General features: G+C 36.3%; 1 long non-coding RNA gene across 1 annotated transcript; it reads left to right on the top strand.

The window, feature by feature from the left end:
• The first annotated feature begins 39,866 nt into the window (after positions 1-39,866).
• On the top strand, positions 39,867-69,967 carry LOC117243733. Its single transcript, XR_004495582.1, has 3 exons — positions 39,867-40,051; positions 68,206-68,314; positions 69,835-69,967. It is a non-coding gene; the product is annotated as an uncharacterized LOC117243733 (long non-coding RNA).
• The last annotated feature ends 1,034 nt before the right edge of the window (positions 69,968-71,001 follow it).

Here is a 71,001-nt window from a genome sequence, read left to right as displayed (position 1 = left end):
CTTCTCCTTCTCCTTCTCCTTCTCCTTCTCCTTCTCCTTCTCCTTCTCCTTCTCCTTCTCCTTCTCCTTCTCCTTCTCCTTCTTTGTCTTCTTCATCTTTGTCTTCTTTATCTTCTTCACCACAGTCAGAGTCCTGCTGGAGCACCAGGACTGACTGCCTAAAGGGAGTGTGTGGGGCAAAGTCTCTCCTCCATCCCTTCCCCTCCATTCCTATCCCCAATCTTTGCCTGAGAGCCCCTTAATTTCAAAATTATAATAATTTGGAGGGAGGGGGGTTTAAATTTTTCATTCCAAGGGAGGCTTCTGCCTTCCCTAGCAGACACCTGTCTTCCAAACCAAGACACCACCACTCCTGGTTCTAGCAGTGTTCAGTTGGCAGAAATTCCACAAGGAAGTAGGATCAAGACACATGCTTGCCGTGTGTTTCAGGTTAAATACCCTTTGGCTTTTCTGGGTCCTTTCCCAAGGTGGGATTTCTGGTCTGGTGTCCACTTAGAAGCTGGATGAGAGGCTTCAGAGGTGGGATATGGAGCACTGTTTTAAGAGTGCCAGTGGCTGGCAAGGCTGGGGTATACTTCTGGGCTGGGGTGGAGTGTATGGAGCAGTTCACCTCCTCACCAGAGCAAGGCCTGACCAGCCTCTGTCTTCACACTTGAAATATTTCAAGCCAGCAATCATCCCAGTCTCTTACATTGGAACAATTGGATTCAATGATGCTGGCAAAAATTATTACTGCTTATTCAGAGCTGAAGTCTGACACTGCAAAATCATAAGTTGCATTTCCCAAAGGTTTTTCTCATCCCAGCTGGGTACTATAGACATATTTCAATGTGGTCAGAAATGCTTGGATGGAAAGTTATTTTTAGGATCATGTGACATTTTGTGGTCTGAGTGAGATAATGTCTTTTGCAGTTATTAGTTATCTGATTTATTTCAGGCCTTATGTTGAGTGGAAAATTGACAATAAACAGTCATAAAGCAAAAGAGAACCCATCTAGAGTAACAGGCAGCTACTTCTGTGAAAGTGAAGTATCATCAGTGTTTGTGTGAGTGAGATTGTTGGATAATCCTTCCTGCTGGAAGTACCAAGGAAAACTAGAATAAGAAGTATCTCCAGTAGAAAAGTCAAAAGGAATGAAACCCAGGGAAGAGTCATGGAGTGAACTTCTGGGACCCAGAAACCTTAAAACAGATATCAGATGTCAAGAACATATGCTCTAACAGCATATTCTCTCTCTCCATTTTGTGTTTTAGCTGCTTTTTTTTTTTTTTTTCATCTTCATGGTAGGTTTATTTTTTTAGTTTTTGTTTTTGTCTTGTTTGTTTGTTTTTAATTGAGCATGTGCTTTAACCTTGGAAAATCTTGGAAGCTGAACTTTGTCAGTCATTGTTACATTATGGCTCCTGGAGCCCCCTAGTCACCTCTGCTATAATGTCAAGATCACAGAATAGCAAGCTGAAAGGAGCAAGTGGAACCAGAAGAGGTTTTGGGTGACAAAAAGCAGACTTTCTCTGTCAGGGAAGCACCATCAGCCACAGTTGTCCTGAATGAAGAGCTATCCAAATAGCATATTTTTTAGCTGTGATGCTCACTGTCAATGATTTGACCCCAAATGAGCTTGTAATGAAGTGGGATGAATATGGGTTGCCAGACCCTGAGTGATAAATTTGCAATACCCATTGACCTGTTGTTTTCATGCCCCTCCAAATAGAGAGTCCTTAGGAACAATCTCCAAATAACAATTCTCCTCTCCCCCAGTTTTTCCCACCCTGATGGTCTCAGCACTTTTGTAGCCTTTGCTCTTCTGATTGCTTCACTCAGCTTTGGTCTTAAGATTAGGGTGGATAGCTATGGGCTATATACAGGATCTTGACAGCTATCAAGGCGAATTTCTTTCTTTCCAGAGACTTTATGTACAGATGCTCCCAAAATGTAATTTCTCAGCCCATCAGCCTAGAACCTGAATGAACCAAGAAGTGCCAGAGCCTGTCATATGGAGAACCCTTTCTCAGACGCAAAGAAAGGAGGGAGAGCTTGTGGACATAGAGGAAGGCTGGGCCTTCCACTGTAACAGAGTGCTACAGACTGCTCCAAATCCACTAAGACCCTGCCAGTCACAGTACTTCAGTACAGTACAGCAAGACCATACTACTACTGATGCAGGTGCACTGAGAAGGTAGGGAGTGAGGAAAAAGATAATGGAAGTGGAATTTTCATTTGGGATATCTTCAGATCTGAACTTCCAGCTTTACTTCTTGCTCTGTGAATAAGAAGAATTCTGAGTACCAGGAGAAATGGTAACTCCTCCAAGGGACAGAACTGATTGATTTTGCTATCTATTCAGTTCTGACCAAATTTGTATTGATATGTGATCTATCTAAGGGACAGAAATGATAGAACAAATCCCTGAGTGTTTCCTGAACCAATATTCACTGTGTGCTAACTGAGAGAAATGTACCACAAAGGTCTCATTTGCATTTAAAAATTTGTTGCTGGAAGAAGAACAGAGATAGTGAGCTTTTTGGAGTTCTCTGCATGCAATAAACATGTAATGCAGGACTCTGATTCCTCTTTGTGTTTTTCTGAGAGTAATATACTTGCTAGGTCTTTTTTTGTGTTGCTTTTTTAACACTCTATTTCTGACAGAACACTGACAGAAATAACAGCATCAGCTGGAACGATGGAAGGTGTAATTAAATGTGTTTTTGGAACTAACTGTAAAGGCTGGCAGCAGCATCCTTGTGAAAAATACAGTACTAAATGAAGGAATATGTGATGTACTATTTATATTTGTCTCTGTGGTTTGTGCAGTAACTTGAGACAAGGAAGCAATCCCTGTTTTCACAACACCCTTCTTATAACATTGTAAAACTTTTCAGTCCTTGATACATAGCTCTAGATATTGCTGATAAAAACCAGAGGGAAATTTCAATGAGAAGAAATCGTAAATCTGGGACTTAGCTACCAAGAAAACAGATCGGAAGCTGAAGGACAGCCAGGCTGTTTCTAGTTTAGCTAGGTTTAACTGAAAATAAAAACACAAAGCGCTCTATCCTTTGCCAGATATCTTTGTCATGAAAATACCATTCTGAATAAAGGAGAGTGTTTTGAATAAAAGAGAGAATGTTTTAACTCTCATGAGAATTGTGCGTGTACCAAGCCTGAGGACAGCCATTGTGCCAATAGCAATTGTGCCCTGTTCCATTCCTTTGGACTGAGTCTGTTGCAAATTTTTTGCTGTGTTTCTGGGTGTGGGGGTTAGAAAGTCTGTGCCCTCTCTTTGTCTCTCCCTCAGCTCAGAGGTGGAGAGTAGTTCCTATCAACGCTTCAAAGGGGATTCTAGGGATATTTACAGGTCTCAAAAAGACATGAGCAGTAGATGTTTGCTAGAAAGGTATTTATTGCATAAAAGCATCAGTCTAAAAGGCAAAGAGTTTAGAAAGTTAAAGTCCTTACTAAAAGCTTTTGGCATAAAGTCCCGAGTTCTGAGCAGCAGCTCTCTGGTATAAGGTCCTGATGTTTGGGGCAGCAGCTTCTTGGTGTGCATCCTGGGCTGCAAAAGCAGTTGTGGTGGTGATGATGGTGCTGCTGTTTTTCTTCAGATGTTTTTTTTTTTCTGATCCCTAATACAGGGGATTAAATTCATAAATCATCCAATCAGCTAAAAACACGCTTCTAAAACAATGCGTTCTACACCAGTCTGAACTTAATTCTAACATGCGAAAACAAATGTTCTTTTTACCTAAATCTTATGTATCGGGCATTATCTGTTTACGTGAATAATCCTATCTGTTCTTATCCAAGAATGCAAACTATATTTTCATTATGTCTAGAGCTAAGTTGAATCTGTGAAGGGTATTATCACTGAATTTTAAACTGGGTAAAAAGGCTTTTCACTAGCTAACACAGACTCTTAGGGCACTTCAGCTGTATATTTACCTACTTAAAATTAAAACCTATATTTTAGTTTATATATGTGGTTTAATATATTTTAATTCTTTTCTCTTCTGAGGGGCTCAGAGAGGCTTTTATTTTGGATTCCAACAGGTTCCATCCTTTTCCTTTAATTTAAAGTAACCTGATGTACCTCAAGAACTCTGTCAGGAGTTTCTAATTGATATTACAAAAGAAATATTACGAGGGGCTTTAAAATCCAAATCTACTGTGAACTGAAAAGACTGTTATTTGTGCCTACAAATATTAATCATATAATCAGAAAAAGATGGGAATGTTATATGATGTAACTGAGCAGAAGTTCCTCCACTGACAGAGGTAGACTTAAGGAATAAAATACTGCGGGATGTGGAGGGTGTGTGAGGCACTAGGAGAGAGGCAGAGAGAAAGACGGGGTGACAGAGGAGAGACACAGTTTTCAGGAGATGCCATGGGTATGGTTCCATCCTGCCCACCACAAATCACTCCTCTGGGGTTCTTCATGCTTCTCCCCCCACCCCATTTCTTTTAGCATGGGAGGGAAATAAAGCAGAGAAATGGGTTACCATGAGGGTTTTTAAAAATGTAAATTGATGGGAAATTGAACTTGTTTTAGAAGCCAAAATGAAGTGTGCTATAGAGCTACTTTATGGCCCTGTTTGTTAAATTCTGAGTGCAAACTGCTGACATTGTGGACTCTATGAGAAAGGGCATGTTCCAGTGAGGAGGAAGTCACTGAGGGCAGTGGAGCCCCTATTCTGTGGAAGCACACGTGCAAATCTACTGGGAGAAATAGTAATACTTTCTTTGTGGGCCCAGGGAAGCTTCAGGGCCCAGATGCCCTGTAAACCAGAAAAACAGCAACCAAACAGATGAGACTAAGCAATCAAAACAAGTCCAGGATGAGAACCGTGCATTTGGAATGCTTTAATCTGTCATTTTTTAACCTGAGCAGGAACATTGTTGCTAATAAAAGTAACAACAGGTCATGTGGGCTGGATTGCGAGACCTAGCAGTGGATGCTGGTCAGCTGTTTTTCAGTTTTACCTTTTTAAATGGAAGCATAATTTATTTTTAGCTGCTTCAAAACATAGGCATACTACTTGAGACACAGTAACACATAATGGGATTTAAAATGTAGATGCCAATGAAGCCAAGAATTAGGGAACACCAATCCACCAAATAAATTGAAGATAATGACTCTTATCATTACTGTGAGAATGTAAGCAGTGTCTTTAGCAAGTCAAAATTTTTGTCACTTCTAGGTTGTCTCAGACCAGTTTCTTAGAAAATTTTACTAACCAGTGACATTAGTAGAGACTATATTGATTGATGAACACCATGAATTTGTTTCTTTCCAGTTCTGCTATGAAAATCTGAATATATCTCCAGTTAAATTAACAAAGTAACAAGATTTTTTTTCACTATTTCTTCTGCACTCTCTGTTGACAGTGAATTCCCAGAAAAATAACACAATAAAATAGGCCTGAAACCAATACTGTAACGTCTAGGAAATCTGTTCTGTTCATTTCCCACTGGCAAAAACTCTCTATTGGATCAAGACTGTAACTTAAGAGAGGAATATAATGTAACTGTGAATGCCTGCTGAGTTGTACTAACTCTTGTTTTGGTTGCTAGCGGGAGAGTTGGCTTTTATAAACAAAGATATTTTTCATTACTTCATTGTCTTCATTTTTGCATACAGCTTCATTTTCCTTTACCCTCAGTTATAAAATCTAGGAGTTTCTATGCTCACTTGCCAGATGACGTTCACTTCCATTATGAACAACAAATATGTTAGGAAAACAAAGTTGTATCTTACGCAGCAACATTATTTTTCTGCGTTATTGCTCGTACTTATGTTTTACCTTAATTACTTTAACTCATGTATTACCTAGGGACAGACTTGGGCACAGGTGAGTGATGCTGAACACTGAGTGATGTGTAAAGTATTCTCTGACACCCCTAAAAATGCCCACTTCTTTCTGAAATTATAATGTAATCATTTCTGCCCTTCCCCATCCTTCTAGGGATGCGTTCTGATATTGTGCTGTCTCTCATCCCCATCTTGAGCATCCAGAGGCTCCCTCAAGCTTCCCCAACTCATTTCTTTACTCTGACTTCCACTGAAATATACCAATCTACGAAAACTCCCACCAACATTTCCCAGACTCCTGCCCACCTCCAGGACCTCCTGGACACCTCCCAGACACTTGCACAGAAATACTGTGCTGTTGAGCAGGAGAGTAGTTCTGTTCAGGTATCAAAGATTAAAGAGCAATACACTGGAATGTATAAACTTGGACTGAATAACAGTTTGAAAATTGCAGAAAATGCTAAATTTTTTAAAAGTGCTTCCTGGCTCTTAAGAATTGGAGAGTGTAAGACAATGGAATTCTACTGGGAGTTACAATAGCTATTGCCATATCATAAAAACTAGAAAATGGAATTTGTTTTACTGTTCAATAGAATATATATATATATATTTATCTGCCTCAGAAGAGACTACTTACTTAAAGGCTTGTAGCCAGAATTGCTCTGAGGAGCTGAAGTTAATTTTCAAATGGTCTTACTATGAGATAAGGTCAATTATTTTCACTATGCTGAGGCATCACATTGCTAAGCAAGAGAAAAATATAAAATAATTGATTGGTATATTGTGCATTTGTTTTACACAATGGTCTGTCCACACTCTCATGTTCTTGGTGCCTTTTTTAAACCTGTATTAAAATTACTGGAAATTAATGGGATTTTTAGATGTTTTTCTGAGTGCAGCCTCAAGAAAATTTGACTCATTCAGAAATGAGTTAAAGTGTAACATAAAGATGGAGACTTATATTCTAAACAGCAAAGCTCAGTTATCACTTTTCATATGAATTCATCTACAAATTATATCAGAAAAGAGAGCTCAGAAGTATACCTACTTTTAACTGGCTTTCTTCCACACTTTACATCAGAGAAGCAGCATATTTTGTGCTTTCTCTTTACCTGTTGCAAGAAAATTTCTGAGTTTTAGACTTAAAACCTAACCCAAACCAAACAAAGAGGTGGAATGGGACTTCAATACCATTGTATTACCCGGGAATGACAGTGAAGGCACTGATGTGTCCACCTAAAAAAGCTGCAGCTGCGTGTGTTTCAGAAAGTATGTCAGTTTTTTACTCAATATTCTGCCCTTATTTTAAAACCCTGCAGCACACCAAGTGCAGCCACATCGTGTGCCTCGATGCAGGAAAGTATTTGGACACGAATTCAAGTTTCATTTCTGGGGAATACAAAGAAAATATAGGTATGAAACTGCTCAAAGGAATACTATTATGGATTCTTCTTTTTTGCCTTTAAATATCTTTATATCGATAACTATTTCCTCAGTGGCTGTGATGGGACAGTCTTGGTTTTTGTAGAAAATATAACTTATATACCTCCCTCCTAAAACTGATGTTATACACCAAGCTGCTGATGCAAACCATGGGCAGCAGCAGACATTTCTGTGGAAAAGTCCAGGAGTCCAATTGTTGTACTATTTTCAGGTATTGTTTTTCACCATTGGCAAGATTTTATTTGATCTTAATTCATGCTTTGTTCACAAAAAGAGTATATTCAGGAATTCTGTTAATCATTCCATAAAAATATCAACACAGGAGATGACAGGACACAAATACCTACAGGTCTTTCAGCTTTGCTTCACTGACTAGTTACTAGCAGCTTTGAATGTGGACTAGAATAAAAACACCTGGAATCAGTGCTTTGAGCAACTATGTGATATATCTAGATTTCATACTGGTGCACATGGTATATCTAAAAGACTGAATATAGTGGAAGTATTATTACTGACTCTGCAGTACTCCTTATTCAAACAGACATCAATTTCAAGGGATTTTTAACAAGAAATGGCACTTGCCAATTCAGTACCCATGCTAGACCGTTGCTAGACCATTGTTATTACTCTATAGATTTTTATTTTTTTTTTTGTTTTAGTTTCTTGGGGTTTTTTTTGTTCTTTTTTAAAAGAAGCATGTCTCTTTTATTCTACACAGGAACCCTATTTTGTAAGAAAAAAATTACTCTAAAGCAATTCTTTTTGAAATGTTAGAAGAGCCCCTGATTTTTCATGTCATGCATAATTGTGTTTGTTTTTATACAGATCCCCAGGAACTATTACAATTTTTATTCTCAGCCTTTCAGTAAGCCAGAAAAATGAGTGTGGGAACCATCACACTAAATCAGATCAGCGCTCCACTGTATCCATGTCACTGTCCAATCTCTAATTAAAACCAACTGGTTGAAACTGGGACACATAAAACTACAGAAGATTGTGTTTATGTCCACATCTTCTTGACTGTCTGTGTCTCATCACATCTTAAAACTCATAGTTAATGCTAGACTCTGCTTTACAGCTGACAGTAGTGTTTTAAACAATCACTCTCTATGCGGCATTGTTTTCTTATTTTAGCTTTTCCATTAAAAATAATGTGAGAATGGATGTGGCAAAGAAATCAAAATGGTTTTAAGCTTATTGTGTTTTTCCTAGACTTAGGAAATGATTAGTTACCACATGCAGGTGCTCTCAGAGCACTAAAATATTCTAGACCTGCTGGCAGACCAGCAAACAGTAAAACACTGCTGAGTTTCTGATTAGATATGTTTGTCTAATCTGATTAGGTGACTCTTACAGAATTAGATATGTAATTGATATAATTCAGGTTTTAGTCAGTTGATATGGCACGCAGAAATTCCAAGAATGCGCACAAGATTGTTTTAGAGTTCATTAGTGTCGTCCAAATGGCAACGGAACAGCTCTGAAATCTCTGTGCTTGGTGTGCCTGGTTCTATACACCACTGCAGCACAAAATAGCTTGTCCAGAACTGCAAATGGAATTTCTGATCGCCCTGAAGTGCCATGCCAGCTCCTGCTACACCGGAAGGCAATTCATCTATCTCCAAGAAATTAAGCAGAAGATCAAATGAAGATTGTTTATTTCTTCAGATTCAAGGATCTATGCAATATCTTTACATACAGAGATACAGACACCACAGATGCTTATTTTGCTGTCCACTGGTCCTCCTTTTACTTATAAAGAACAATTTTTTATTTTTCTCTGTAGATATTCTGTGTAGTAACTTGCCCAAGTTGTAAGTAGAAAACAGTTATAATTTTCATTATATTTCTAATCTATAGCTGTAAAACATGTTTAATCTGTGGTAATAAGATACTGCAAAATTTTATTTTTAGTCATGCCATTATTGGTAATTATAATAGTGCTGTGTTAAGTGATCAGATATTAATGTCAGTCTTTCATATTTATATTTATATTTACTGACTATACTTCCTAGATATCTTTATAAGATTGTGTATTTGAAAAGTTTTCCATATTCTCTCAGAATAGAAAAAGGATCAAAAATTTCATAACATTATATAGTGTAGTAGGAAACCTGCTTCCTGACCTGGCTGTAAAGACAATTTATGCAGTCTTCTGACTGTCTCAGTAGGCCTGAAAAGAGAGAAAAAAAATAGGAGAGGGAGGGAAAGAGAATCCAAAGCCTATTCCAAACATCAAATTCTAATTGCAGCTAAAGAAAAGCACCTGAATTTCTGCCACAAAGGCAGAAGAGTGTTGCCAGGAGCATTGCACTGACCATTTGACATTTCAGCTGTCGGCCCTGAAGCATATAATCATAGGGTGTATTTAAGTTCTCCAGCAATTGCAGGTCTACTAAAAACGTAGTATTCTGACAGCCATCAAGCTGAAGGAATGACAGGTAAAAAATACATATGAATATAAATTGCATGGTGCTTTTTTGTTATAAAAAGTGATTGAGCTTGCATTTGAGTAAGTTGTTTTTTTTCATTCTCCTACTTTGAAATCCTTGAAGTCACTTGGTAGCAATAACACAGTGTAATTGTTTTATGAAGCTGTTATGAGTATTTAGCTTCATAATGACTACCTGTGCACTAAGCAGACAGAAATTTTTTCACTGTTGCAGGATGAGTCTTTGTGCCTTTGAATAGTGCATGCCTTTTCCCTCCACATGTCACACAGTTTCAGGGTGGCTGTGGGAGATTTGGAAATCCACAGCTGTCTTTCATTCTTACTCCACTGGAAGCTATCTCTGCTAACAGCAGTAACCTCTGCTTCTTCACATGGTTACAGTCCCAGAAGAAATGTCTTTTAGGCAATGGCGTCCTGATCAAAGTCACTGAGTGATCTCTGTGGCGAAGCCTAAAAAAATAGAATAAAATGCCAGCTTGGTGCTGCAGGGTAGAATCCCATGTCACAGGCAAATAGCAGTTGCTTACCTCTATCCTTATGGAATTCTGTTTGAAAGCTTATCTTCAAGTGCCAGGGTACTTAGGTAGGGCCTTGCCCAACACAACATTAACACGTAGGTGTAATATGAAATACAGCCATAATTTTACTAAGACAACAGTAGTCTTCACATCATTAAAGAATTTTACAGTTTAAAGTCTCAAGTAGACAATGCAGGCAGAATGCTGGAAAATTGACTGTAAAACATTTTTTTTAACCCACTAAATCAGGAACAACATTTCCATTGTAGTCTGCATCATAAATTTTCTTTCTCTTCAGTAAATACCTTTCTTGAAACACGTTTTCTTCAGCTTCAACTCACCAGGGGCAAGGGGATGAGTTTGAACTTCAGGTGTTAAGAAGACCCTTTATTTCAATACTTGCAGAGATACAGCATAAAACAAACTTGTGCTGCAAGTCACTCTTAAATTTGGAGAAGTATTGTGGACACAGATAAATGGGATTACTGACTGCAGCCTTAAAATAATGAATGTATTTACTCTTTCTGACTATAACCTTGTCAAGTAAAGCTTGACTTTTGCTTTAGAGCACTTTATTGGGTTTTGGAGGTGTAGTTTACACAGCTAAATCTTAATTTCTGACTAATTTTTTTGGAAGCTGTGTCTAAATAATGACAGAAATGAAACTTCTTTGTGTAAGACTTGTGTATCCATGTGGAAAAGCACATAAATTATCTACCTTGCCAGCAAACCTGGTTTTGCATTAGACACATATACCTGAGTTTACACAGAAATCGTGTCTAGTTTACAGCTAAAATAGCCCATACCAAATTACTACTGCAAGGTTTATGAGAATATCAGCCCAAAGGCATGCCAAAAAGATAACTGAGGACCACCTACTGCAGCATTTTTTGTGAATAATAAGAGGGTAATGGAACTCACCCACCCTTCAAGATTTGCCTAATGCCAGAAGCACTTGAAGGCTCAAGAAATTACAGAATTGAGCACAGTGTGAATGTAAGAAAACACATCTTGTGTTCTGATGTGAATAGGACCTTGAGAGCAATCACAGCTACCACAGAGCCAGACTGAGGGCAGGCTCTGGGCTCGACTGTGGTATGAGATGTGTTCATTCTGTGTCATGGCCACAAAGCTTCTACAAACAAGGCTGAAATGGAGATATAAAAGGAATTTAAAGTTGCTCTGCTGATTAGAAAAAAAAAAAAAAAAGACAGAAAGATGATATTAAATGCAGGGCAAGAGGCCACATACAATCCCATAGCTAAATTCCTGAGGGGAAAAAGAGAAAGAAAATCAGGCTGAAATAAAGAGGTGCTCCTATATTAATCTTAAAGCAAAAATGTGTAGTGACTACTGATCTGAGATGGTTTATTCCCTATCTCTAGCTGTTAAGTTTGCAGATCTCAGCTGGGCCCATTTGGTATTTATCCTTTCTCTAGGGAGAGAAGGGAAAAAACAGAGTACAGACTTCCCAGTCTTTGAAAGCCCAAAATAATAGCTGTTACACTTCACATTGGCTGACCTTTGCAAGTGAGGACATGCCTCCAACTGGCTCAGATATTTTCTCAGTAGAGATGACAGTGTGCTGCACATACTCCACGTTACTGAAGGAAGCTTGAGGCACTTCTTAGTAATCAGGAAGCAGCTTCCATTTTCATAAGATTCCCTCCAAACTGCACCTGGTGAGTTCACTGTGTTTAAATTGTGTGGCACCATTAAACCTAAAAAATAGTATCACTTCACAAAATAAATATATGCTTTATTGCAGTAGTGCATCAAGAGATGATGCCTTAAGACAGTTCTCCAGATAACTCTGTAAGCCCTATAAAATGATTTCTTCAAAGTATGAAAGCACAAGAAAGACTGTTCCTCCTGGCCTGTGCTATAGACTTTATGACCAAGACTTTAACTGCATCTGGTCTAGCTATTTTCTTTCAGCTTCAGAAATATGACAATGAATGTAGCTTAAAAGCTAAGATTGATTTTTATCATGAGAGTATGTCTGCCTAAAAACACTTTTCTCCATAACTGTGCATCAGTCACTATTTTAAGGGCTCGGATCAAGTTTAATAAGGCTATATCATAAATAGAAGAAGGGAAAAAAATGTGATAAAAATTAAATCTGCTTCAAAATAAAATTATTTCATACTCCAAAATTTTCAACTTTTTGGGCTATATAAATATATCAAGAAAAAATGAGGGAAAATATTGAGGAAAGAAATATGATTTATAATTCTTATTTGAATGATACTGAAGAATTACTATTTAGATAGCAACAAGAAAACAATGCTCTATGGCCATGAAAAGCCCCTAAATTAGTAGAGGGAGTGCAAAGTACAGAAATGGTGGAAAACACATTCCCAATATTGGCATAGTGGTGGGCAATATTTTAGATCCCAGTCCACAAAAAGTTAAGAGAGGTTTGGAAGATCCATTTACATTTGCCTGGGATGGTATGGATGGGCTTTAGATAAAAGTGCTGGGAGTTAAATGAGCTGGAATGTCTTGAGAATGGTGTGTGGAATATCTTCCTTTTACAGTTACTGCTCAGATAAATATGTTCTATTTTTCAGCTTCTAATGGCCACCTCATATCCATTTCCAAGTAGTGATAGCCAATGGTGTGAGGTTCAAAATTATTTTTGTTCAAGACCTCTTCTACTGCAGTATTGATTTTAGTGAGCAGAATAAAAGGGTACGGAGTTCTTTCATCTTCAACCAAACACAGCAGAAGTCGAAAGCATGCAGACTGGACCTTTTGAAGACACCGATACCAGCTGAACATCTTGTGGGAAAAATCTTTGTGCTTACATGACCATGCTGCTCTGTGTTACATATCTTGGAAACATAAGATTAATGTTGTGCAGGAAATACTGTAACAGGCCAGAAAACTAAACAAACAGCAGTCATTCCCCACTCTCAGCTATTTCATCAGCTTTGTGCTATTGTTACAGATGGCTTGACTAAAACCAGAAAGAAGTGAGTCTGAGGACCCCTCCTACAGGAAGACCTGCAGAGCAGCATAACGAGTAAGGAAATCTCTTCAAACCCTAATAGAGGGTTCTTCTCAGCGATTCCAAATGGGGAGAGGAGGAGACAAGATTTGCTTTTCTGTACAGGGACACAGCAAATTCCTGTGGATATCAGCTACAGACTGATGTCAAAGTGATCGCAGGCAATCAGTTGCAGAGCAAACCATTCAGACATGGAGATATCTAATAAACTTGCACAAAAGGTTATCCCCAGAGAGAAGCCTCAGGAATAATCACACACATTCCTATTACGAAAGATGTTCCTTGTAGTTTTTTAAGGTTAAATAACATCAAGGCCCTCCCAAAATAAAAACAAAAAAGATCATCAGGGAAATTGTTTCTGACTGTTGGAATATCAGAAAAATGTTGCCAGTTCAAACACTCTAAAGGAGATTTGTCTGAGAAACCATATGATACAATTTATTGGACAGTGACCTGCACATACAGCAAGCTGCTGTCTAGTTGCGAATGGTGGGATCACAAGGAGAGGAAGAAAAGAATTGCTATAAATAGAGTGACCATAGCATTGCAAGCAGAAAGTTCAGCAAATTAACTTAAATCTCATGAAAATATGGTCCACAAAAATAAAATTTATTTTCTGAATTAAAGACTAGGAAAGGTATGTATTCCTAAAACTTCTTAGAATGAAAACTTATTTCAGGTACATATGAGGTCTCTGTATGGAGAATACTTCACAGCTTACTGAGCATGAAGGGTTGTCCTAACAACAATCCTAATAATCCTGAAAATCCTAACCAGTCATGGTTTGGTGTTCATACTGGATTTGTGTGGCAAGGTTTTGTGGCTCTGGTGAGAAGCTTCTAGAAGCTTTCCCTGTGTCTGATAAAGCCAATGCTAGCTGGCTCCAAAACCAGGCCATGGGTCAAGGCTCAGCCATCAGTGGTGGTGGTAGCACCTCTGGGATATTTAAGGAGGAGGAAGGACCCCAGCCCCATACCAGCAGCAGCAGTCAGAAGTGATGAATGAGAATCAATGAAACAACTCTGCAGACAAGGTCAGTGCAGAAGGACAGAGAGGAAGTGCTCCAGGTGAAGGAGCAGAGGCTCCCCTGCAGTCTGTGGTTACTGCTGTAGGGAGAAGGCTATGTCTCTGCAGCCCAAGGGGGTTCATAACAGAGCAAAGATCCACTTGCAGCCCATGCAGACCCTCTGGGAAGGCCATGCTGGGACATCCTGGAAGTCCTGTGAACCCTTGGAGTGAGTAATTTTGTGAAGAAGGTTTTTTAGCATTACTTATTAGTCCATAGGGCACTCATGTCTGTTCCTGAAGAAATGCAGTCTGTTGAAGAGACCCATGCTGGGGTAGTTCATGAAGAATTGCAACCCATGGGAAGGATTCATTATAGAAGTTAATAGAGAAGTCCCGTGGGAGGAACCCCAAGCTGGAGCAGGGTAAAAATGTGAGAAGTGCTCCCTCTGAGGAGGAAGGAGCAGCAGAGACAATATGTGTGACTGCAGCCCCCACTCCCTATAGCACTGCACTGCAGTGGAGGGAGGAGTTAAGAAAATCAGAGCAAAGCAGAACCCTGGAAGAGGGAAGACGTTTTAAGATTAAGTTTTTATTTTCTCATCCTACTCTGAGTTTATTGATAGTAAATTAAATTAATTTTCCCCAAGTGGAATCTGTTTTCCCTCTTTTGGTAATTATTGAGTGGTCTCTCCCTCTTCCTTTATCATGACCCATGGACTTCAGTTGTATTTTCTCTCCTCTGTCTTGCTGAGTGAAATGATACAGTGGCTGTAGTGGGCACCTGGTGTCCAGGTGATATCAGGGTGTCTTAAGCAAGGTGAAATTGTATGGCTTTGTTTAAACTGAAAGAAAAAATGCTACAGTGTGACAAGCAATTCATGAAGAAAGAGGAAACAAAAATGCTTACTGGAAAAGGATGGACACAAGAAACAGGTCAATATTGTGTGAAACACAAAAAATCAAATCTATCCTGAAAGTAAACACTGGCTGCAGTGTGAAAACTTGTCCTTAGGATGTGATGAACCCAGTGTTAATTGCTAGTGTTGTTTCTGCCTTTATGATGTATAAATCAAATTTATGTACAACTGAATTCTTCAAGAACTGATAAGCCACAACTGCACGTGAAGTGTCAATAGCATCTCAAATTATTACTTTGCTTATAAAACTAGCACTTACAACCTCTAGAAGAAAAGCAGACTGATGTAAGCTTTTCACCAGGCATTGGAGTTTCAGTTGCCGGAATGGCAGACTGGTACACCTGCACCACCATACACCAGTCTTTAAGTTGTTTTATATTTTTTAGAGTTGAGACATTTCTCCCCACCTTTACCTGCTCCTCTGGCTGCCATTATCTCACTATGCCATTCAAACACAGTTAGATCTTTTTCCATCCTGCTTTTTGCATTTGGAAGGAGATTCCCAAGGTTGAAAGGTCTCTCTCCAGACAAATGCACTTATTTTTTTATCTGTGATATTATCTCCCAAAATCTTCTGCAATAGTTATGTTACTGATGTGCAGAGTGTTAAGATGATAAGAAAGTATCTTTGTTGCTTGTGCTGCTTCATCTGGCTCTTTCCATCTGTTGATTCCTGTAGACTTCAAGACACTTTCAGCCAGGATCGTAATTTTCTTCTGTGTTTGTAAACAACATAGAGCTGAGATTCCAGCAGGGCTCTTAAGAGCTGGTAAACAGCAACAGCACCAAGCAACAACAGAATAATACATGCAGTAGAAATACTTTTGTTGATGACTCTATCTTTAATGGAGAAGATAGTAAATATTTTTCCTAATAGTTTTTTTTGTTTTTGTATTATTTGTTTTTTTCTTTTTTTTTTTGGTAATTAAGTGAATGGTGTTACCAGCATGAATAAGCTAAAAGTGCTTCACTGAAGGGATCTATGGCCAACATGTGGTTTAGAAGTTGCTTGAATTATTTGAGGGTAATAACTAAATGAAAATCATGGGGTTTTTAGTGAATTAAATGGTAGCTGGAATCTGTGCAGGCAGACCTTAATGAATGGGAAAGGAAGTGAAGGTACAAGGGGGTAATGTATCCATTGAGAGAACACAGGAAGGAAGCATTGTCTAAAGTAAGCAGATGGTTCTCAGAAAATTATATTAAGTAGTGAAACAGATAAAGGAAACAAGAAGAAATAGAAAGAGGTGTTTTGAGGGAAGAATAATTACAAAGTAGAAATGGGTATGGGGCAGTTAAGAGCATAAGTATTTGAAAATATTTAAGATGCCTGTCTTTCTGAAGAAAATGTGGGAAATTAAATGAACTGAGTATAAACTACTTCAACAGTCAATTAAAAAGCAGAATAAAAAAATTATAGTGAAGGGTTGCTTGTTTTTTTCATACACAAAACAATCAAGGGGGTCTGCGAAGAAAAAATTGAAAGAACTGAAAATTTAAATCATTATTAATGTAATTTGATATTAAAAATAAAGGAAACAAATAGATCATGTTTTACATCATTGTAATCTAGAAAACCAAGTTCCACATCCAAACGTAAAAGATGGAAAGATGGTAAACTCTTGGTGAGAGCAGAAGCCCTCTACACTTTAACTTTGTTACACAGAGGACGGTTTTTGCTGGATTTGGAGGCACACTTACATTAAAATGCAGATATTCTAACATACTGCTTTGAATAATTTTTTTAATAGGTGTTTCAGAATTTAGTATGTAATAAGACAGTAATAACAGACAGATAATCTGCACCAAGCCCATGGTCTATCTAAGACATTTACTTCAAGAATATTAGAACTAAAGGAAACACTGAGTAATACTTTTTGTATATCATTACAGTATTAATTTATTTTTAAGACACCTTTACATTCAATTTCTTTCTTTGTGTTTGTTTGTTTGTTTTATGGCTTATTCTTTGTTTCTTTTACTTTTTTTAAAGTATGTGTCAGAAAATTGTGGAATAGACTTTTTTCAGAGAACTTAAACTAATTGGCTTTCTTCTGACCAGTAAGAGCTGACTCAGAGTTGGCAAACTGTGTGAAGAAGCAGCTGCTGGTTTGCATCTCACTGGTAAAAAAAAAAAAGATTACCCCCCATTATTACCCCAGGTCCAGATGCTTGCTGTGACCACCAATGACCACTGAAGTCCCCCCAAATAAGCCGCCATGTGTATCTGGAACCTGGACTTTAGGATAAACCCCCACAGTGGGAACCTGAGACAAGATATTGGAAATACTATTGTCTGAGTGCTCTCAGACCTACAGCGAGGTTAGCAAAGCTGGGGGAGAAGACATCACTGATAATGGACACAAAGAATGCAGAATTCATGAGCCACCAGCACACAACCCTTTTTCTTTCCCTAATAAAGGGAAAGACTAAACATGTGGACTAATTAGGATTAGGGGAGAGGAAATAATTTAAGTGGTAGAATAAGAGAACTCCATAGCTGATGATAATTATTTCCTTTGTTTGCTAAAACTTGTGAAAAATTTTGAACAGTCTCAAGTTCCCCACCACTGATAAGCCCTGAGTAAAGAAGGACCAATAGGACACTGTTGGATCCACGATCATGTTGATCTGTGTCTCTCTTTCTCTCTCTTCCTGTCTCTTCTCTATTTCTTTCTATTTCTCTCTCTTTCTCTACCTCTCATTTTATTGTAGAAACAAAATCTGTACTATTAAATTTGGCATATGGCCTCCTTCACACCTTAATTCAGGCAGAGGCAGCTCTCTCTAATCAGGTCTTAATAGACTCCATGATGAGAGAATGACAAAGTTATATAGTTTGTGAACTGTCACTGTGGTCTACCATTTAGTACCTATCCTTGCTTTCTTGATGAAAAATAAATTTGGGGATGATGCTTCAGAAAGTTTTCTCCCTTACCTTTAGTTTTGCAACTATAAAAGTCAAATTTTATTAAACATCACTTAAACCTTTCCTCTTTCCTCTTTTTTGAAGTCATTCCCCCTTGTCCTATCACTACATGCCCTTGTGAAACATTCCTCTCCAGCTCTCTTGTAGGTCCCCTTTAGGTAAAGGTACTATAAGGTCTTTCCAGAGCCTCCTGCAGGCTGAACAGCCCCCACTTGCTCAGCCTCCCTTCACAGGGGACTTGCTCCAGCCATGTGATCATTTTCGTGGTTCCCTCTGGACTTGTACTAATGGATCTCCTTCCTTCTTGCATCAGGTGTCCAGAGCTGGATGCAGCCCTGCAGGTGGAGTCTCACCAGGGCAGAGCAGAACAGAACAGAGAAGGGCAGAACAGAACACAGCAGAGCAGGGCAGAACAGAGCAGAGCAGAGCAGAGCAGAACAGAGCAGAGCAGAGCAGAGCAGAGCAGAGCAGAGCAGAACAGAGCAGAGCAGAGCAGAGCAGAGCAGAGCAGAGCAGAACTGGCTCCCTCACCCTGCTGGCCATGCTGTGTTTGAAGTGCAGCCCAGGATGTGTTTGCATTCTGGGCTGTGACTTCGCATTGCTGGGTCATGTTGGACTTGTTCACCAACACCCCCAAGTTCTTGTCAGGGCTGCTCACAGTCCATTCTCTACCCAGCCTGTATTTGCACTTGGGATTACCCTGACCCAGGTGCAGGGTCATTTGCTTTACGTTGTTGAACTTCCAGAGGTTTGCATGTGTAAACCTCATATATATAAATCTCAGATTAAATCTAATCTAATATGTACATTTGCACAGGGACCTGTTCTGCTCTCAGAGAGGAGACAGAACATTCTTCTCTGAAATAACATTGCCCAAGGCCTTAGTCTGGCTTGACCCCTCCCCCCTTTTTTTTTAATGACTCGTTATTTTTAACAATAGCAGTCAGCGTGTCTTAAAGCAGAGGTTAATAACCTGGTTGTGTTTTTATATTCCAGACTAATAAAACTGGAGACTCTGGGTGTGAGGAATTATTGAAGAAAACAGAAAATCCTGAAGTATTTAAGGACAGGTAGTAAAGACAATGATATTGCATTTAGTAAGTACTACTGTGGTGACAAATGGTAGCTTATGATTAGTTTTCTGAAGAGCAAATTGGAACTACTACAGCCACTAAGAAAGAAAAACAATTAAAAAATGTATGCTGGCTAGAAACAAAAAAGTGAATATGAATTGTAAGATGCTTTATAAAAATTGCTTTGGTAGATTTAATGATCAGTGGTGTCACAGAGAACACTTAGAATTCATTTTGGAATTCAGGGTTTCTGGATAGAGCTTATCATTTCTGCTAAGAAAAGGAGGGTTTACTTATAGTTATAAAAGGTATAGGTGCATTGTGAAAACGTGTACAACTGGTCCAGTGGCTTCACATTAATTATTTTTACAGGAACAGGCTTAAAAAAATGCACAAAAATACAGTAACATAATAAACAAACAGAAATTCTTCCCTAAGACATCAGAGAGTACTATCTATACATCTGAATAATCCAGAACAGAGTAATATTTTGTAATATTAAATATGTTGAAAAGTGAAATGGAAATTTTAGAGATAAATCAGCAGTTTATTTCATTGGCTTTAATGGCTTTGGGACAGACCAAGACAGTCTCCACATGTCAAGGCAACTATGAGGTAATGAAAAAATAGCATAAGCAATGAATAGAAATACAAAAGGTTTTTAATGACAGTAATCCTTTCATAGAATTTTTAAAGACTGTTGAAAATTTTCTGCTTCTATATGTGAGGAGAATTTGGTCAGATTTCAGCACCAGAGACATTCTTCTCATCATGAAGCCCATATTTGGGCACAAATTCAAAAGCAGATGATTTACTTGACAGAAAAATTTATCTCTCTGCAGCTGACGCAATTTGAGTTTCCCATTGGCTCCAAACAGGAGTTGGAAGAGGCTTTGTGTGAGAAGGTAGCTGTTGATCTCTCTAGCAGACTAATTAATCTTTGCTGCTTTTTAAATTAATTTCCAACACTGCCAGATCAAGCAGTTTCAGTTGCTTTCTATTCTTTCAGACCAAGAGATTTCTAAGCTAAATGTGCTAGAAGACGGTCACTTGTATTAGACAGCCTAGGCAAAATGTATGGATTTTGTAAAATGGAAACAAAGCCATTCAAAGTAAAATAAGCCAAAAATAAAATTGGCCTCAAATCCAGTGTTGCTGTTATTGAAAGTATCATTTAGCCAGGTACTAGTCAAAGTAGATTTCTATTTGCATAGATAAGGAATTTTGATATCTTGAAACTGGGAAGAGCATTTTACTCTTGCAGTGTGGCAAATGATTTCCTTCTGTGCTTCCTCCTCCCCCACTTCCTTCACTTCTTGTGTATAATGCTGTGCTTTCCCCACTTACATTGTTAATGCTGTTTTCTGGAATAAAAAACATCCCACTGTTTTGTTGGCCTGAAAAACAATGAAGAATATTTCCAGACATTAGGAAAATCATATGTTAAACACATTTTGGATCTGAAATGTCCTCTGAACTTTTATTTCTTATGCAACAATAACATAAAAATCTTGGTGCAAATAGAAACATTAAGTTCTGGGGAAACAAACCAAATGATCATAGATTTTTGGCTGAAGTATCAGCTTGAAGAGTAAGGCCTTTGGCTTAGTGTCCTACTGTTGGCAGAAGCCAATTTTTTCAGTGTCTATCAGGCTCTGTAATATTGGGTTTGGAGATTTCCCCACTTCATCACAAAAAATTAATTTCTCTCATGCTTCTGTTTCATACGGTGCTGTATAAATGATTAAACTGGAGGAGTAAGGTCATCATTCACTAAACAGCTACACTTTTGCAGAATGAATTCCCTTACGGTATGTTCATTTGTATTTCTATTGAAATAAGTGAAAAAGGACCAGAAGTTTTCCTGACAATGGGGATATACCATTTTTTTTAATAGATGTTACAAAATGGTATATATTACTAGATTAAGAAGCAGCCAGTTTTAAGGGTAGTTAGAATGTTCAGATATGTACACTGGCACAGTGTTAAACTGTCATGATTTCTACCTCCAAAAGACGAGAGCAATCAGTCCTTAAGAGCTGATGTAAAGTAAGATATTGTGGTGCAGCCATGCTATGTATTGTTAATTCAGTTTTGATAATGAACAGAATTATCAAATTAGTTCAATTAATATTGAATTCAAAACTGATTTATCAAATTCATCTACGGTAGACTGTAGATGATGGCGTAGATAACACTGTAGGATGTAGGGCAGGCAGTGGAGGGAGAGAGAGAAAATAAATGGAAACCAGTTGGACTCAGTTTCAAACAAATTAAAGAGAGAATTCTTCATGCAATAGCTGGTGAGAGCAACTTCCTGCCAAAAGATATTGTGAATAATAAAAAATCTACACAGATTCAAGAGGAAAATGGAAAAAAAAATTGATGGAATGGAAATTCATTGAAGATTAAAAATATATATAGAAACCATTTCTATCTCATAAAGAGCTGAAAACACTCTCAGGTTTTATGGAGGGACAATGTATATCCTTGTCATGCTCTTACCTATATTAAGGTATTTGCCTGTCAGCCCTACTGAAGACCAGACTGGGCTCAACAGATTTCTGCTGTTATACAGCAGACAATGTTCCTATATTGTCAGAATTGAATTTTAATATTTACTAATACAATAAATAATTTTTATGTACCATATGTTATATATATATACATAACATATGGTATATTTATTTTTCAGGTATAGAATATTTTATATATATATATATAATATTCTATACCTGAAAAATAAATATACACTGCAAATATGCATAGTCTCTAATTTTTAAAAATTTAAAATTCCTTTTAAAAATATTAATGTCATTGTATCACTACATGTCTCCACATGAACAATAATTAAACTATTAGGAAAGTTTAAACTGAAGGTGCTTAGAAGATTTTCATATAGGAATGTGTGCTTTGTAGTGGCTTCATCTGACCAGAAGGAGCAATCAGACTTCTCTGAATACCAGATATCTTCACTGAGGCATTTAAAATAGAAGCATTAAAGAATATTGGTGGCATTATGAATGTTGTTTTTTTTTTTAAGAAAAACAATTTCCTAAACAGATATACATATGGATAAGTTCCTTTACAGTGAAAATCAGTGCAGACAGAAGGATATATCCATACAGATTAAATTGTGGGACTGCATTCCAAATATATTTTGTCAGAAAGACAAAATCTATCTATCTATCTATCTATCTATCTATCTATCTATCTATCTATCTATCTATCTATCTATCTCCAAATATACTCCAAATATTCCCTGCCAGCTCCATGAACAACACATTGAAGGTTTTCCAAACAGAAAACATATGGTCAGTGATATATTTTTTTGGATGCCTTTCTGATAGCATCCCGTAAACCCTTTAGCAAGTTCTCTGTCTGGGTATGAAAAACAGTGCCATGCATTATGGAGTGAGACCACATTGATTTATGAGCATTTCAAAGGACCAATTCATTTGGTTCACTTGGTATATGCAAGAACAAATTCTAGAAAATCTCATGGGGTATCTTTTACACTTTTCTTCTGAAACATTGAAAAACTGAGTTTTAATATTTGAAACCTAAAAGAAAATTTGTGTTGACTTTAATTGTTTTCTGAAATCTGGTCCAAACATCTTGAAATCAACAAGAACTTTGTCTTGATATTGATTAGTCTTGGATCAGCCTTTTAGTAATCATAAAGTAAATACAGACACTATTACAGTCAGGCCATGTTACCTCAAGACTTTATATTTAGCTCTGTACTTTAGTATTAGATTGATCTCTTTTAGCATAAATTTTATTTTAACGCTTATTCTGCATTCTGCATGTTTAAATTGATTTCTTTTATTCTCCTTTCAATTTTTAATGTCTTAATTTCTCTATTTGTGATTGATTCTCTTCTTACAAATAGGCAGTTCTGTTTTGTCCTTGTAATACCCTGTTTATGTGTAGAAACATTTGTGGAATACTGAAGTTGTTTCACTGTTGTATTTATGCATGAGGAATCATGTGGCAGTAAATTAAATGATGAGTGAGTGGTGGTCAGGTATTTACTCTTTCCTTTTCTAAAGGAGTATCCAGGGGGTGTGATTAGCAGAGACTTTGTGTTCAGCATCTGCATTTAATCAACAGTTATTTCCCTGTTTCCTAGACTGTTTAACATAACCCTTCACCACTTTATCTCCCTTCTCTGCCAACCAGTCAATAAGAGCAGGTTTTCTAGCCTTCTCTTCTATTTTTGTGGCCAGCCTTGATCAAACTTAAGTATCTGATTTTCTGTAAAGAAGTGATAACAAAAGTAAAGTAAATGACTGAACAAAACTCAACTCTTTCTGGGAGTTTTGTGAAGCATGGCACAATAGTGACTCAGCAACACAGAGTAGATTGAAAACATTTTAAAATTACCTAAATTTAAGTTCAAGTGTTTAAGTTCAATTATAATTGGAAAAGAGCAACGTTTTTCTGGCTTTTGGTACATTAATGACATTAGTATGTATCAAGACTAATGAATATGTCTTAAAGTATTCTCAGCCCTTAATGCCCTCCTCCCTACTCGGAACGGAGTGCTTTATCTCATTGTCCTTGTAAGTGGTGGTGATACATATATCCATGGGAAATCACATGAAGAAACAGCAATATATCTTTTGAAATCCCCGTGTCTCTGCTTGCCATCATGCCCAGACAATATGGAAAAATTTTTATCCTATGTGCAATATGTATAAAACATCATCAGCATAAAGATCAGGTTGGACTGGCCCATTTGACCATGCCAAGGAACTTGAGAGATAATCAGTAAAAGAATCTCAGCAGTTTTTCCTTCCTGTAGGTGAGAGGTTTGTGGGACCCGGTGGAGATTGATAACACAATGAAACTAATGGCCTGTTCACTCCAGGTCATGGGAACTGGGGAAGATGCCAAGAAATTAGTCAAATATGGAAACATCTTTAACAAATTTACAAGTTAAGAGTTTAGAATCCTGTATCAAATGTCATGATTTTAATGTGTCATAGAACTGTTTTCTGTCTGTGAAAGTGAAGGACTTTAAAATGTTCTCTATGGAGGCTAAAATCTACCTCTAAATACTTAAGATCTGAATTTCTTGAGAGCTTAAGCCCTTGAGGAAGCCTACTCTTGAAGTAAAGTGGCAACAGAAGGTAAACCATAAACTAAAATGGAGAAAAAATAATTTAAATTAAAGTATTTTTTCACTCTGCAATATATTGCACAAATACAGAAAGTAAGGCAGCTGTCATCCCTTAGAACTCTGCAACAAAATTGCTTGATAATGATACTCAGCTCCAAAATCTTTCTTTCTCTCATAAGAGTTTAAAGAGAGAACTGTAATTCCTGGGTTGTGAAATAAATTTTAAGTCTTTATCTTTAATGAGATTGTGTTACACATTACCCCAATTTTCCTTTCACTGAACTTCAAGGCACAGCTGAATGCTACCATACATGTCATTAAGGAATGTCTAGGGGCTGTTTTTTAAGAGTGGAAGCACAGAGCTATGTGTGGTGTTTTGTTTTTTTTAATATATGCTTTTCTTATCTGTTTGGCCATCCATTATGCCATAAAAGGGGCTCAAATTAAAGTTATCCTGCTACCTTGTGGCTGTAGCTTGAAATATCATGTGTTCAGTGGTTTAATTTATAAAAATTTCCATGATAATGATATTCATGCCATTTATCAAACTGCATCTGGAATACTGTACTTTATTTTAGACACCTCCCCAGAAGAGGAGATAAGTCTCTTCTGCTAAAGGCTTAGCAGACATAGTAAATTATTCTTTTTCCTTACCCTTCTTCAGTCTCAGAGAGCATAGAAACAGAGCACAGAGGGGAAATTTGCACTGCAGCAGTTCTTTTGCCTGAACGTACTTCAAAATTGATGAGAGCAGTCCAAGGTCAAAGGAAAATGTCATACATAATCCTGGGGAATGTCAGACTTTGACAGCTGTAATATTTAAATAAGAAAGAACTCTGTTATTTCAGGGTCAGAACTTTATGTACCTGAGCATTGCAGAGATTCCAACTTAGATACCTTCTTAAACTCTTCATACCTATCCTACTTCTGAATATTTTTTTACTCTTCTTGAAACAAAGCAAAACAAAACAAAATGTTTATTTCAGAGGAATCATCTACTAGGCACTTGAAGTGACCATGTGTAATATTTCTTTATCAGTAGAAGCCAATACACAGTCTAAAGCATTTTCCAAGACTCTGTGAATATTTGATCCATAGGGCTCTTCAAGACACTTCTGGAAAGCTCTTTAAGCACTACTTCAGAGATGACAAAAATATGATTTTTAGAAAGCTGAATTTATCCATTAGTTTCTTCTCCCTTTTCCTGTGGGTTTTTTAGTATGATGTCCCGTCCTATGCCCAGATAAACATTTTTCTGGTAGTAAATTGAGACTGTATAGCTCATTTTAACTGCAATTTTTGCTACTCTGATTTATTTAAAATGGGTTTAAATTTCTTATCAAAAGAATAGCTATGACAATATTTTGAATCTCTAGGCATTTTTAATTACCTGAACCTGAACAGATGACGCAAATTTTATTTAGATTCCTAAGTGTTCAGAATGCCTTACTTGTGGTGTCTGACTATAGCTGTGTTAACACTAAAGCATTGCTGACATAATACTTAAATAGTGTAGAAAGAGTGAGACAAGCCTAATAAATAATAATAAATAATAAATAATAAAAATTTAATATTAAAATAATAATAATAATAATAATAATAATAATAATAATAATAATAATAATAATAATAATAATAATAATAATAATAATAATAATAATAATAATAATAATAGTATTAGTAAGATAAGTCCAACATCCAGGGTCCAATTCTGCTCTAGGTATTCTGAATAACACTTTATATAACTCTGTGTGTTACTTCATATTCAGATGACCACCAAATACCTACTCTCATTGAGACCAGGTAAATCTGTCCTGGTATTTGTATGTATTCATAGCACAAACTGAGTAACTTCATTAGTTTGTAAAATAGTGTAAAGTAGTGACTGAATAACATCCTACTTTCATCATCTTTCAAGCCACATTGTTCAGCAATAATTTATTTGTGGTAATATTGGTGATGATAATAAATTACTGCAATGAATCATGGCTGCTTATGATATTCCATATGTGCAGAACAGTCCTTCCATCATAATCTTCAAATTACATTGCATTGAATCAGATTTGCTAGATGAACTATTTTCATCTTGTATTTTATGTAGAAATCCATTAACAAAACTTCTCAACATTGTTCTTCTGCGAGAGTTTTTAATTATATTTAAAGATATCCAGTGTCCTGCTGGATAGAGTCCATTAGAGACAGAGCTGTTTAACATAAAAGAATAAAAAAGCCTCAGTTTTTTTGGTTATTGATTCAAAAATTCCATTAGATGCCCTAAATACTAATTTTACTAACTATTTTGTATTTTAAACATTTTAATAAAAAAATTTTGCTTTTGAAACTTAAGGGCAAAATCTCATCCTCTGTTGGCAAAAGAACATCTAACAGAGGTAAGTATAGATCAGTGTCATACACTGAGAAATTTAAAGAAACATTATTTAAAGAAATATTATATATTTCTGAAACATCAGAAGTTGTTTCAGAAAGCATTTTCATCTGTGGAAGCTTCTGATAGAATAGGAAAAAACTTCCATTCATGTTACAAATAAGACATTTAGGTATGGAATGACACTACCTTGTAAAACAGAAGACCCACAATTGTAGATTTGTATGAAGAGACACTGAGCAACATATTTGTACAAGAATATACATTTGTAAACATTCTTTTATATCATTACACACAGGAGATATTCAGCTGGCATACAAGTTATTGTTTCATCTTACTGTAGGAAACTCACAGTAAAGATTTTACCTTACTGTGGAATCTCATTCACAATGTATCTCACTGCTTACTTTTGGTGGCAAAATAATTCTGTAATGTAGAAAAGAAATCTTAGAAATGAGGAATATGGACATTACTTAGTATGACTATATTCATAATGGCCAGGTAACAGAACAATCTGGAATGAAACCTAGGCAAATCCATGAATCCCAAATTGCTTTTTCCAAACCTTTAAAACAAATATTTTTCTTAAAACACGTCTGCTGTGTGGCTTGGATTTAAAGGTGCTAAGTATTTATGTTAATCCCATTCAGATTGATATGTTAGTACAGAAATTTATGAGTCTCACTGATTTTTGACAGCATTTTAACTTTTCTTTGTCCAGTCTAGAGCAAGAGTTCCTTAGCAGGGAGACAGAATATTATTTTTGTGTGGATAACATTGGATAAAAATATGATGAAGGTTAAGTGTGTGAATTAGATATGAAAGTTATGTATTCCAAAAGAGCCGACTAAATGGCTTTTCTTTGGATGCATACCTCAAATCACAGATCAAAATTTTGCCACCATGACAGAAAGAACTAGAGAATGCTCTCATGCAGACTTTCCCATACATCATATTTTAAGCAGATGAACAAGAATTGCATTCAGTTGTTTCTTCGTACATGGAATCATCTTCACATGGCTAAGTGAAAGCTATTTTGCTTTTATGACTTATTATTTTAATTACTCATGTAGTCTGCCATGAAAACTGTGCTTATTTATTATAACATTTTTGTGACTGTAGTGATTAGAGAATTCTCTTTGTTTTGTTTTTTTTTATATTCATCAGTGTAAGCTAAAGTCAATTTAGATCATAAGTTTTTCACATGGAGGGGTTTTGATTGTAATTATAGCTTGATGCAAAGGGTGCATTCATTTCTGACTTCTTACTCTATAGGTCATACACCTTAGGTTTTGAAATTACTACCCAATTTCAACCATGTTTAGAGTTGAAGGAAGCCCTAACAAGAAGAAAGTTTCTATGGATTTTACAATATGGCAGCTGAGTGAGGGAGTGGAACCCAAGTATTTTGTCCCCTGAAAAACTGGAAGCAGAACTCAATTTCTACACATTTTATCTGGCAGCAGAGGGCTGCTAGCCAGTCCTGCATATAGTCACAACACTGCTGATTCTTTTCCTGGTGAGGATAGGAAAGATGTGTGTTGAATTATACCAGTGAAAAAATAAACACAAATTCTTCTGAAGCAAAGCTTCACTGACTGTTTACCACAAAACCACTTTAATTTTTAGGCTTCATTCTTAACCTATGGTCAGAGAGTAAATGATTAGCTACAGTTTATCTTTAACATCAATCACATTGGACTAATGTTATCATGTTAGATTGTGATACAGTTGATAATATTTCTGCTGATCTCATGTGTGACTAAACCAGGCTGGCAGCTTTGCAAATTGCATTTGAGGATGCTGTACCTGTATCGTAGTCAAATTTCCCCGATATGACAAGTTCTATTCTGTTTCCAATATTCCTTACCCCACTGTTCCTCAGCTCTTAAAATATGCAGCTGAAGAAAAAAATAGGTGAAAGGGACTTCTCTGGGTCTTGTGTTGCAGGCTCTTAGTGCACAACTCACATCAAACCTCAGTGTACGATTCAATGTCCAACTGAGTTTCACAATTCCTAAGAATGTAAATTCCACACTGTCTCCAAGCAATCTCTTCCAGTCCTTCAGGCACCTACCACAAAGAACCATTTAAAAAATATTTGATTACAATTTCCTCTGTTGCACCTTCTGAGCTTTATCTTTTCCCCTTATGCATCTCTCGGATGAGAAGGCTAGAATTCACCTTCCAGCAGGGGAATCTGCAATCAGGTCCCCTCTTCTTCAGGCATGCATGCACAGAGTCCCCCCAGATCCTCTTAACAGCGGGTTCTCCAGTCCTTGATCACCTTAGTGGCTCGTCCTCTTCTAGATTCTCACAGACTTATCACTATCACTTTTTAAAAATGATAGAGTCATAGAATTGTTTGGGTTGGAAGGGGCCTTAAATAGAATCTAGTTCCACCCTAGTGTGGGACATAGACTTGGTTGCTCAGAGCCCCATCCCACCTGGCCTTAAACCCTTCCAGGGATGGAGCATGCACAGCTTCTCTGTTCCACTACATCATCACCCTCACAGTAAAGGCTTTTTTTTTTTTTTCTAATATCTAATAAAAAACAACTCCCTTGCAATCTGAAACCATTAAAGGTTAGCTGTTTAAAACCAAATCCAGTATTCCATATGTAGCATTACAAGTTTCTAGTAATGCAGTGTCAAAATTTGCATCAGTTTTTTGGTCATACTGTTGTTAATACTGCCTGAAATATGTTTCATTTTCATACTGCAAAGGTACATTCCTCACTCACTTTTTACTATGGTGAGCATCCCTCATTCACAGTTTGTTATGAGGCAAAATTTTTAATAAGCACTGAATAACTTCCTCAAAGGAAGAATCCTCTTTATTTTTCCTCCTCTAACTAAAGCAAAAAAACCAAATTGAAGCACTAACCGAAGCTGTTAATCACCTCCAGGTGTTTTGACTTGTGTATTTACTGGGTAGTATAGGGTTGAAGATGTTATTGCTGCTGCTCTTCTTGTGTCTTGTCTCCATTTTTACAGTCTGTACACCATAATTACAGCATTTATTCATCTGAGGCTGACAGGCTCTGACTTCAGAGCCTTCTCTGACTTCTGACTTCTTTGTGCTCCCTCATAATTTAACTGTGCTTTGGGGGCCTGGTTTATGAGACTGAGGAACAGCAATTCCCATGTTAGGAACCACAGGTAAGAATGTCTGTTGAGACATTTTACCAGCGGGCTTGTTAGTAGTGAACAGAGATCTTCTGACTGGTCGTTTCTGTCTTTGAAATGTACTTTGTGCATCTTCTGCTTCTAAATGTTACATCTGTTAATCAGCCAGCTTGCTCTCAAGGCCAATTTCACCTGCTGTGAAACACTGTTGACCTTCAGGAGGGTTCACTATGTATTTTCCTTTCTTCTTTGGAAAGACATAGCACCTTGCTACGTGCATGGGTCAAGTACTTCCTAGAAATCCCATTCTTAGTTTAGTAGGCTGGGCCTTGGTCTCATTTCAGTTACATGGATCAAAAAAGTATGAAAAAACCATAGCTTTTACGAGTTTGAGCCTTTACATTCCTTAAATTTTCTCAGTCTATTTTTTAGTTGTTTTTTGTGAATCAGAATATTTAAAAGGTGTTCAGGCTTCTTGGGATAGCTTTTTCTTTGCATATTTGATTCTTATTAAAGGTAATAATATCTTATTAATAATATCTTATTAAGGTAACAATATCTGACTCATAATCTCTGTAACTGTCATCCTTTTCTACAACCATGTTTCCTGATGAGTTTCCACTGAGGACCTTATTTTCTGAAACTGCATGTTTAGTGTTTTCCAGGAATTGCTTATGGCCAAATATTAAAGCAAATGTCTCAGTGTCAGTGCCTTCCAAACAGCACAGGAGTACTCTCATGTTGGTGGTGGCGTTAGCACACATCATAAATAAGTCTATTTTGAGGTTCTAATCAGGGATCAGGATGCATACTATCTTAGAATTTGTATAGATGCAGGAAAATGATAGAGGAAACAAGTTTATTCAGCAGTGATTTGTGTAAGGAAGCAGGTACCTAACACAAGAACTGTAAAGGACCTCTAATGAGGCAGATCAGCCACCTGCTCTTCGTTTCAGCTTTATGTAGGTAACTCATAAATCAAGAGGGAAAATCTTTTGGAAGGCCCAGGAGAAGTGAGACTTTCCCCTTCTTCTGAGGTTCATAGAGTTACAGAGAAGAGAGTTATTACCTATTGCATCCAGATGCTGGGAATTAAGTGCTTGTCACTCCTCCATCAGTCTCTTTAAGTTCTAGCACTACCTACTGCCCACTAGCCTGTGGACTTCCATCACGTTCCTGTCTTCATTCAGGGTATTTTGAATTCAGAGTACCAAAAAAGTGGATTTCATCCTTTCAACTTCCTGCAATTAGGAATTTGCTACAGTTATTAATGTACTGTGTCTGAATGAAAAAATTTCCACATCGTTCCTTCTCTGAACATAACACTGGTATTTCTAAGATATAAATTTGATTACAACATAAAAGAAAATGTCTTTTCAAGTAAATTAATATTTATAAACTCTCTACATTAAGCTATTTTTCCGTTTTTACTTAGATATATGCATTTTCTTGGGCAGCCACAAGATGGGAGTATTGACCCTTAAAGCTCTCGTTTTCGTCTTTGGTTTTTCTTTACTCTTGTGCTGTGCCAGGCAGAGACTTAGAGAATATGTTTTGCTCCTTCCTGAACAAGTTCTTTCCTAAACTAGAGGGAATTTATGGGATGTTTAGAGAATGTTAGTCTGCCTTATTTCCTATATTAATTCAGGAGGCAAAGGTCACATGTACATTAGAAGAATTTCTTGTGACTAAGAATCACATTTCTCTGATACAAATTTCAGAGTCGTTCTTTTTCAGTTCTGCACCGATTTGCCACCTTTTCAGATAATGGGCTCCCTTTAGTATTCTCACAAGGCTGTAATGATAAGTGGAACAACAGATCAAAACACTTCTTGCTGCATTTACAGGTCACCATCTGCAAGTTGGAAACAGAACTTACGTGATGAGATGACTGACTGAGTAATTTGGGGAATGAGACCTTATTATTATTATGAGGCCTTAAGAAAACATTAAGGACAAGAAAATCCCAGCTAAATGTTATTATATGGGCAACTGGACGAAGACTTGTTCTGCCTTTATGCTTATTTCTGAAAGGTTTGAGCATGCAGAGATGTCCTCCCATTTGTCATGTGGCCTGTGGAGGCACTGTAAGAAAATGGACCAATTAAAAATTTTTTGAGCATTGAGGAATGCTGATATGAATGTTCTTGGCCTGTTCTCAAAGAATTCAGAACTTTATCTGCACATAGTATGATACATACCCCTCTTGCATTTGAAACACAGAGTCATCCATTGTTATTTCAAATTATTTTTTCAAATTTTCATTGTCACACCAGTGCTCCCCTTCTCCTTTGGTTAAAGAGCTAAGTATTTTATAAAGGAGTGTGTAGGTGATACACACTTGTTTCCTGTTAGAGGAGTTTTTTATGTATTCAAAAATCTGTGAACAGCCTTGAAAAAATGTCATTATGCTTGATGCATCTGGTACAAAGAAGAGAGACTATTATGTAACCATTACATGATGTGTGCAGGTATTAAAACAAATGTAATCAGACAACATAATTTCTGGCTTTATTAATTAGATGTGTGCTATAAACAAACACTATTGTACTATATTTTCCAAAGAACTTGACTCCTATTGAAATAATTAAAAGAAAAAGTAGGGTTTTTTTTTTCAGAAGTCGCTGAAATTTTAAATCAGACTGTAGGGTTTGGTGGTTTGTTTGTTTATTTTTATGGTTTTTCTTTAAGTAACATGCTGAATTTTCTTTCTGTTTTGTTCATTTCCATCAGAAAATCTTAGAATTTATGCTGGGCTTAAACTAGTTTACTAGTAGTAGGAAAGAAGACACTTTGTTTGTTTGTTTGGGTTTTTTTCTTTGTATAGATGATGTGAATGAAAAGCAATTTAGCCATTACACTTTGCCTTGGTAAAGACCATCTTTTCAGAGTTTGACATCTGTACCTAGCTACAAATAATTAGCCAGCTTTGGTCTGCATTTTAGCAAGATGAAAACTTCAACCTTCTTGTTCCTGTATTGTGGACACACTGAGAACTTTAGTGCTAATGGTCCTTCTGTGTACACAATAATGAAAACAAAGACTGAGCTGACTTGTGGCAAGCAGTAACAAAACTGCAGCAGATATATTCATGCTCTCCCCACACGCCTGGGCCTCCAGCTAAATCTGAAACCTTGTCTTCCCTCACTGTGATCCTACCAGAAACCTGATATTTTGGCTTCTACAAGGATAAAAGAAACTTGTCTTAGATATACAAGAATTGCTGAAGAAATGTACCTTAGACTTAGACCCACATTTAAGCAATTAAAAAAAGAAACCTCACTAAGAGAGGAGGAAAGGAAATCCAGCATTTTCACGGCAAATAGCATGATGCCTGTTTGGCAGAAGTGACCTTGGAACAGTGTTTTTTCTGCCCTCCTTCTCTCATTGCCTGTTTTTCCCCTGGATGTGTAGTACTATGATAAATGGCTGACAGTAGGTTTCACAAAAGACTACTTCAGTGCCTCCTGAGTCTGACACTACAGCTCTTCCGTAGAGTGCCCTTTCAGGCCTTCCCAAGGCCCTCCTCAGCCATCTGGTGCATATTTATGGAGGAGAGGGATTAATTCCCAGGTGAGAAGCAGATGCAGCTCAAGGAGTACAGAAAATTCAGAACTCAGTGTGGTTACATCTTGGGAATGATTCCAGAGAAGCAGACCTGGTTTTCCTTTTTTTACTGGTACTTTTTAATTGGGATTTTAAGTTCCTGGCTGTTAAACTGCCTGGTAGGAAGACATATATGAATATTTTGCTTAAATGAGAACACTTCGGAGATACATGTAGAAACAGTGAATCAGAAATTATAATATTGGAGATGTGACTTTATTTATATTACCCGGCTGTGTTACCTCTCTAATGACTTCTACTGAAATCAGTGTTTTATACATACAGTAAAAATGGAGGTAATCATGAAAATCTTGTTCCTGTGTATCCCCAGGCCTGGAAGGCTGAATTCCAAGTCGGTTTCCACATTCTGTGATGAGATTGGATCCAAAGGAGAATCAATTGGTGAGACTGGAGGTGGAAGTTGACAGGCAATGCCAGGTCTGGGGCAGTTGACAACCATGAGAAGCTTCAATGTCCACCTCATTTCTGGGCGGATTTAATAAAGTGTTTGTAGCTGCCTCACACAGGGGACTTTCGACTGGTCTTTGGTGGATTTTGTTATAAGCAAAACAATTCCATGCCTGCCTCAGAGCTTATGAGACAGTTCAGTAAGTTATTAAATGACTTCCATCTTTACCTCATATACTAATTCTTAAATTTCAAATGCATTGGCAATCCTAAAGAAACCAACGGTCCTTGCTAGATATACAGCCAAAAAGGGTATTCTGTATTCCTGACATGTCACCCAAAAATAAGATATCATGCTATTGTAAGGACAATGTTGATGAGATATATGATTCTTTACTGTAGTTTGATTTACCTGGTTTTGTCTAGTTATCTTACCATAATGAACTTTGAGTAGTGTTTGGTCACTTTTTTCTTTTTTTGCAGTATGGAGAAGAGTATGTTAGCAAAGCAGCATCACAGAAATATGAAGGAGAGGGAACTAATAGTGTGAAGAACTCTGGAGTATTTCAGTTTTTCATCACCAGTGGTGACTAAATAGTGGCAAAAAATAATTTCCTCCACAGGTCTAAAGGCAAGTGGATTAAAATCATGAAGTGTTTTTAATTCACTGAAGGCTGTAGAGAACCAAAAATATTTCCCATATCTTCTACAGCTTTAGGAAGTGTTGTGGAAGAGATCTATAATGCAAACCTTGTTGAGGTGGAGCAGCAACATAAGGCATTTCTGATCCCTCCCCAATTATTTTTCTGTCATCAGGTTCCTATCTGCATGCAGCTGTACTGCTCAAGGACCCTGTCTGATGGACTGAGATCATATAGGCCATGTGCAACATGGCTTTTTCACAGTCCCTAGAACAGCCAAGGGAGAACAAGGAAGGGACTATGGGGGCTCCAGTGGAACTGAAATTCAATTACATGCCTCCTGTAGACCTAACCTCACTGTAAAAATTGGCCTGACAATTTTATCTTTAATTGTGCCTATGTGAAATCTCTTTGATGTTAAAGATGGGCTGCCCTCATCCACCTTTCTTGTCATACTGTGAGCAAGCCTCACTAAATTGGGTAGCAAGATGCAGACCTTTCAGGAAACCCAGACATGAACAGCTTTCTCCAGCCCTTGAAAGTACATGGGATTGATCTGTTTGCTGTACAATCCCCAAGCCCCAGGCTATGGATAAAATTTCTTAGAAGAGAGGCAAAGTAAATCAATTCTGTTCTGTTTCTGGGGTAAAGTTGGTCAATAGATGATATTTTAAAGCACCTCCATCAACAATTTATGAGATTTATTCAGTTTATGCGAAAGAGCACTCCATAATCATCACTACACAGCGATGGCCCAACAGGGTGTTGCTAACTGGATATCATTTAATAAAAGTTTTTCAAGTGCTCAGCATGCTTTCATCAGAGGGTGATTTTTGTTTTTATCCTTGTTTTGTATGAACGTTAGGAGGTAATCAAGAAGTTATAAAAGTTGATGATTTATGAAGCTTTTGAAGTGGTGGGTGAAATTGTAGGCTAGATATAATGCTTATATTGATCACACTGTTGGTAAAAGCATGATAAGACTGTTGACTAAAAGTACTATTAAAATAAATTTCATGACAGACTGTTAAATAAAGATCTAGTATTATTTTAATAACTTGATTTTGGTTAATAGTGGTCATGGTTAATGCTGGGCAGTATTGTGCTGGTAGGCACATAAACGTCACAAATATTACCATATTGACACTGAGTTTTCATAATTGGAAAATTAGTTACATAGTTACCAGTCTCTCCGACACCAGCCCTATATTTTCTTATATTTCCAGCAGTATTCTTGCCTCTTACAGCAGTAACCTTTTGAAAATTTTTGTTCCATGGCCATCGCTTCATCACAATCTGCTTTTCCAGCACCTTCTCCTGATTTTTTAAAAGTTTTTGAGTTTTTTTAAAATACAATTCTACTTTTACTTCCTTTTTATTTTTTCATATTCTGAAATTACTTTGATTATGGTATTGATAGTTCCAGTTTTGAAAGCACAAGGGAGAACAAAGTAATAATTTTTTACCATTTTTGTCTTTGACTGTGCTTTTATTTCCATTTCTAACTACTTGCTTTCTGAAGAGTGTCAGAATTAACAATTCTCTTCATGGAAAATCACCACCCCCACAAACAAACAAACAAATAAACAGCCCCCTCCCCAGCAACCCCCCCAAAACAAAAACAAAAAAAAAAAAACCCAAAACCAAACACAGCGGAAAATTTTTACAATTTTTTTTTCTCATTTTGATTCTGCTTTTATATCTCCTTCATCTAGTTCATTTGTACTGTGTTTCACTGCATCCACTTGAAGGGCTGGTATGTTCATACCAATTTCTCTTCAATTTACTAGTTGTTATTTAAGTTAATATATGCAAAGAACCCCAAAGTTGGAGAACAATCCAATTGTTATCCATCAGTGCTGCTCAGCTTCCTTCTATCTGTTAAATGTGCAGAATTTTGTTTCTTTATTTTTCTCATATGGGTGCTGGCTGACATTTTTCAGATAAAATTACTGGTTTGTATCCTTTTGGAATGAGATCTCTGTTTTTTGGCTGCTTTATTTCTCACACATGTGATATACACATCACAACCTCGTCATGATATGAGAAAGTCCAATCTTGTTACAAAAAAAGTGAAAAACTTTTTTTATACCCTGGAATCATTTTTCAAAATAAAAAAATGTGTGTCATGAAAAACACTTTTCAAGGACCTCATCTGAGAACACTGCTGCCCTAGTCTCTATTTGTGGGTGATCATCTGAGGCATGATATGGATTTCTACAAGCTATGTTGTGCTTCTCTTGAACAACAATTCCTCTTCAATCTAATCCATACAAACCATTTATGTTTTGGCCTTTTCATATATAAGTAAATTAAGTAAAAACACTAAAATTATAAGTCTCAGAAAACTGATCTGAAAAGGATTAATTTACTCTTTTAATGTTAGACTTGGTATTTTGCTATTCTACAATCTTCTTTTACAATTATTTTACGTTGTTGCTTTTGTCTTTTTTTTCCAGAGGCATTTCAGAAGCTCACTCACTGATATGAATAAAGCATCATTCACTGGTGTTATTTCTTGTATTCATTATATAACTGAACAAATGTCTTATGAGCAAAATTGATGAAAAAACGCAGTGCTGCTACTGCAAGCTTTTTTCTAATTAATTTGGAAACTGTTGCTGTCAATAGAAGTTTCTTCATTAATCATATAACCACAGATATCAAGATTAATATGGCAAAATCTTAGCATGTCAAGAAATGCTGTCAAATCTGTGTGTACCTTTAAAATCTTTTGAAAATATGGTTGGTTATTTCTGGAGTACTTCTGAAGCTGGGAAATTCTAGGTCATATTGGAAGGATTTTTCAAAACAAGTGTTGGTATGTCTGTATTGAAAGGTTTGATTCCAAGAACCATAGAAATCCAGACTGTGTTAAATATACAGAAATAATACAATATATCATATACTATACATTATATCATATTCTGGAACTGTGGCTAAAGAGTAAGAATAACTTTTATGTCTGTAGCTGATACACTATAAATAGTCTTTTCTGAAGCACATAGAGTAGTATAGAACATAAAAAAAGTAATAAATATCAATAAAGAGCGACTAGATTTCCCAGAAAATTTAGTAAATATCACTCCAATAATAAAAAAACCCAAACAACTTAGTTGTTCAATAACTTGTGCTGTTTTAAAATTCTTATTTTGCATATGCTTGCTGGAATTTGACACAGCAATATAACCATTCCTTTTTTGATAGAGAAGACATAATGGTGAAGGGGAATTAAACTTATAAAGATAGTAGGTAGTCTAGGGTTTACTAGGCATATGTATGCAGAGTGAATTTGATAACAAGAATTGTGAATTTAACAAGGAAAAGTGATTAAATCCTTGAGTTTCTGTAAGACATGCAATGAAAGATTAGCAACAGTGAGACAATTACTGTAGACATTAAACATTAGGAAAAACTTGTGAAACAGAACACAAAGGGCTGGGGAGTGGCTGGCATTAAAAATGACATTACCTCATATTCACGTATGTGAACTTGAAATGTATGTCTATTTATAGAAATTAGATCAGTATGCAATCCTTTGAAAACTCATTGAAACAGTATGGGACTTCTCCATGTTTTAACTCTTGATGACATGAATGAAAACAACCTTGATAAGGCAAAATAAAAATAAAAAAAAAAGAAGGGAGAGAAGATTATATTATTGTTGACTTTCTTTTCCTTGCTATAACATTTAACTGAACCATCCTGTATAAATTCACTAAGTTTCTAGATCATCTGGCTTGAACTTTACAGGTTCAAGCTAGGGAATTGCACCATTTTCTCTTCATAAAGGTCTTTATTTTCACCTGAACAGATGTGAAAATAATCTTTTGAGGTGTGTTAGAAAATTGGCAATAGCTTTTCTATATTTTTGCACTGGACACTGATCTTTTTTAGCATGGATTCCCACATGATATAAACCAGAACAGCTCTGTTGAATTCACTGGAGCAAATCAATCAATACTGGCTAAGAATTTTGTCCCCAGTCAGTGTTTTGATGGGAAGGCAGAAAAGAGACTCTTCACTGTCATGTACCGAGAAAAATCATGTGTCTTACTGGGTTAGGGTAAAGACTGCCCTTTGGAAAAAAAATATAAAAAAAATCACTGCCTCTTGGCTAAGCAAAAGAATTGTGCAATTTTGAGTACAAACAATAGAGCCTTTGAACTAAGGATATGCAGGCATGAAACTGTTTATTTACAAGGAAAAATGACCCACTTCTCTAGGAACATGACCCAATTTAATCTGCTAGGAAAAAAAAAATTGAAATGCTATTTGACCTAAATTTTCTGAAGCAAAAGTTGTGTGGAAAACAGAGAAGTGTCTATATAGTTTGTGAGGCAGCTTCATTTACAGGTCATTTGCTCCATGTGTCAGACAGGATTGTGTTTCTTATAATAGGCTGTGATTAGGATTACCTGAAAACTTCCACAGAGCTTTGATCTGTCATATCACTCTTTTGCAGCTGTCTTAGGGATTCAAGTACACTGTAAACACTGATATCACTTAAGTACACTCAGAGTCTCAGGACAGGCTAAGATAACATTTGGTGAGAATGAAGTACCTTTCTCAGACAGATGTGCAGAGGCAGGAAGACCTCATTCTTGAACTGTCAGGTCTGAGATAATTTGTTATAATATGTTCATAAGAGATCAGCCTATAATGCCACTGCTTTTTAGAAATAGACAAAAAATTATCTTTTGATTAGTTCAGATGGTCAGTATGGTGAAAATCTCATATGCCTGCTTGTTCTGAAGAAATTCATGCTCCCTTGTCCATGCAGGATTCTTTTCTGGGAACAAACCTCCTCTGACTCTGACCTATTTCTTTTTATCTACATATCCACGAATGTACTGAATCTTCAGAGACAGTCAGAACTGGGTCACTGCAGAAGTATTTCTCACTATATTTCAATGGCAAGTTTTTCTGTGTACTCTTCTCAATGTGAATACCAATCCTGAAATTTTAGACAACAATGTAAGTGAACTGTGGTATTCAAATCAGGTTGTAGTTTTAATTGAAAGATCAGATATATCCATTACTCTTCTCATATAAATCAAAAGTTGGAATGCTTGTGAATCCTTGATGGTCACTTCTCCCCTGCCTCAACGAAACTGTAAATGCAAAATGACTAATAGCTGCTTCAAACATATTGCTTACAGAATTACGATGAGATCCAATAATTTGGAGCAAAGAACAGTATGAGTACTCTATCATCCAAGTTTTTGGTAAAACTGATTACATGAGATAGCAGTAGCAAAAACTGGTTTGCTACTGTGACCTTTGGCCACAACTGCAATCAGTAAAATTATTTGAGGTATGAGACTTCATCATGTAGATTTCAGTATTAATCTGTAGTTGTTTCTTCCTGTATATGTGCAGGCCGTGTGCAACAAATAGGAGAATTCATTTTTTAATAAATACTTTCACTCATTTGTTATTTTGTAGGTGTTTGTATTACCTCTGCTTGATACTTGTGCTGCCTCTGGATGGGCAGCAAAACATCCGATGTGAACTTGGGAAGAAACTAAAAGGTGCTCGGGAGTAAAAGAAGACTGAAGAATATCTTCAAAGTACATGGTGACCAGAGGTAGGTAGACATTAAAGAATTTTATTAGATGTCAGTAATCCTGCCTTTCTTGGTGATTTACCTTACTATGGGTAATTCTTTTGGTGTCATAAAACTTCAGCTTTAACTCCCTAGTTCAGTGGCTAATACAGCTGTGATTTTTACTGCTATCATGATAAACAAAATGATAACCTTTTTTGCTGAAGATGTGTAGTAAAACATAGCAGCCTGTTGGAGAGCAACAGATTTTCAATCTGCAAAAATCTTCTTTATCTACTTCCTTTAACAGAGAAACAATAATTTTCAGTGGCTGGATGAACTGTGTGGTTCTTCCAGCTGCTGAAAATGACTTTATATAAGTGTATAGATGCAACTATGTGACATGTACAAGGCCTGAGCTGGCCTTTCCTGTTACCCCTACTCAGCTCTATCTATATTGCATAAATAACTAACTCTAATAACAAATTCTAATAAAAGTCAAATGGGTCCAAGATTGGCAGAAGTAGATAGCAGTTATCTCAAGCACAGGAGTGGACTGCACGGCAAAACTCTCCCAGCCCAGGTGTGCATATATCACAAATAAAATGTTTTAGGAATGTCATCATATCAAATTCATTCCTTTCATTTGCAAAAATTTTCAGATACAAAATAATTTTCACTATCTGTCCAATCGGTGCAACTGAAATGATTGCTTTTTCTGAAGAGATAATTGTCCAGCACTATCAGTTTTGACAGTGATTCTCAACAGATAAATGATTTATCTCAGAATTTTTGTATCTTCAGTGAATTGATGGTTATTTTAAGATACAGGGCTTAACTCCTCTAAACTAAACAAGGGTTCTCTAATTAGTGTTTGGAAATATCTGATTGTTTTCTTCACAATGCTATTCTACAAGTTTTCTGCTTTCATATTTGCCCTTGTGCTAATTGTGGAGCTGAGCATTTCTTGAATGTCACAGTGACAGATTTACAGGCTTGATTACTCATGGTTGTTGCAGTCATCAAAAATACTCATTTGCATATGAACTTTTCACAACAGACTCATCTTATTTACAGAGCACATGGCTAGCCATGGTCTTTTCAAATCTTAAACAGGGATTTAACATTAGAAATTGAACTTAATTAAGTAAAGATAAGAGCACTGCCCCTTGTTATACAGTTTGAAATAAATAATTTAGATTAGTGGCAGAAATTAGTGGAGCATTGAATTGTTGAGACTACAAAAGGTTTTAATCTCTTAAAGGAAAAAATACTTTAGAATTATTAATTTAGCCAGTCTTACTACTAAAAACATATGTTCAGAATTTCCTCTGACAAGCACATAGCAAAAAAGAACTCTGCTTTTAGAAGAGTTTCCTATTGAGAAAGGATTGTGGCAATACAGGGTGGACAAAAGCCTCCACCTTCAAGGTCATCTGCAGTTTCATCTTCCCCCTTCTGTCCCTCTGGGACAAACTTCTGCACTCCTGCTCAAAGTAGTGCTTGCATTGTGGTACAGCTCCTAGAAACTATGAATGAAAAAACTTCTTTTGGGCACTTTTGATTATCAGCTATAATTGTGCAGCTACTGCTTTCCTTTTCTATTATTTTAAATCAGAGTTATTTCTTTACATTTGCCTACTACACACCTGCAGTATTTACACTTTAAAAACCTGAATTCTGGCACTTATTTTAGGTATGTTTATTTAAAAATTATTATTTGAATTTTTTTTTTTCTTTGAAGAGTACCTATGGTTTATACAGTGTTAGCCAATAGAACATACTTTTCATTACTGTTTATATAAAAATACTTCTTGTGTTTATTAGCAGATGAATTCTTCTTCAAATTCCTCTCTGAAGAATTTGTTTAAATATAACTCCTGCAGGTGAAGCATAGAAGGCTATTTTTAAGAGAAAAATTTGATTTATGCATGTACTAAGTGCTTCTGGAATAGAATTTGCAGATTCAATCTTACAGTACTGCACAATTTCTTATAGAGCTGTGATTCAGCCACTGGCTTAGGAGTAAGGAATGAGATAAAAAATATGAAAAGAGGAGACCCTCCCATATACAAAAAGATATAAAGTAAATTAACATTTACCCTGTTCTCTAAATCATCTTCTAGAATCTAATAACATCTTTAATAGACATAACAGCACTACTGCTAAACAGCTTTTATTTTCCACTGTTGCTTTAGTGTCATACTTTTTGCCAAATCTCATTCCAGGAGTGCACAAATATCACTGCTGAGGGTGGAAGTGTGGTTTGTTCCCATAGTTCTCTATTTGGGAAGATGAGTGAAGTAGAAGCTGCAGTAGCCCGATTGGTCTTCATCTTGCTCAATTTGATTTAAGCACCCTGCCCTTCCTGCTACTGAATGAAACCATGGCTTGCTTTCCTCCACTTGAAATAATAACCTGTCTTCTGGTGATTAATTTAGTTATGCAGATTTTGTGCTGTTTGTTTTTGAAGCCACAGCCTCCCTGAGCTTTTAATCATCCAATCCATCGCTCGTAACTCTTTTTTTTTCATGCAGAACTTTGCTACCTCCAGCATGGGTGGTATATTCTGAGCAGTGCACCCCTCACTCGGCAATAAAGAGATCACACACTGCATCCAAGTCCTCGCGGTCAATTCTGATGTAGCTGTTAAACCCAAATCCAGCTCGTTCCTGTTCATTTTCCGAAAGTACTCCTTCCACTAACCAACTATCTTTGTTACAGACCCTTATCCAAAGCTTTTCCTCTCCAAATTTTTTTTTTTCCAAATCCTTGTTCCAAGACAGGCACAGAAAATCATCAGTTCTTGTTTACTTGGGAGGAAATGGGATCTTTTCCCCAGTTTCCATCTGGGAGGAGAGATGCTGTAGGCCTAAGAAATTTCCTTCATCGTTTGATGACCCTACCAGCAGGTTATGTGTTCTGCAGCTTCCCCTCTCAGAGGAAAAAAACCCAAACATTTTATTTTAATAAAATATCTTCCTCCTTTCCAGTCAGCCTCACTAGAATCCTGCAGTTCTTTTTGCTTTTGGCAGCTCTCCCAGAACTCTGGGCTGAAGGCAGAAAGAAACCACACTGATTCTGTGGTTTCTAGAAGAGACCAAGGCTCCTTATTACATATTGCATGCAGCTGTGCTTTCTTGGCCATCTCTCTCACTTCCCTAGTTAAATCCCAGTCTTTTTTCCTCCATTAGCACATATGGTTTTCTAAGATGATCAGGTCAATGACTCATTGTACACACTTGTTAAACGGGATCATTTTGAAGGTGTTTGCAGTGAAGTGGTCTGGTTCAGTTTGGGTATATTGCAATACAGAACTGCTAGTCTTGACATTGGAAAGAGTAGATGCTTTTATCTTGTGTCTCCTTTTATATTGGTAGGCAGCTTTTCATGCTAAAATACACTAATTTATCAACTTACAAACTGTATTAATCACCACTAAATATTTTTAAATACCTTTGCTTCCTTCAGGGTTCTGTTAAGGAGGTTGTGGAAATACAGATTTCATCTCTGTGACTGAATATGTGTGTGAATCTATACATTTCCATACATATGTACACAGAGAAAATACTTTCGTTTTAAGGTGTTTTTTTCAAGATACGTAATGACAGTAACTCACAATCAATGGTTGCAGTATAAATTCAAAGAAGGACCTTAAATTACTATTAAAATTAAATTGCTATTGGAATATGTACCAGATGCACACCCACACCCACACACATATAAAAAATGAATTTTTTGAAGACAGGTAATCCAAATTTTATTTGTATTGTAAGGGAAAAGAGAGGTTTTAAATCTGTCCATTTACATTACAGAGACTGCATACCTCTAAGCAGATTTTTGGAGAAAATAAAACATTTTACAAATATAAGTGTTTAACTTCAGAAACATTTTGGAAAAAAATTACTTGGACAATAAAAGGCCACATTTGAGTTAGAAAAAAATGTTTATATTGAAGGTTAATGAACATAGTTTTAGATTTATGTTTTCCTGTGATAGTCTCTTTATTTCTTTTTCATAATCACCATATTCCTACAAAAGAAACAAGAGGTTGCTCTGCATTTGGAGGTGCTCAGAGAGCAGTAGAAATGTGTTACAGGAACCTGTCATGCTGTGAATTCTCAGAGCTGTTTCCTGGTATAGTTCTGCAGATTCTATAGAAGTGAAATACTTTTTTGTGATAATTATAAACATGTGTTTTAGGAAGGAGAAATCACCAGACTTTATGAATTGAAGAATTGTTACTATGACTTAGTGTCACAGGTTTTCCTACAAAGATTGAAATGGCTCTCCCTGTCCAGATGGCTGCTCCCATCTCATCCCTACCTTCCAGTCCCTTTTGTGTGCAGGTGTCAGTCCAATTACATTTCCTGACACCTGATAGCTGTGTTTAGCTGTGGTTTCCAGATCACAGATTTTTCAGTGGATACAGTGAAAATGGTAGGGAAGTGCAAGCAGCAACTTCATTTATATTAAAATTTGCATTCTAAATGTAAGGAAAACACAGTTGCTTTGAATAGTACGGTGTTATGAGAAGCAAAAATGCAAAGAATCATAAAAACAGAGTTTCTAAGAGTGAATGTGTGGCATAGCTTGTTCCTGTACCACAGAGAAGGGACCCTATGTCATGCAGCAGCAGAAGTTTGAGCAGATCTTCAGATAAGTTTGAGCAGGGCTTCAGGTAAGAAGGCTCCTGGAAAAAATTATAACTGCTGCACTACAGCTCTAGTGTTTGGGGTTGTGCAGTATGAACAATCTTGCTAGGTTCATTACATTTTTAATCCCTAGGGTTAAGACCTGAGAGAATGAACTAAGGGCTTTACAGAGCTAATAACCCATCCTGATTTTTTCTTGAAAAAAGGGCAGAGGGGATGCATGTGGGATTTTGCTTCATTTGGCTGACTAATTCTCTCTCTGTTTCATTGACTAATTTTGTAGTCCATCTTCTAACTCTTCCTAGCCTCTTATACCTCTCCCTAGCTTCTTGTATGGGCATGGGTCTCATAGTAGGTCCTAACTCCACACTTTTGTAAATGCTAAAATTCACTTCAACACAGGGCTTTTATATGGCTTTATATGAACACATGGCTTCATCTTGAGGATGTGATATGTCAGCATTCTAGCACTGGGTAAGAAGATTGTATGAAAAGGAAAACCACAAATATTTACAGCAAAGCTCTGCATTCTTATTCGGTACAGGATTTCTTGACCCTGTGACACACCAGGGAAGGCACCCTTCTTCAGATTCAGGCTGCCATTTCTTTGCAGCTGTTCTCTAATATGAATTTTTGAAAAGATTGCATGAACTATGGCTGAACTTCTCTTGGCTACTTCGCTGCTGAAAATTTTCCTTCATCACAAAATTCCCAATTAAGTTTTGGTTCATAAATGCCCCATAGTATTGACTATGGTTGCTGGATGCAGCTGTGTGTGTTAACTAAATATGAAGTTCAAGAATGTAACATTTTTAATGGATAAGACATTCTTATAGCAGAAAGGAAACAAGTACCTTACTTACATTTATAGTATGATAGCCTAAAAGAGTTGGAAAGAAATTTTTCTTCCCTTATGTAATTATCTAGTTACATTAAAAGGGTGAAAGGGGATTTGATTTCCACTGAAATCTCAGGTGGTAGCCTCTGTAGGAAATATGATGATGACTAGATTAGATGAAGTAGCAGTCTACGTTAGGATGGAGACACCGATTATTCATGGGTTTTAAGACCCAGAAGGGACCATTATGATAATTTAGTCTGACCTCTTGTATAACATAAGCCTTATAATTTCACACAGTAATTCTTGTGCTGAGCTTCTAACACATTCCTGTGCATTAGGAGACCCATCCTGAAGCCTTACTTTGGCACAGAACAGAAAGTGGAAGTCACTACGACAGAAGAATATTTTAGTTCTTTCCCTATTCTACTGAAAAGAGTGATAATTTCACCTGACTACATAAGAAAAGACAGTCAGTAAAGGTTTTAAGAGCACAGATCCGTATTTATATCCTGAAATTTGAATATCATTATATTCCAAAGTTTAAACATAGTGGTTTATTTTAAACTGATGAAAAAATTATGGAATATTATAGCTTAGACTAACTGGAAATGGCTCATTACTATTTCTGATTTTTTTTTTTTTTTTCTGCATCACCCTTAGGTCCATCTAGGCAGCTAGGGCTCAGCTGGTTTATATGGTGATGGAGGCTCCAAAATGCTTTTCCCTTTCCCTTTCCCTTTCCCTTTCCCTTTCCCTTTCCCTTTCCCTTTCCCTTTCCCTTTCCCTTTCCCTTTTTCCCCTTCCCCCATCAATTTCTAGTAATAATGCGGAGTCAAATTTTAATTTTAGTTACAATGAAGAGTAAAAAGGCTGTATTCTTGGGTCCAGATGGATCAGATCACATGCCAATTTACACATAATTGCTTCTGTTTATACTTCTGTACATAAGGTCCTTAGAAAGAATTGGGTGAGGAGAGGCTGTGGGGAAATCTGTTTTTCTTGTCATCTATCTTAGCAGCAGGTTTTTTTGTTTGTTGGTTTGGTCAGGTTTTATCCCTTTACATGTTTTTTTCCCTGCAAAGTAAACCTCAACTGGTTGTTTTCCCTTTCACTTGACACTCAGTTTCCTTCATATTTCTCAGGTGCTTGTGCTTTCTGAGAGTGTGTTTTTGGATGTTTGCATCAGGGAGTGTATGCTTTTTTTGCTTTTACTGCTTTTTATTTAAAGTGTATGGAAAATATTACTGTGTGTTCACAATGTAGCATTTTCTTAAAAATACATACATAGTTGCATTTAAATGCACCAATCTACTCGCATACAATCTCAAAAATGTTCTGCTTGTATGACATGAGATGCTAATACCAGAATAAAGCACAAAAGAGAAAGAGAATATATATATGGGTTATGTTTTTATTTAATTTTCTCTTTCTTGGGTGCCCACTAGAGGAACGACACCATCTAACTTGAGGAAAAGAGTAGGATTTAATCTGCTGCATCATTAGTTCTGAACATCTTCCTTTTCCACTGCTGATCCATGCCTATTTGTCATACACACCAGGACAGTCTGAACTTTATTCAAACATGAGAAAAATTAAAGAGACATGGCAGATTGACACATGATCTTGACACCTATACTTCTCTAGCATAAAAATTTGTAGATAAATTCCACTCTGTGTGACCAAGTTGTGAGTGCATCTGCAGATATGACAGCTGAGAGTCGTCAAGTTTGGAGATGATGCAAAGCTTCAGGCTTTATGAATGTACATTTTTTTAGGAAATTAGCTGCTCTTTGAAATGGAGCTTCTCAGCTTACAAGCTGAGTGCCTCAGGCAGCTTGCCAAGAGAATTGTGATCTTTAACTTAAAAAATTTATTTCCTGAGGAGTTTTGAGCCCTGATCTAGGCCATACTGGAGATATCAGTGATATTACCCTTCTCTTGATTGCTTTCTCTCCTGGATCATTGTTCAACTCCTTTACATTTTTGAACTAATGCAGAGCAAATAAAATGTATATGAATTTCGCCATACATCATCAAATGACCTGAGTTCTTCAGTTAACTAGACTAAAATTGCACCAGCAGGCACAGAACTGGAAACTAATGGCATGAGAATAGGACTTGGGAATAAGACCCAGAATGATGAGTACTTTCCATTAATGCCAATTATGATGTAATTACCCATTTCAGAATGGTTCTTTTATTATTTTTGTATTTTTTCATTATTCTTAATTCACATAAAGATAAGCACAAAACAAATTCTAATTGCAATTACTCTTAATATAATAGTATAATATTTTCATCAAGATGTTATTTCTATTTTTTTCTGATTTTTCTAATTTTACTATTTCTGTTAGAAGTAGCCATAAAGGAAGGCAATCACTCACTTTGGTGACTGTATTTCTTTATTATTTCCTCAGCTGTTGTTCTTATATTTGAAAATAAAATCCATTATGCTTTTCATGTCTAAGAAACATGACATTTTATTGTTATTTTTATCATATATTTTTGTTCTTGAGTTTGGTTTTTTAGAAATATATAGAAATTATGTTTGTTCTGTAGCTACCTCAGCCAGCTAATGCATATAAGCAACCTACAACATAAAAAATAAAGAAATCAGGATTCTGTCTTAGTCTTTGATGACTCCTAAGCACAGAATTAAATGTAAAGATGTTTGTGAAACTGTAGCCTCTTTCTGAATTTAACATGGAAGCATGTAAAACCAGGATGCATCAACTACCTGGAACTAAAAATCAGTCTAATTCCCAGTAGTTTTTGCATCCTAATTCTTCAGCAATTAGTTTATATATAATAGGAAATATATTTTCTTAGAAGAAAAAAAGAAATCCTCATCCTATCATGCACAACCAAACCCTCCCCAGGCAGAAGAGAAGGAACACCTAAAACTTAACCTCTAAAAAGGAACCAGATATCTCTAGTCTGATGCTTTCAGTGAAACACAATTATGAGCCAAATAATTTCCCATTTTGTCTTCACTCTTATAATCTGTGCAGGGCTAGCTACCAAAAGGAAATAACAGTGTGCTGAGACAATGAAGCTGAGGGCAGCCTGTGTGAATGGTATAGGTATTTCAAGATATTTCCTACAATTCCTTATAATTAGGCTCCTGCTGACACACTGTCTTCCAGTGATGATTCTCACTTTGAAATGAAACAGTCAAAACTGTGATGACCCAAAGGAGCACTGGGCTTCTTAAATGATGGGAAAAGAATCCTTATTTTTTATTTTCTCAGATGCCGCTCTATCACCAGAAAGAGCCATCTTCTGTGCACTTGTATTTTCCATGTATGGTGAGTTTACTCAGAGCATTCAGTGTAGCAGATGACTAGGGACCTTAAACTGCATGACATGAGTTTTATTAAAGGACAGTCTGGACAACGATATGAAAAGCCAAACAGTAAAAAGTGTGATAGCACTGGAAGAAAAAGAAGAGATATAATGTCATAAATATAGATACATTTTGATGCAAATATGCCCCCCTCCACCCAAAAACTTAATTTAAACTGGTTTGTGAAAGAATAAGGGGAAAATTGGGTGGAAATTTTAGCCTTCAATAGTCAGAAAAATTGTAATTTTCCAGAAGTGCAGGCTAATTTTATTTTTTTAATCCTTTAGACTGATTTAATAATAAAAATTTTAAAGAGTGGAAAGAAAAGGAAAATGAAAGATGCATAAATTTTTAGCTTATTTTTCATAACTTGTTCAAAAGCAGTTTCCTCTCAGTTTAATTGCACTTTGAAATCTAAAACTTTGTTAGTAATATAACATCCATATTTAGGCATCATGGATCAACTTCTGTTGGGAAAATGTGAATTTTAAATCATATTCTGTATTGTAAAATATCCTAATTTGTTTAATGTGTTTTTATCTCTTAAGATCATATCAACCCTGATTCAATTATCTCAGCAGTGACTCCCCAGTTTTACTGCAATAGGATTTTTCTATTTGGCATATCTGATATACAGCAGAGTTGCCTCCTGTCATTTCATTCAGAGATGGATGGAAATGCTAATTTTTCTAGGGGGGAAATCTTTGTCTGCTGTTTTATTAGTAATATGACTCCAAATCATCTTACAGGTGTTTTTCAGTGATAGGGTTAGACTCCATCTCAATCTGATAAGGAGTTCCTAATAAGAGGAAATTAGGTCAGTACTTGCAGAAAAAATTAAGTGCCATATGTCCTGACTCTTAATGATCATTAAATCTCAAAAGGACATCTACACAATACATGCAATTTTGAGAAAATAAAGAAAGTCTTCATGAAGCGGTTACAGTTTTCTGAGAGCTAATTAGGATCAAGATATTAGGTACTCTTGTTAATATGAGAAGATGAAAAAAAGAACATGCTGTAAACAGAGAATTATGCAAACTGATCTCTTTTACCATCCTTGATAGGTTTATTTTTATGCATGAACATAACCAATTATGAAGTAAATTGGTATATTAAATGATATAATTTGAATTATTGTCCCATGTTTATAAACATTTTATAAAGATCTCCTTCATTAAAAAAGCCCTTACTTTTATTTTTTTATTAAAATTTTCCAAATCTCACAGACCATATTTATAAGCAATATGATATAAACAGTTCAGGGACTGTAAGTCATCTAAATTTGTCTAAATTTGAAGAATGAAATATTCCAAGTATCTTATCATTTCGTATTTGCTTTATATTTATGAAATTATAAACCACAAATACGGTTTAATAATTATAAACTGCAATGACATTGGAGACAGTGCCATTGTCAGATTTTACGCCAGGTTTTAACGTCACATAGTTCCATGATCAGATACTGTTGTCTTTTGGCAGCCTATCTACAAAAAAGAATGTCAGTATTCTATGAAAAAGAGAATCACTGATCTCATGTGGGTCGCCCTTACTACAGCCAGTGTTCATCCAGTGTGTTTTATATGATGTTTGAATGCATGTTACAGTTTAATTTTAAAAAAAATGTTGTAACTCAGCTTTGAAACACAATTTGGGTTTGCTCTTCATATCTATAACTACAAAATGGCACTTTATTTCAGCCTACTAACAATATAAAGAGGAGTAGAAAGAAAGTGAAAAATGCACTATTAGGGAAATTAGATTATCCTTTATTCTTTAAAGCAGCACAAAATTGTGCCCTGCGGATTTTTTTTTTTTAATACAGGTAAATGTAAAAACCCTACAAACATTGGGAATATGTTTTCTTTTTAGACTGTAGTGAAGCACTGACTGCAAATGTGTCATAAATATAATTTAGACAATGTAAATGCAAACTGCAAAAGTCAATTGTTTTAGTTTTCAGCAGCAGTAAAATTTACTAACACAAGTATTGAAAAAATCCTAACTGTACTGTGGAAAATATACAGGTAACTGTGTTAACACATTTTGGAAAGGTAAAAGCTAATGTAGATGCTTAAACTCAGAGCAGTTAACTCAGAAACATAGGGAAACATGGTAATTCTCTGGAAGAAAAACATTCCCTTGTTTTAGGAAGACACATTTTTCTGCTGCAGAATAAAACATATATTCTAAAGAAGTATGATGGTGCTATTTGTCTTTGATTTATCTTAGTATAAAAAACGCTATTCAGAGAAAGATTTATTAACAGAGGAATTACATTTTCTCACCCCTAATTAGCTCTAGGGACAAATTAAAGTTTATAGCCTCCAGGAAAGTGCAGTGTATATGTAAGTCAGGATGATCCAGTGGAGACTATTTCTATACAGATCATTACCTCTTTCTAGTTTGGAATCAAATTCTGAAAACATTTTGGTTAGAATTGGGTGTTACAAAAATAATTGTTTGAGTTTTTATATTCTCACCACCACTGAAAAATCAAGCAGTTCAATGAGGTTTTGTCCTGGTTTTAACTAGGGTAGAGCCAATTTCTTCTCAGTAGGTGTTAAAATGCTGTGGTTTGGATGCAGAATGAGAATGGTATTTATAACACACTGATGTTTTGGTTTTTGCTAAAGCAAAGCTTGTTTATCCTAAGTCAAGGATTCTCTTCTTTTGTCTCATGCTCTGCCAGTGAGGAGGTATGCAAGAAAACCTCCCAAAATCCCAAAACTAAACTGCCAAGGATCATAGCCAAGACAGGTGATTGGAACTGACCAAATGAATATTCCACACCACAGAAGTAATGCCCAGGATATAAACTGGGGGAGTTACCCAGCAGCACAGCAGCTGTGGGTTCAGGAAGGGGCTCTGGCATCACTCAGTGGGTGGTGAGCAATTGTATTGTACATTTGTGAGTTACCTTTTTATTATTATTGTTTACCGTTATTATTGCATTTTACGTTAGTATCAATTATTAAACTGTTCTTACCTTAACATACAACTTTTACTTCAAGTCTCCTCCTGATTTCAGGAGGGCTGGGGGCGAGAGAAGAGGGTTGAGTGAGGGACTGTGTGGTGTTTCATCTCCAGCTGGGCTTAAACCATGACAGGTCTTTATCACTGAAGTGTCTAATTTTAAGTTTGAGGAAACTAGGATTGTATTTATGGTGTTTGGGACCCCCTGGAAGAGAAATTACATCTTGAATGTTTTAGTCAAAAAAACCTAAACAACTGAAAACTTTTGACTGTGGAGGTTTTGCTTTGGTTCATTCCCAGCACTGTCTTTTGTGAACTTCAGCAATTGAATTATGGGGAAGGCTTAAAGACAAATTGCTACTTCATATGCTTGATTATATGTGCATGTAGAGAAGAAAATAATGTATTTCCAGTACTCCAGGAAAAATGTCAATTCCTTTGGAAAAACTGTAGGTAAACCTCAAAACCTTCTGTGATATAACTGGCCTTGATCCCTCCTAAGAGCTGGTCAAGAAGACTTCTTTGGGCCAACCAGTTCTATCGTCACAGTAAAGCATTTCTTTTTAATATCTAATCTAAACCTACCCTTTTACAATTAAAAAACATTCCTTTTTGCCCTATCACTACACGGCCTTGGAAAAAGTCCCTGCCCAGGTTTTCCTGTAGGACCCTGCTAGGTACAATGGGCCTGTTATAAGGTGGAACCTTCTCTTCTCCAGGAAGAAAACTCCCCCCACTCTCTCAGCCTAGGAGAGACTCTCCAGGCCTCTTATCATCTTCATGGCCTCCTCTGGACCTCTTTTAACAAGTCTGGGTTCTGCTCTGGATGCTCCAGCTGGGTCTCAGCAGAGCAGAGCAGAGGGGCAGAATCCCCTCCCTCCCCTGCTGCCCACGGGGCTCTGGATGCAGCCCAGGACACGTTTGGCTCTCTGGGCTGTGAGTGCCATGGCCAGGGCATGTCCAGCCTCTCACCCACAGCACCCCCAGGTCCTTCTCACAGATCTGCTTTTGATCCATTCTCCACCCAGCCTGTGCTTGTGTCTGCCATTGACCCAAACCAGGTGCAAGACTTTCACTTGGTGTTGTTGAACTTCATGAAGTTTGCATGGGCCCACCTCTCAAGCCTTTCAAGACTCTTCTGGATGGCATCCCTTCCCTCCAGTGTGTCAATTGCCCCACACAGCTTGGTGTTGTCTGCAGAGTTGCAGGGGGTGCACTCAATCCCACTGCCCTCGTCACCAATAAAGTAAAGCAATGCCAATCTCAATACTGAGGGATGGTAATTGTCATTGGCCTCCACTTGGGCATCAGGCCACTGATCGAATCTCCTTAAGTGCAACCATCCATCCATTTCTATGATGTCCATCCATCAAATCCATTCCTTCCAGTTTAGAGACAAGAATATTATGTGAGAGAGTGTCAAATACACAAATGTACTTAGATGATGTTTTCCCCCTGCCTATTAATGCCACAACCTCATCATAGAAGGCCTCCAAATTTATCAGGCATGATTTATGTTTCAGTGAAGTCATGCTGGCTGTCACCAATCATCTGTCACCTCCTTATATTCTATGTACCTTACCATAGTGTTCAGGACTATCTCCTCCATGATCTTGCTTGGATCTGTAGTGACACTGACCTGTGGTTCCCCATGTCTTGTCTTTTCTCTTTTGAAAGGATGAACTTTCTCTGACTGTGAGAAATTCTTGTACTTTGAAATATATTGATGTGAGCCACAGCTTCTGCAATGGATTTGAAATTAATCTGCATGTTGCATTTCTATTGTATTGCCATGATTCATTTAAAAAAAAATGTTTTTGAGCATGGCTGTCTTTTGAGCATGGATTTCACAATAGCGTGGACAGCCAGATAACAGAAATAGTTCAGTGCTGGATTTTTATGGCTTATATCTGGAAGGGAAGATGGCTAAAAGCATTAGTCTCTTTGCTATTCAGAGTTTTGACTGCTTTAGCTAGGGGGGCTGGATTCATGATCCATTTACTGTTTCCTGTCCAGCATCTAGTTGGTGCATTATGTTCCATGTCTCATTTCATTAGCTGAGCCCTACATGATGTCAATTGAGAAAAGCAGTAGCTGTACATTATAAAATCCTTGTAATGGTATGACAATGACAGTATTATAGTGGTCTTTTTCTTCATTCCAATGTACATTTTACCATTAAGTTTCATTCCTTCAGCTCAGATGCAGTGATAGAAAGAGATTCAGCTATACCCCAGCAGGAGCTGTAAAATTTTCCTTGAAACGTTACATAAGGGAACATTTGGTAGATGGAAAATACTGATATTGCTTTCAGTTCACCAAATATAGGATAGTAATCTTGGTAACCATCCTGACAACATCGTAGATACTCACCTCCCTTTGGGAAAAGAAAACAGAGTAGGGGGGAAGGCAGGGGAATGGGAAGGGAAAACAAACCCTCTCTTCATAAAATAGCAATTATAAATTGTCAGAATACATTTTTATTTAACACTTATGTCAGAGAGGAAGAATTTTTGATGAGGGTAGATTCAAGACAGTCTTATGAGAGATGTGGTTACATCTAGATTTGGAAGAATTAGGTGCAATGCAACTGGTGAGATTTAGAAGCAGTAAGACAGTGTCTGTTTGGCAAGAACAGGGTACTCATTCCCAGTTGGTTTGTACTTAGACTGCATATTTACCAAAAGCAATTGTGAAACTTGCAATATCTTATTTCATGCCCAAATGTATGTAAAAAACCATGTAAGATGGGAATTTGTTGTACAAAGCGATTATTCATTGACTTAACCAATGCTTTCAATAATCACAAAAAACAAAATAAATGAAATTACACAGTTCTGAGAAAGTAGAGAGAATAATTTGAACCAAATCTTCATGTCTGTCACTGCCTATACCCATAATGCCCCATTTTCATGCAGGGTTCTCCATTTGCTTATTTTGTATGGGTAAAATGAGACTAGAGATAGGACTGCTGGGCAGCATGACACTGTCTATGGAGATGTACTTGGAGGCTTCATGAGACACTGCAGCTACAAGTGCATCTTCTACTGAATCCAAACCTCTGTGAGATTTACTAGGGACAGAGTATAGAAATATCTGCTTGGAGCTAAAAAAAGTTCCATTCTGAAAGGCCAGCTTCAATTCCCTGCAGTTTTTTGTCAGTCCTTTATCTCACGAAATGGTATTTTCTAGATTCATGTGCACAAAGTAACAATTTTGCTCCAAGTAAGGCAGGTGGGACATATGTGTGTCTGTGTGTGTGTGTATAGTTATCACTATACAAAAAGAAACCAAACATTTTTAGAGAAATTCACAGTGGTATGAGGTGCATGGTTAGGAGAAGGAGACACCCTGGAAACAGCTGTCTGAAGAAGAGTAAAGTAAAACTAGACTGCATACTTTGCAGCATTAAATGCACAGTGTCCTGTATTAAACAGGATAAATGCATAAAGTCTTGTATTTTTATAAAATGTTCTCAAAAGGCTAACACATTTTGCACACATCACAACATGGCTTGCTTACTTTTTTGTATCATCAATGATAAAAAACTAAGGTATTCCTAAGGAGTTCACCCCACAAAAACTGGTCATTAAATCCTTTTAATACTTCACATTTTTCAGTGTTTTTTATTTGAAAAAGAAATGGAGTTTCTCTTGTCTCCAAACAGAATAGAAGCACACAGTCATTCATCTATTTTTTCTTGCACGTAGTTTGCTGTACTGATAGCTCAGTAAAAATTTCCTTTTACAAGAATATTACAAGAATAGAAAACCTTTCCTCCAGTCTTCTCACCTCATGGCATGACACTTTTTAGTTTTGCTGCATGTTGATTTGCCCTGCTCTGCCCATATCAAGTCCATGATTCTTTACACAAATATCACAGACTTTTTATGTCTGGACCGGATCTCATGAGAATCACAGAAGTAGCTGAAATTATTCTATACCTTTGTATACTTACTAACCTTTGAGGCTGTCAAAAGAAATTGGAGAACTATGCTTGTGCTAGGGGCTTTAGCTATTTTCTTATGATATTAGTAGTTGTTCAGAAGCAGACTATTACAGAAGGTAAAACTCCTAATATCAGAAAAGGTTCCACAAGTCTTCTAGGAAGGTATTAAATACAGACAAGAAATGAAAAATTGATGGGTATGGTCTTGAAGATCCCTAAATTATGGAATTGCTATTGCTATACAGCTCATTCCTAAAGAATGTTTAAATCTGGAAGAGAAAATTCATTTATATTGCAGAATATATTGTCAATATATTATTTGTTAAAAGAGGTTATGCATTTCTCCCTTCCAATTTTTCCATGTGTATTTATTAAGAAAATATTCTTAACTGTATAGTATTTTGTAAAAATAGTGGACAAATGAAGATTTAAGAACAGTTAGTTGCCTTGTTGCCATGGTTACCAAGAGTAATTGACACTGATTGCTGAATACAGTAAAATAGAAACAGAATGTACCATTTTAAAGAGGGTACATATAGAACATTTAGAAGCAAATTAACACTCAAGAAAAGAACAACACCACAATTTATTTTCAACTGAGTTCCGTACTTGAAATAGTTTCTGCATAAAGCACATATGAAATGTGGCAGGGTGATGAAAAAACCCCCCTCCATCATTTGGAAGTGGTATTAAATAATATCTCTTAGTTCTGTAGACAGAAGTACATGTGTGTGTGTCTGTGTGAATGTGCAGACATGAATATCTGTTGTAGGGCAGCAGACAAATAGTGTCCTTTATTCCAGATACTGATAATAGCATACAATTTCATCTATACTGTGTGTGGTAAAATGCTTAGTTATTATTCTAGATTATAGACAATTTAGGAAATCAGGTTGTCTATTTCCAGAGTTCTGCTCCACGCCGTAATTTCAGAGGAAACTCTTAAATAGGGTGTGTTACTTAGTATAACAGAAACAAACAACTGGGAAGTTATGTCTTCACAGACAATGAATTTGAATGTCATAAGAAACAGACTTACATTTTTGAGCAACAAGAACAGAGAACATATCTGAATTTTTAAAAAAACAACAGTGTCTTTAGCCTCTCGAAATTATGCATAATAATACAAGTAAGACTTGACTGTGCTTTAAGGTTAGGAGATGGACAGCTGCAATGAACTTACAGCTCATTTATCTATTATTTTCTTCCACTAGAAAAGGTTTTGTAAGAGACAATTACACCCTAAGCTGGAATGTAGGAAGTGGTGAGATTGTTTAATACTCTGTTAGTTCAGAAGGTGGATTTCTACAGCACTCTAGTTTTTCATAAACTGTTAATTACCTTGCAACACTTACAGGCTAAAAAGAAATATTATATACAATGACTTTCACCAAGAAAATTGAAGAAGATTTTTTTAAGTGTGTGTGATGGATTTGAGACACTGAATGCCATAATTAAAAAAAAGCTCAGGTTCTCTAGGGTTAATTTTTTTGAGCTTACTGGTTACTGGGCAGTTTTCAAAATCTGGTTTCTCACTTGTGTGCCCAGAACTGGGCTGCCTCATTACCGGTTATAAAAGTGAAATACTCAGAATTCTACTGAATCACAAGCTTAATATAATATAATATTTAACTGCACCATTTTCTCTTGGTAACTCATGCATACAATTTAGTTGGTAACCAGTCTAAAATGTTCTCTTGGCAAAATATTTGAAGTGCCCAGCAATAGAATTTGAAAAAAATTATTTTCAGTAAAAATTAGCCACTCAAAAAATATCAGCTACTCAAAGCAAAAAAAAACCAACCTGGATGCAACTTGACATTAGTAAAAAAGAAAGATTTCACCAGACTCAGGGACTTTCCCATGAGATCCCATTGAAATGACTAGAAGAATTGAAATAATGATTTATCATGTCAGTGAATAAGAAATAATGATCATTGAGACACCTGCTTGGTAGCAATCTTACAGTTAGCAAAATTTTAGGTGGACTGAATCAGAACCCTCTTATACCCAGATTGTTGTGATCAAAGCCTTCCCAAGCTTTGGGACTGCAATTCTTTGCTTTCTCTCTTTTGGCTTGCAGTAGAACTCTGAATTCAGGTGGACCCTACTCACATATTTCTTTATGCCAGAGTATTGAGTAGGACACATCACTGCAGTGTATGTTTACCCCTTTTAGGCTGGGATAAAGGAATATGTCTGAAAGTTAGGGAAAGGGATGGATGGACAAGTTTTGTCTGTAAACCTGCCTAATGAGGCAATGGATTCAGAGTCGAGAAAGCATCTCTTGCTTGAGCCTCATGAGCTACTTAGATAAGTAAAATACCAGTAGAATACCAGTGCCTTCTATAGCATGCTGTTTTAGGCAAGTGATACCTGAATAATAAAGACAAGAAGATTAGAGTGAGTCTGCGTAAAACTAGAAGGAAGGGGTTTCCTAGACTTGTTTCTTGCAAGGGGAGGAAGTACTTCAGCTGCTGGGGTTAAGGAACTGAAGTGATAATCCTCTACGTTCTCCTTCTATCCCAGTTTAATGCTCCCTTTGTCATTGTTCCACTCCTCCTGTCACACAGGGATCTGGGATTTACTTTGTGTAAACTGAAGTTTACTTCTGGGTAAACTAATGTTGGAATAGCTGTATATTGGGGTATTTCACTATCCTAATAATGATATTAACTTGAAGAAGTGAGGAGAGCTGATTTGAGGTTCTAGACACTAATGCAAACACTCTGGAGACTGTTTCTCTGCAGAGGGAAGCTGTGTGAGAAACCATCCCCATCAGCTGCTACTGCCTCTCACTAACCCTCTCAGGGTACATCTATGCTTTCAGTCATACACGATTGCTACGTTTGCTGTGTGTGAAAATGCACATTAGCTAGGTTTACAGGCTGAAAACAAACCCTAGATGCAGGGTGAATCAGCTTAGCAAGGGTTTTCTCTGTATCTACTCAGGGCTTGTAACAGTAACCCTGCTCTGTGTAGCTGACCAGGGGTGTGAGCAGTAGCCAGTAGCTCTTGTGCACAGGCAGGGTGAATTCAGTTTGAGTTTTCTATTTTTTTCTTTTTTTTTTTTTTTTTTTAAACACATACACCAGCATCTTCCCCTTATTTTTTTCTAGTATTCTGATATCATAAAATCACATTTGTATATCATGATGCCTGATTGTAGTAGAAAAATAGTACTTTTAGTCTTTAAAAACCAGGCTGCCCCTGTAGGTAAATCTGCAGGAAGCATTTCTGGCTTTGTGACTGTTTTGCAATAGATAACAAAGTATTATCCACAGGTTTAATTTTATTATTGCTTAGTTTTCTTCCAAGGAAGCTAATAAGAAAGGTCAAGGTATCATCAAAACACAGACAGATTTTTGCTGAATGACATAAAACTGTCAGAGATGCTGAGCTTTGATGTTCCATTAAGTGATCGATGTGAATTACTGACTTTTGGCTAAATGCTGCTCAACTCTGTAAGGTCAATATTTGTTAGTTCATTGGTAGAATAATTAATCAATCAATACAGGATGCTTGAAGTCAGGAAAAAAAAATATTACCAAGACTGAATGTCTGGCATTAGGAGCTGAAATTATTTCATAATGTCTTTGGATGTTATTAACTCCCTGTTTACAGAATTTATTTGTAACCATCACATTTCTAGTGGAAGGAAGAAAAAAAAGCCAAGCAAAGAGCACTTGTAACCTTGAGCCACAGGAAGGAAATACCTCTAACAAGCAGAGTGCATCATCATTAGTTTGTCCCTTTCACATCATCACACTCAGCTTGGAAAAATAATTGCATGCAATTTTTCTATTTTACAGTTGGGCCACATGACACAATGTTCTTTCTTTAGAGCTCCTACTCCAGTTCTCCCATCTTGTCTTTTTTGTAGTCTTTAGCACTGCCAGTAGCCTCTCACATGTCTCCACTGGAAGCTTTTATAGCACTGCATGTACAGTGCCTTCCATGACAAGGCTCTGAACTACCAGGCAGAGCACAGACTGCTGCAGTACTATTAATGAATATAGATAAAAGGCATCAATAGGTAGCTTGGGTATTTTCCAGATATAATACCTTTAAACATCACATTTCTATTAGAGTTTATAGTCTAATGCACCTGACACTGCTTTCAACTTACATGTAAAAAAATGTCTATAGACTTCTTGTCTAGAATGCTAAGATGGGCACTTCTTCACTCACTTCATGTGACCAAAATGTTTTCAGGCTCTGAGAACTGAAAGAAGGAATTCTTGGAGATTACAAAAGGCATTTTTAATGAGTCCTTCAAATAGTTTAAAAGCAAATTCCTTCTTCAGAGGCCTTGTTTTTGTACATGTACAAATAAGATAATTGCTGATAATTGAGGGTGCACTCAATTGTGAGATCCAAATGTATTGAAAATTTGGGAAATGATATGATGAATGTTTGAAGAACAAGTAGTTGACATCTTTCATTAAGAAAGGGGTGTTTTTCTCCTTACCAAATGTAAATATCAAACTCAAATGAGTTAGTATCAAAACTACTTAGCATAAGTGGGAAAAGGAGTTGCAATAGAGAGATTAGTTTTGCTAGGATCAGTCACTCAGGACTTGGAAAACGTAGAGAACAGCTTCATGGTGTTTTCAGGGGTGAGAGACAGCCTATATTTTCAGAATCACATGCCAGGTGGCTTGCAAATATTAGACCTTAATAAGGTCATCTCCCTATCTTTGGTTCTTAACTATGCCATGGTGTGCTTTATGTAACTCAGTCATGCAGTGTGGTAGAAAGATTCTGCAAGGGTGAGGCTGAGCACTGCTGTGCTGTAGTTCATTCCTTGTCACCTGACTAAGAGGACACATTGTTCAGAGAAATTGAGGCTACACCAAGTAGGAGGGGAAAGAAATTATGGTCTTATGGACCCTACTTACTCTGACGGCAACAGTATAGACTTTTTCTTCGATTTTAGAAGTGGAGAATGGAAGCACTAAGAGCATACATATCTGAACTTTAAAGCAGGGTAGGAAACCACACACAGATCTACCAAGCCATGGATTTTTTTTGAATCAAGGGAAAATGCATAAGCCTCTTGGTAGTTTATTAATATAATTTTTTATGTATAATAAACTCTAAAAAGAATTTTGATTCAAAGATTAATGACAGTTATGTCAAACATTTTCTCACACAGTTGTCTTAAAATTATATATTTTTGATTTGTTGTTAATTGGTCCCTATATAATTTGATTGATTTTTTTAGAGATATTTTGTTACAAGAATAATGATTTGTGGTTGGATGGAGCGCAGAAAAGGCAGGCTCAGATCTTTTCTTTCATGCTTTTGGTTAGTTTGAAAGTCTTACAAAAGCAATCTAATATCACAAATTACAAGGAAATTCTCTTACATATCTTGTGTGAAATTTTTACAGTTTGACTGTTTCACATATTACCTGAATGGCTTATTGCTTTCTGTTTGTGCAGAATTAGAAAAAAATGTACTTCACACATTTCAATTCCTGTAATAACATCATAGTTCCATTTGCCTTGCAGTGTCATCTACCCATGCAAATTGAGATGACTGTAGGTGTCAGATGGTGTGATCTTTGTAGGAGGGAGAAAGAGCACTTCAGTGAAGTTTCCTACGTACCATGTTTCACTGGATTGTCCTGGGTTACTGTGCCACAGCTTGCTATCCCGCATAGCAACTAACATGTCATGACAGAAATAAGTCGGTAGGGATACAAGGTACCACAACACTTAGCTCTGGCAAATGCATACAAAACTGAAAATGAAATGGTGCTGATATAGAGGTTGTGTCTCAATTACCGTAGATTCCTTTCCACCAATAGTTTTCATACAATGACTCGAGCTTTATGCTAACAAAAGGCTGTCATGATCCAAACTGTGGTACCAGGCAGAGGTTAAGCATCTCTCTGAAATGGGAAAACCTGCTCTGTTTTAGAAACAGTTACTCTGACAGCCAGAATTCTGAAAAAAGTTTTCTCCCTAATATTTGACTTCAAAAGCCTCTCTAAACTGATGCTTTACTGTTATTATGATCCCTTGCACTCCATCAAGTTGCAAGTATCTCTGTACTGGGTGCTGTACAGATATACAGGAAGACATATAATATGATTCAGCATAAGTGACTTGAAATTTTAAAGTGTTAGGAAGAGAGCTGGAAGTCCTGAAAAAGCTACTTTCAATGACAATCAATAAAAAAAATATTTTGGTTCTGATGAGGCTGTAAGTTACAACCTAACAACCTTTTCTATCAAAAGATGCTGGAGAGCTTCCCAAAGGAGGTTGACATTGACATGTCTCTGTTTTACAAAGGACAAAAATGGATCAATTTGTTCAGAATCACCCAGGAGATGAGTGGCCAAGGCTAGACCATGGGTAATGTCATCATTGAGCTGAATAAATACTACTTTGTCTGCTCCATGGGGTACACTTTCTATGGTTTCTGATGAAGACACTTTCCTAGCAATAACAACATACTTAAATGTACTCAAATGCCACCATAAAACTAGATGATGCTTTTGTATGCTTAATGTATGCTGTAATTTTCTTGTTTTAAATTTTTCTTTTTTTTGCAAGGAAGGGTCTCCAGAAAAATTATGATAGTGTTAAAATATTGCACACTTCTAAGAATTTTTGCTAGTGGAATAATCTTCCTTTGAAGGATTCTGTGCAGATGAAGTTCTTGACATCAGTAATTTGCTCATTTTTTTTCTTTTTGAAAGCATTTACTTCAGAGGCAAATTAAAATATCTTCTTTCTGGGAATATACTTCTAAACCTGTATTTTTCTCTGACAAAGGGTCAGAAATAAAGGCCAAGAAAATCTTCTCTACTTTTCTGTCTTATTTTATGTTTGGTTACATTAAGGGAACACATATATGAGTTACCACTATTTGAATGAGAGTTCTGTCTTGAAGCCTGTCAGAGTGAGTAGCACTCAATAAAAAACTGAAGAAAATCAACAACAGATAGGAAGAGTTCTTACAAATAGAATTAGTGGATGTCTCAGAGATTTTATCCAGTAACCTGTCTGGACGGTATCTGTGGTTCATTTCCAGGTGCATCTTCATATGAAGATTGATAGTTATGTTTCAAAATAAGATGGTCAGCAGCTTATTTCAAGGACAGGTTGCCAATACAGAAGGACAGGAATAGCAGTGAATGCTGTGGGCATGACTTTTTCCGGGATTAGAGTAACCTATAGTCCTCTGAAGTTTCCTTTGTAGAGGGTAGCTGAACAGAAGTAGACATTTGGAAGTCAAGAACATTTATACTGTATTCCTCAATATATTGGTATATATATTTTCACACATTTTTAATGGGCAGATACAGAAGATTTGCAAGAAATCTGATGGCATACACATTTGCTAGTATCCATTATACCCAATTAGGAAATGCTGCAATTGTAGAAGGGATAGGCAGCCTGTGTATTATGAATTCTGGTGGGAGGCACTAAACATGAAAGTGTTGTTCTTTGACTGCCTGAGGGCTGTCTTAAGTGCTAGGCTTTTGATCTTAGTGACAGTTTTAAAACCCTTAAGCAAACCAGAACTAAGAATAAAAAAGCTGACAGCTGTGGTTCACCTCTCTCTGTCTCTCTTTGCCTTCCTATTATCCTAAACCCTTGAAGATCTCTGGAGAGAGACACAGCTCATACTGCACATATGAAACAGCACTCATCATGTGTCTCCTGGAAAGTGCACTATATATGTCTTTTTTACTTCTCTCAGGTTATTGAGACGACTAAAGGTATGACCCTAAAGATACGAACACATTACTGAAAGAGCTAAGGTGGTTCAAGTTTATGGTGTATACGGTATCCTTATGTCTTCATGAATATTGACATCTTGTTGCTATATTATAGTATTCAGGCAGCGTGCAATTTATTGTATAAGTAAATTGAATTGTGAAGCCAATTAACTATTTTGTGGGGGAAAAAAGGCTTTTCATAGGAACAAGGAAGGCTTACAGATCACATAAATAAAAATACAGTTTTATGATACAATAGTTATTACATGCGTAGAAAGTTTCATTTTAGAGTTGGCAAGTGAAAGTGGGTAAAATCTGAACATGTCAGGTAAATAGTAAGTCTATTCTGGGTATAGATGCTGTTGCTTTAATTATGTCATTCATCATCACTCTAGGAAAAAGCCAAAATCTCTAAGTGTAGATATACATACACTCAGATTTTATGTGCAAACACAAATGTCTCCTTTTTACCAATGCAGCCATGTAACTGTAATTTTTGCAGGTATAGTTGGAAAAATATGTTCAAAATAGGGTTATAACACCTACTACAAAATAAGCTATTAAGATCTTTTATGGAAACTTTAATGCCACCTATACAAATTCTTTATCACAATCAGTTCTGCTGAATAGCTACATGGGGAATTGTAAAGACAGAAGATGAGCCATTCCACTGATGGCCTTGGAGGACACTGTAATGATCTATTGTCTGAGATTGTCAGTGCTGTGGCTTCTATACTCTTTTCCCCATACACCATTTTCTAAAGTCATCACCGTTTATTGATGAGAATGACTAATTGTATATTTGGAAGCATCACTGACAGAAATCATGCTCTAATTATTGCCAAGAAGATTTTCAAATTCCTGACTGCAAGTGGAGTGGAAATAAAAAAAAATAAAAATAATTTTCTATGCTAGCAGATGAAAAATCTTCAGTAGATTTCTAATATTGGTGGCTGACAAACTATTAAATTATTAGAGACTCCACTTAAAACCAGCTAGATTTCTCTAACTGTAGGGAAATTTTCTTTTGATTTCAAGGATTAGAACAGAATCAGAATAAACTGCATTTGTGGTAGATGAAGTGCTCCCTTCCTTCACTTGGCAGGCTTAGACAAACATTGTTCACTGGGTTTCTGTGAAAGGTGTAAAAAACCACACTGATTTTTTAAAGACCTGAACTGTTAATGGACTTATGCAGTTTGGTGAGAATTTCTTCTACTATAGTATCTATGCACACACAGTATGCATAATATAATAGCAAACAGGTAAATAATAAATAAACACAGTTAATCGGGATGTAGTGGGCAATAAAAATATATTTCAGCTTTTCCAAAACAACATTTTAACAATATCTTCAATCTGGATTTGATTTTCTGAGTTATTTAAACTAGTTCTAGTTTAAGTAGCTGAGAACTACAAAAAAGACTGGCAAAATACAAATTATGGGAGAGATTAAATGACTCAAAAATTTTAAGGTAGATTGAAAGGAACACTGTTATTCCTACTAGGTTCAGAATCAACAAGGAAAATAATAGGGTAATTTTAAGGGTTGATCTGGCTTCTGGGTCCCTCTGAGCAATGAGAAAAATATTTAAACTGCAAAAAACAATATGAGGTATAACTGTAATTTTGTATTTTAAAGCCAAAATATTTCTAAGGTTGAAAGCCTAATAAACTGCTAGGTAAAGGAGAAGAAATATTTTGGCACTGTCTATAATCCCAGAAAGCTTTAGAGTTCTGTGTATCTTTTTAACTTCCTCTCTAGAAAGTAAGCCCTGTTTTGAAATAGTACTATGTAAGAGCTTTGCTTAATGATATTCCACTGAATCGGGGCTGCAGAGCCATTGTATGAATGTGCCAAATTTGTCAATATAAAGTTAACTTCTGAAAGAGTCACAGTGCCTTATCATCCTGTTCTTCACGTTTGATGATGTTGATAAATCACTGTGAACATTAAACTTACTTTAGTAGTCTCAATGACAGAAATCATACCAAGCAGTGTAATTAATTCTATCCTCACACAGCTCAGTAACTGTATTCTCTGACTCAGAACCAGCCTGTTCACAAACATCTTATAAATTTTAAACCCCCAGGAGAATTAGAATTTGGAGCTTGATAGAGTGAGGTCTAGACATAAAATATATGCTGCATGAAAGTCCTAGAGCTACTGTCTAAACACAGGAAATAGTGGTCTCAGGATCTTGCTCTAAAACTGAGACCTGTCATATAACATAAAGAATTTATTTTAGAGTAGTCCATTATAAAGTGCTTTTATAGAGGACAAAGGAATTGTCCTATCCTGTTTTTACAACATAGCATGTTCATTAAAGCACAACAATGAAGCAATTATCATGTATAAAAACGGTATAGGATAGTATTTTTTAGGAATAAGAAAGGTTCATTTAATTTCATATAGGTTTTCCTGGCCAAAAATTTCAATGACAACAAAATTATTTTCTGTCATATACAGAAAAAATGAAAAGATAAAAAAAACGGCCAGGAAAAAAATATTGGTACAGATTAACCTGTGTGTACAGTGATTGTAGTGTAAAAGGACTTTCCTTTGTGCAAAAAATGATGTTATCTTTAGCAACCTATGTTGCTTAGCAGAAGCTCCTTAATTTACTACCATAACTGCTTCAAAACACTTTTCATTGCTTTCTTTTCAAATAGCCTTTTTTTTTTTCCTGGTACAGTTCTGATGACCTTGATGGGTATTATATCCTGTTTCTATTGTCCTAATGTCCCACTTTAAGTCTCTGATAGGCTGCTGATAATTTCCTTGCTGTGTTTGTAGGTGGTAACAATTTTGATAAGGTACTTAGACTTCTGTAGTATTTCACATTAAAATTTTATGTGGCATCTCATTTAATTCTTAGTTTATTAGTTCTAATATTTAGTGAAATGTCAGTCAGGTCAAAGTGAAGGCAGAATCAATAATGAATAAATAATGAATAAAGGGTTATGCATAAAAAGACATTGCCACTCTTTATGAATTATTTTTTCTGCTACAACAGAAAGACAAACTCTACTATTTTTTCAAGCACACTTCACACACTTCACACATTTACATAAAATCATTTTATGAAAATGAATAGAAAAAATATGAGATCGATCCATTAAAATAAATGCTCAATTACTCAGTTATTAATGAATGTGTTCAGTGTATCCAAATGACATGTGTACCTAAAAAATCCATCCCAAAAATATTTTATTGTTTTGGTGGAATTTTAAATATCTTACTCAGCAATGAATTTTTAATTCAGTACGCCAAGAAATTTACTATAAATACATTGATTGTCAGGAATGTGGCAAAGGGAAACATCTGATAAAAACAAAACCACATGGAACTATCCTCTGAATCTTCACTTATATATTCCAAAAGAGGGCAGCAAATGTCTGCCTGTCTGGTGCTTTCCTATTCTGGTCAGCAGTGGTCACTGATGGCAGGCTGATGCAGATCTTTCTTATATTCACAGCTTAAAGCACTTGTTATGAACAGGAAGGTTTTTTGGGGAAGGAATGAAATCCTGATTGGCTCATCTGATCAATCCTTCAAAATATTAACAGAAGTCACTGCATGTTAGATGTTTCCTTTATTTTATTCCAGGTCAGCTGAAATGCAATTCAGAGAAGACATAACAAAATAATCTATGCAGTTCAGAATAAAATCTCTCATGGTTTCTTTTACATCAATATTCAATTTCCCCTTTTGTTCTCTCCTCTAATACTGAAAACATTGTATAAATAGTCAGTCCCTTCCAACCCAAAGATACACACAGAAAACAAACAAAAATATTCTTTGCAGTAATGAATTGGATGTACAATACAGTAAGGGACTTGTAGAGTCAATGTGCATTTTGAGAAGGGATGACTAGAAAAAGCAGGGAGAAAATGAAAACTTATTATAATTTAATACTTTGGGTGCAACATGTTTCTTCTCAGAGAAAAATCTGAAAAATAGTGGAGATATATATAACTTATTCAATATCTTACTATTCAAGTTGTTGCTTCATGTAGAGATGGCTTACTAACTCTCATGGCTGTAAATGTGAATTGTTATGTTCACAATTGCACACACTTAGGGCTGCTTTTGTGAATTTCTTTTCAGCTACTAGATTTTCCACTTGTTTGCACGGATGCTTATGACCAAAGTAGCTGGTCTTTAAACACAATAGAATAAAAAAGGAAAAAAAAAAATAATACTGTAAAAGAATACAGAAGTAATATCTCTCTTTTTAATATGTAGAATAAAATCAGAATTTTAAACAACTCTCGGCTATATCCAATTTTTTGCCAAATCTAGAATGACTCATTAAAAAACCAGAATCTTAAATAGAATGACACAATATGTTGGCTTTTGAAGATTTGGAATATATTTAATAGAAAAATATGTCGGAAGGGCTAGCAAGGTTAGAAGGCACAACTATAAGCTGATGTCAAAAGATAGATGGTGCATTAAGAATAAAATACCTTGAAATATGTTGGTAAATTCTTGCAGTGTTGTACTATTTCAATTCTATGTATTTGTTCAGTAAGTGAGAAGGCTCTCACCCTGTCCATTTTTAGTCTGTTTTCCAGTGCAATATTATTTGTCTCTCAAAGGAGAGACAGAGAATTTGGATTTTCTGCAACTTAATTCCCTTGCTACTAGTTGCTGAAGGTTATGATTAAAACTGTATACTTTGCAGAAATCCTCAGAACAGGGCTAAATTCAGATTTAAATCAACTTCCCTGGGACCTTGTCCAGCTGAGGTTTCAAGACGTGCAGGAATAATGAAGATTTCATGGCCTCTCTGAGTAAGTAACCTGTTCCAATGTTTAAACAGTTTAAGGGGAAGAACTGGCTGTATGTCCAGCTGGAATTTCCCATGTTTGAGTTTGTATCTGCTGAACCTTTGCATTCCACTCTACACCCACCAGAAGAGCGTTCTGCATCTTCTCAGCACCTCCTTTTCGTGCACAAATACTTTTATGGGAAGGCTTGACTAGAAAAACAGAAGATGAACTCATTTTTAAGACATTATCCACTGGGTCCCACTCTGTATAGCTGCTACCAAGCCAGCTGGGCAGCAGACTGCGCAGATGTAGGAAGGTACTCTCCCTCAGGGGCAGGACACTGCATTTGCCTTTGTTAAGCTCATGAGGTTATTGTCTGCCCATTCCATCATTTGAGCGTAATGACCTTCAGATATGCACAGAGGAAGGAGAAATGTACTGTCCATAACTGTGATGGACAGAAAAAGAGGTCATGGCCTAAATTGTAACAAGAGAGTCCTAGGATGCTGTACAGACAAGTCTAGTGTTAAAGAGTGTGAAACACCAAAACTGGTCACTTAGAAGACCAGAGGTTCAGTACAGGGAAACATAAATCAGATTTCCTCCCAGTACAGCTGTTTTTTTAATGGGCCCTAGGCATTTGACCTCAGGTTGAGTCCCCAAATGATGGAAAACTTCAGATTTCCTAATACTACACATTTCCATAGAGAAGTGTTTCTTTCTTATAAATATAACTCTAACAGAAATACCTGTATTTAATCTATACATAGAACAAAATATCCATTTTCTAATACTAGACTAAAATTATCTAAGTTAGAAGCAAATGGAAGTTAGTCTGATTAGTTAGAATTTCAAATTGTCTTGCTTTCCCTTTTAATTTTTTTTTTTTCACTTTTGGAGCAATTGCTCATTTAATTCAGTATTTTTTAATTCTCACTCAGTAACTAAATAAATGTAAACAATTACAATGCTTATGTTGCTACTGCAACTAATTGTAATATTAAATTCCCCCTGTGAATGGAATTTTAATGTTCTTGGTGGCATTTTGTCAGCAATTTTCCTGCTGTTTAAAAGATCACTGTCTAATGGGATTAAGGTGGATAATCAAATCTCAAACTGGAATTAGGCTATGAGGTTTGAATGCCTGGGGAATACCTCCTTACTAAATATGAATGGAAGATGTTCAGTGCACGCCGAGGATAAAAATAAATGGAAGGCCAAAATTTCATGCTATGGTGTTACCTCAAATATCTTGACAAGAAACTTGGATTTCTTTTCTGACAGTCAGACCATAAGGCAATTTATCATTCAATGTCTGGGATCAAAATAATATTTTAAGAGGTTTTATGGTGTATTAATTGTTGGTTATTACGGTTAATTGTGGTACATTGCTGATAATTTAGGATTTAAGATTTTGGCTACAATTTTAAATGCAGAATTTAATCTATTGCTGATGTTTTAAAAAATTATTTTAAAAAAGCATTACTTATGGGCATACAGAATTGATGGGAATTCCTGTATGTCTGCTCTTTCAAACACAGTTCTGGACTTTGTGCATGCTTGTGCAACTAGAAGAGCTGGAGCAAAAGAATATACCTGGTGTTCAGTGTTCATTAATTCCTCCATGTGACCTGCATGTGGGAACCATGAAACTTACTTTTTAAAACTGAGAAAAAAAACTGGTAGCAACTGATTTCCATATAAGAGTGTTATCTTGTGCAAGCTGAAATAATAAAATGAAAAAAAATGACACACCTGTAGACACCTGTCAATTGTTATCAGATATGTTTGAGTGTAGTTTGTAAGCTGGAACAATTTGATAGACAGAATTCAGCCTGTAAAAGAGTGCAGGCATCAGGAAATTGTTTTCTGTGTTTGGTTTGGTATGACCTATGGGTATAAATCCTGTAAGGTGTTTTCTCCCCCAGCTTCCCTTACTTCAGTGTTTCATCCAAGGAAAATTATTTTTTCCATAAGAAATGAAAGGATAATAGTGTTTATTTAGATGATTGTTATCATAGCAGTTGATGAACAGAACAGGCATTGAATGGAAGACCAAAAGACACATTTGGGGAAAAAACTTGAGCTGAATCTTTACTGCACTATGACTGAGATTAGTAGGTGTCCTTTGTGGTTTCTATGGAGATAAACAAATAAAAGACATGTTCATTATTGCTCAAATGAAATTCTCCAGAATATTTTCTAAATTAATCAATGCAATTTTCTTATTTCTAAACTAAGAATTGTCCTGCAGTAGTACAGAGGCTATCTTCCCAAAGATAATAATTTCAATCTATTAATACCTGAAATTATACCGACATTTATCCTGGCAGTAGTACATCTGTAAATTGTTTTAATCCAACTCTTTTAACTTAACTAATAGGCTGTGATTATTTTATCACAACTGTTTAATACTTACATGACTCCTCTAAAACATTAACTTTAGACTTGTTATTGGTTCCTGTGAGAAGAGTGTGAGACCTTATGTATCTGTTACTCCACTAAACTTGTTTCTAAATTTTCTCTACAGACACTTTAAAAAATTGAAATTAGTGGTAGTATTCCAAGTACTTCTATGGCAGCTGAGTAATATTTTAGCATTAACTGCTCTGATCAGAATGAAATACTGAGGAGGTATCCCACTTTTGTTTTTTGTTTTGAGGAGTTTTTTTCAGAAGATAATATTTACCAATGAGTAAAGATCCTCC

This window comes from Parus major, chromosome Z (assembly GCF_001522545.3).
Source record: "Parus major isolate Abel chromosome Z, Parus_major1.1, whole genome shotgun sequence".
In the NCBI taxonomy this organism is placed as follows: domain Eukaryota; kingdom Metazoa; phylum Chordata; class Aves; order Passeriformes; family Paridae; genus Parus; species Parus major.
Note: the sequence above shows the minus strand (reverse complement) of the source record. Positions and strands in the feature narration are given on the sequence as shown.